Source organism: Boleophthalmus pectinirostris, unplaced genomic scaffold (assembly GCF_026225935.1).
Source record: "Boleophthalmus pectinirostris isolate CB_2022bp ecotype Guang Dong unplaced genomic scaffold, ASM2622593v1 HiC_scaffold_7, whole genome shotgun sequence".
NCBI classification, from domain to species: Eukaryota; Metazoa; Chordata; class Actinopteri; order Gobiiformes; family Gobiidae; genus Boleophthalmus; species Boleophthalmus pectinirostris.
Window position 1 is genome coordinate 15,594,258 of NW_026571473.1, and position 60,948 is coordinate 15,655,205.

Here is a 60,948-nt window from a genome sequence, read left to right on the forward strand (position 1 = left end):
ACCGGAGGGTGCCAGTGGCAAAAAACTGTCATTGTGTCCTTAGGCAAGACACTTCACCCACATTGCCTAGTATGAAAGTGGTGTGTGCGTGAATGATGGTTGTGGTTGGAATAATGAACTGTAAAGCGCTTTGGGTATCTTGAAAGGTGCTATAAAAATGCAATTAATCAAAGTCCAAAACAACATTTAAAAAAAATGCTATTATCATGATTTACACATTTGATTTTAATTTCTGCACAGTGTAATCCTACATTGTTTACATAGTGCTGCTGTCTTCCATTCCAAGTCAAGGGTCGGTGGGTTACAAGTCATCTCTGAAGCAAAGTTAACCAAAGACTGCACACAAGTGTCCTCCAGGAGCCCTCACCCTTCTTTCTGTGTCCATTTTTCAAACACTAGACATCCAACAAAGCTTTACAAACATTGCACTGTAAGCAACTTTTCCAATCCAGCAGGCGCAGACACTGGGGGCTTGTCCACACTGGGCTGAAGACTGAGGAGGGGGCAGCACAGATGGCAACACCTTGAATAAAGCACACTAAATCCACACAGTGTGCACCGGGCCAGGGGTCAGCGCAGTGGACAGAGCAGTGGATGGAGAGTAGGTAATTAAAGAAGCACATTGGCTGGAGAGAATGAAGTTGGGAGCAGGGAGGCTGGACAATGAGTCTTTTATATTCCACTAGGCTTTCATTTACAAGTTAACACATTTACAAAGGCACTAGATGTTTACTTATAGAGATCTGTATTTCACTAATATCAGGTTCTGAAGCAGCATAAGTGATCAGATATATGGATATATATTTCTGATAAACTGTGTCAGTACAACAGTATGTAGCTTTTCTGGTGGAGGGATGTCTCCTGCTTGTCTCCATGGAGATGTTATTCTTTACTTGGAATGTTCCAGTTTGGAATTAAATTTAGCTATCTCTGTAGTTCAGTTATAGGTTAGATTTGTGGCAAGCATTTTCATAAGACTGCCTGTTTTTCAAAGCATTAAAAAACTTGCAATTGAATACATGCAAGAATATTCTAAACAAAGTAGCTCTATGAGGGGTGGCCATGAAAACAAGCAGGTGGCAGATCCTCTAACACTTTTAAGTCAACATAACAAAGTTGATAAAATGTCTTCCTTACTGTAAAAAGACAGTTGTTTGGAAACTATCTCCGCAAAGAATTTTTTGAAACCAGACCCAAAAACTAACGGCCTTAGAAGTGGTGAAGTCTAGTGGATGAAAGATAAAACATTTAAATAATTGAAACACTTAATTCCACTTTTTTGCCATGGATCTTACATGGATGACTGAGGGATTACACAATTTACACTTTAGTAAATTCTGGTATGCCATTTGGTTATTTAGCAGGATAAAAAAATGAAATTTGAAGCACCTCAGATCCCTGTTTAATTGTGTAGGACTGATGATTATTAAACAGAACATATTATGACATGGAAAATAACAGCGTAGATAGGAGAAATGTGAAGAAGTGTGCATTTCAAAAACATTTCTGTGTTTATTGAACACCATTTGAAAAGACACAAGGGTTAATGATAAAAAAATATTAAACTAGTGGCCTGAGATTTGCACTAGACCTTCAATAAAATGAAAGCCAAAGCTCCACTCTGAGACTCCACATTGCTCTTTGTCATCAGTGACATTGTGCAGTTATGAGACATTTACATGTGAAAACAAAGAGGGCGCCGCTGCAGTCAAGGTAATAGCCTTGCTTTAGCGTGTATGTATATTTTGCCTTGCTATAGCTGTCACTCTAAAAACATAAAAACTCTGAGGACCTTCAGTTTGGTGGCTCAGTTTTATGATGCAAATGTGTCAGACAAAAGGCCGTGTTTTAAAATGCAGGCCTTGGCCACATTAATTGAATTATCTCATCTGAAATGAACGTGTGGAGAATAGCATGAGAAAAAAAAGAGAGGCCCGAATGAAAGAAAAGTCTCTTTTGTGAAAATATTGTGTTTGTAAAAAGTTAGTATTTTAAGATTTTAAATAAAAAGTACAAATAGATAAATATACAGAAAAATTTATATTGAGAAAGCACAAACTCTGTTTTCTCACAATTTAAATGATTAAATCCCAAGAATAATTGGAGAACTTTTAGATTGAGGGTATAAATGCTTCACTTATTAAGTCACTAAACCCTCAGCTCTTTTAGTCACAAGCCACTTCAAGTTTCCCTCAAAAACTCTTGTGGTTAAAGTTAAATTTGAAATAAACAAAATAGAAGTCCACACTGCAGAATGTGTTGTGGGTCAACATAAATATAAATCCCCTCCTTGCCTTAACCAGTACAGTCAAACCAACTTTTTGAGTTATTTCAGTTGAAGAAACCAAACAAGACCTGCTGCGTGAATAAAGTGAAGAAAACATGAAATAACATCACTAATTCACCAATTACTAGGGCTAATTGCTGCCTCCTAAGGAGAGGTTAAGCAGACGAGTCAGCGGCTCCCCTGGTGCTGCGCACTGGCCTGCTGCCAAAATGTCATCCATCCCACAGACTAATCGAGTTATCATATCAACAAATCTCCCATCAGGGGCCCCGCTCCTGACACCAGCAGAAAGAAGCCTACAGGGAGACTGCTAATTTCTATCAGCAGGACTCTGGGGGAGCTGGCCGGACCACTACCTGCAGGGCCCAGAGTGACCACACTACGGCCATCCCCATGAGAACCAGGGCGAAGAATGGACACTATTAGAGAAGCGCACAATAGTCTATGGCAGAACTGGGACGGGAGAGCAGTGGCAGAGGACCCCCTGAAGGGACAGAGGGTCAGGGTTTAAAGAGCCACGCACAACTCACCACGACGAGGGTTAATGTACTGTTAATCTGAGGTCAGTCTCGTATATCACCACTGACAGCAGCGATCAGCAGCACTGTCACAGAGCATAAGGACAATGACTTCTCCCACTGCTCTGTCCACTGTCAGTTAGCACAGAAAAACATCGAGTATGGCAAACGTGTTGTGTGGCCCACACTTTTCGAGATGTAGGCTCCAACAAATTAACTAGACATTTTTAGCTTTAGATACGGCAACTGACATATAACAATGACATACATATTTGAACCTATATTTTATCATTCTATATATAGTGCAGAAATCCTATATCAGACTCCAGAGGCAAAAACTGCAAGGTGTCATCTTCCCAAAGAGCCTGGCCATTTATGTATTCTCCAAGGCATTCGAAATAGTTTCAATTTCAGTGTGGGGTGGGTTTAGTCAAGTGTTTTATAGAAATGGCTGTAATTGTATTTAAATTTATTTATCCTACAGATTCAGGCTTTGTGGCAAAACAGTGGATACTGTTGTTCAATTGCAACTTGTGTTGTTGGACAAAACTTAGTACTAAAACTTACCACTAAAACAAAAAAACCTCAATATTTTCCAGAACACACATCCAAAATGAGTGTAAAAAGATTAGAAGTGAGACATGATTTTCTGTGTGTGTCACTGAAGTGCTGATGGAGCACAGAGCATTCCCTGGACGCAGCGAGTTGTGGAGATAAGGCGTTATAGGGGAGTGATCTGGCTCAGCACTGAGGCAATGCTAGACACGCTAACTCCTCTCTATGACTCCATCCCACATCAACAACACTGATAGCTCACACGATAACTCGTTGTTTATAATTTGCTCATCCAGTTGGTGGAAGGACAGAAAACTTTACTTGCCTGTTTTTAGACAATAGTTAACTTACAAATTCATTAATTTAACTCTAATTTAGACTATGATCCAGACTCTCTTAATGGACCCATGGTACATTATTTTATGATCAATTTTATGTTTTCTCATCACAAACATACATAGAATTGTGTTTTATTTAATTCACACCAAGTTCTTCTCTCAAACTAAAAATACATACACACCTTCACTAGAATCATTTGGATAATTTTAGCCCTGGAATTTCCAGTCCCTACTGAACAAAAGGCAAAAGGTATCTGTTAACTTGAAAACTACCACTACATGACATCACAAGTTGAAACAGAGCAATGTGACATACCATTTATAAAAGATCACTCAGACATGTGTGAATGAATCAAAACTCAACTCTGGGTATGTTTTTGAGGAGGTAATAGCATTATAACATGGCTTAAAGCTCACAAGAGCCCATTTTGTGTAATATAGGACCTTTAAGAGTGCATAGTCTATGATGACGAGTTTCTATTGTCAATGGATGTGTCTCTTTGGGAAAGCAGAATAAAAGAAGGGGGGGTTGATAGGGCAGGTATGGAGCACACCACAGGGGGCCCCACCTCTGACCCTACTCTGGAGAGCAACTTGGGTCTATCGGGCAACACAATACTTCCAGCATACAGACCCCGCTGACTGCCTGCTGCTACCCACAATGCCGCTCTTTGGAGGGGTCTCTCTCAGCAGAATGGCCCCCTGGAGCGTCGACCGCCATCCGGAGGTCTTTCAGCGCTTTCTCCTCGGGTCTCTATCTGCAAGAGAGGAAAAACTCAATAAACGAGAAGACTCAAACAGAACAATAGTCTTTAGAGGACATCTTAACCCACAACAAACAGTGTCAACATCTGTATGGAGTGTGTAGATAGATAGACACTTGCTATAGAATGGCTGCTTTTCCTTGTGGCCAGTCACACTCAAAAGGCTACAGTGTTGTTTTGTTGTTGTATGAGAGGGATTTGGTACCCCTGAGCCTGCACAGTGGCGCTGGACGAAAGCGATTTTGATGAAGCGAAAAGCCCAAGAGCAAAGGCCTTTCTTACCATAACCCCAGATCTTTAAGCTGGGGTGAAAAAGATTATTGTAATACACAGCGAATCAAAAATGCATCAAAGTGGCCGAAGAGCATGGCCCGGATTGAGAGAGTGAAGAGGTTGATGAACACGGATAACACATGCCATAGGGCATGTACAGAGGCCATGGGCAATTTCCGACACATGAAACTAGCTTTAGCTTTTGCTCTGGAAATGTAAACAACTGAACACAAGATCAATGTCACTGCTTTGTTAATGTGAATGTTTCTGTTGCTTTTACTGAACAATAATATGTTATTAGTTGTAAATTTCTTGTAAGAAGGGTCCTGGGTTTAATTCTCAAACTGATTGGGGCCTTTTTTCTCCCCTATGACTAAGAACATGTACAACAGAACTATGATCCTGTTAAATTTTTTAAATGTATGTTATCAGACTTCCAGTTTAAAGGTGCACGGTGTAGCTTTTTTGGTTGAGGGTCCGTCAAATGCTTTTCTCCGTGGAGATACTATTGCTTTGTCTGGAATGTTTCACAGTATGGTATTAAGCCTTTCGATCTTCATGGCGACCAAACTTGGCCAAGTTACAGGCCAGATCTGTGGAGAGGCGACCCGACTCACAATGTCTGTTTTTCTTGGTATTTTTGAGCTATAAACCCATCTGCCATTGAATAAATGTAAAGAAGAGCTAATATCATGCTGTGAAACATTCTAGGCAGAGCAATGACATACCCATAGAAACAAAAAGGTGACGGACCCCCAACCAAAAAGTTACATAGTGCACCTTCAATTAAAGGTTCATTAAAAATATGTATTATTAGCTAAACAAATAAATTGTAAGATTTCCCTAATATCTTTCTCAATTTTACCTCTCTAAGCTTGGGTAAAAGAGATTACCGAATGAAGACTCCACATACATGTAGGACACTCACTAGTCCAGACGCGTGGGAGAGAGGATTGGATTCTCATGGCCAGTCTGGAAAAAGACACTGTCCCTCTCTTAGGGGCCTCTCCAAAAAGCGTGCGGTCTCCTCTTAGGCGCACACTCACTGCCATAAAGGATCTCTTCATCTCCCTCTTTCGCATCCTCCACGTGAAAAGACCCCATTCACTGCAGCGTCCATCCCAATTTATGAGTTACAGCCAATTGGGTCTAACTGAGAGCTTGTGGGAATCCAGGTGCTTATCATTAATGTTTCTTCATTGTGGTTTGTGAAGAGGAGAATGTGCAGACACAGATGAGGCATGTACTAATATATTTACAAATCAAAATGTATACGAGCAAAAAAGTAAATCATATGGGTTTTATTGTGATAAAATTGTTGCAACTGTATCACAGAACTGTCATTTTTAATACACAGGCTATTGTTTCAAGTTTTCAAAAACAGATGAAAACTGCTGAAGAAAAAAGTGCAAGGAATTTTGTGGTTACACATACTATCTGAGTTCCAAATCTCACAGAAAAAGCCACATCCTGTAAAATTTCTGCCTAAACTAATGCTCAGATTTCCTGAATGAATGAATTAAAAAGTCTTTGGAAACAGTGCAGTTAGTTTTTGTTTCTCAATCTCACCATCTTTTCTTCAACATATTTCTTCAAGTTATATTAAGCTTTATATTTTAAATCCAGATAGAGGTAGTACTCTGTTTTGTTAACTTTTTTGTAGTAACCCTTTTAAAGAAAATTGTACTTTTAGAAATTACTTGTAATTGAACAAAACAACTAAATCTCCATGGAGACAAGCAGATGACAGAAAAGTTACATCATGTGACCATAATTGTTTACACATAAATCAGATGTTTCCGCATAAACAATTACTCTGTACTCAATTTTGTTTTTATTTTCTGTTGTTTTTTTACTCTTACATTAGTAATTATTTGGATTACCACTTTATACTCCTTGAGTATTATTAATGTATGTAAAGAAGTAACATTACTTTTAACTTAAGTATATATTTTGGCCCACCTCTGTTTCAGTGTTAGTAGCTGCTAGTATTGTTATCAGTGTTAGGACATCATTTGAAGTAAGAGTACTTTTCTTGAGCACAGGTTTTGAGTACTTTGTGCATATGGCCTTGTTTTGCTGATAGAGAACCATTCATGCTCTTTAAACCCTCCCAGTAGGCGAAAAGCACGCCAGAAAACGAGACAAGAACTGAAACAATAGAAACCTGTAAGTATCTCTGAACAGACTCAATGATGCAGCCTTGTACATCTCATTTCCTGCTACATGGGACTTAAGAGCATGGACACTCCAAAATGTGAAAGGCTTGTCAAAGAAAACACTTGCTTTGGGGAAGGTCGGAGGGGGGCATCTTAAGGTCCTCACTGAACCAGTATATAATGTTCATTAGCAAACCTGTGGAGAGTGAATGGGTCTAACACTTTTGTTCTGTAACCCTGCCCAGGAGAGCTGCAGTAACATTAAGTATGGCTGACCCGAGGTGAATATGGCCTCATCAGACATAGTGGGAATCGCTCCAAACTCATAATCTCTTGTACTTTTTGTCCCATGGTGCTCGTTTCTTTTGTACTATACCTCCAGTCATGGGTTAAAGCTACTTATTGCCAAATTGCAATTATAGCTGGGGAAGGCTGCTTGCTGGGCACACACAGTCAGAGATTTCCAGGCATTTGATCTTATGGGGAATGCGTTGTTCATGGATATTGCAGTTAATTAGCAATTTGTGATGTATATGTAACATTTATGAGCTATAGTGTTGAGAGGTTATAGAACAGCTTCCTCCAATTAAAATTAAATAAACCTAATTTACCAGCTTCAAATGAACAGATTCTTGCTGTTTTATTTTTTTCTTTTAGCATTTTAAACTCTGATTATAATCTGGTCTGATGCAACTTAGGAAAATAAAATACTTGAAATATTATCTTGGTTTGAAAATGTTAAGTGGGACAATATTTATGACTTTTAATTAATTTTAATTATTTATTATAGTTTATTTATCTGAAAAAATGCACATGTACTCACAATCCACATGCTTGTGCTAGGTTACAGTAGAATTACTCATTTCCACCTGCTCTCTCTGGACCATGGCTCTATTAAAATACGTGGACAGGCTGATTTTATACATGGCGTATATGCACATAAAGAAATATATATATATGTATAAATATATGTACAAAGAAAAATATATGTCACCACATTCATACTCTATTTACAGATTATGTTGCTGCATTCGTACAAGGCAGAGTAATGTGCAGGTTTTTTTGGAAGACTAAATTGATACCAGCAATTTGCTCTAAAATGGTTAAAATATGTATTTAAGAACCACATATTATTGCTTAGAGAAAGAAGGCCATAAAGAGAGAGTTTAATTAACAACAAACCACCATTGCATACTTGTAAAAGGGTTTCCAGTAACACAGTGAGAGATCCCCAGCACAAATCTGGTGGTTCTGATGTCTGTAAATATCACATTGTAAAGCCCTGAGACCTCGCATTGGGGAGAGGATCTATAAACACAGCAGTTGTTTGTGGCACATTTTATTTGCTTCACCAAATGTTTTTGTGAATGCCTGAGCATCAGCCATGCTCTGCCTCGTACTGTAGTCCCCCTCTGGTGCCGTGCTGTTTAATGTGTGCTCATGGGCTGCTAACGCACACTGCTGAACAGGGCTCTTACCACAGAGCCTCCTGCTGTTTGAGCCAGTCGTAATGAGGCAGTAGTGAAGTGTGTGAGCAAAGAGGAGCACACACCTGGACCAGCTGCAGCCATAAAGCACCAGCGCTGTCAGGGCCTATTAAAGCACCAAGCAGGTGGTGATCTTTCTTCCTTCCTCTAAATCTACAGCCAAGACTTGAAAATAACTTTACTGTATCCTTTATTTCTTGGCATAAATGTTTAAGGCTTTTATTTGGGTGTGTGTTTTCGGAAAAGGCATCAAACCACAGCACCCTCAGACTTCTAACTCATACCACTACATTTTCACTGTACTTTCTCATAACAGAAAAGAACACTGGCAGCTACGGTGTGGGACTGGTGCACAAGGTTCCTGTATGTGCCTCAAAAATTATTCAGGTCATCAACAAGTAGGAAAAAATAAATACAGAACTAGAAAGTCACAGTGCAGACAGAAATTAATTTATTTTACATTTGATTTTTACATTTAGAAATCAGTCAAATATGTCACAATTTTGCTGAACTGCCTAATTTATTGGACAGAGTCAAAAATGAGAGCAAAGTGTATTTTGTGTTTATTCAGTCTTTAGTAACTGCATTAGTGTGGGAGGTTTGGAGTTGAGTACATGAGGATTTTCCTTCATCAAAACAAGTGGTTAATTTGAGTGTATAAGTCAGTGCATGTAAACAAGAAATGGAAACACAATGTCTTTAGAATGATCCGAAAAGACAGAGTAACTTCAAATCCTTCACTTAGTTCTTAAATAAAACCTGTTACTCACTCCTCTTACTTCGGCAGCAGAAACTCACCGTGGGAATTCTTAGCAAATGTTATTTGACTCTGATGTGCTGAGGCTCCGCTGGGTGTTCGCCAGCCACAAGTACATGTCAGCGGAGGAAGATCTACAGCCTCTGTGCGAGTGAGGAGGTGTTGGGAGCGATAGTGCGAGCTGCATGTACGGTGTCCATATGTGCCTGTGACACTAAGCATGGAGCTGAGGTGACGTCTGTGAGAGGCCATGTGCTCAAACATGTCCTTCTAAAACACGTATAAGCTATAGAGTGTGCTCACTAGTATTTATCACATTATGGGATTTAAATCTGTATGCAACTCAATTCATAGAGACCTACCTTATGAGGCCAAAATTCAGGTCCCCATTCCATGACATAAATGCTTTATCTTTAGATTGATATTAGAACTTTCTGGAGGTAGCACAACACCTGCATGAAATTGAAATTAAAACTCAATGTCTATGGAAAAATAAAGGCAAAATATGAGTCAGGTTTGTAGAGATGCAAGCCTGCTCACAGTAAGAATGCAAACATTTCACTGCAAGAAACACAAGCAACATTAAAAACATTTAATTTTAGAAATGTTTTGGGTTAAAATGTCACAGACTGAGGTTTTAAGGTTCAGCTAAATAGTAACTAATGTTAGGATTGGTCTTCAGGAAATGAATGTAACTCAATGCAATGTCACCATAGGACATGTAAAGCCAACATGTGTGAGTGTGTGTGCATGTATATATTTGTGTTGTGCTGGAGCCAGACAGCAGGGGATACTATGGCTCTCTGGACCAAGCAGAGTTAACAGCTCATTAACACAGATTCATTACGGGCCACTAGTCTCTCCCTCATGGCACTGTGCTAAGACACAGCCAGCCGCCCTCCTTCACACATCATGTAAATCACACAGTCCAAGCGGCACAGAGGGGGAGCCGAGCAGCAGGCCTCCTGGTGAGAAATAATACCTGTGTTTTCATTGGGAGTACGTGAACATGTCGACAGCAACAGCAACCACTGGTTCAGCCCAGGGTCAGGGGGTAAGGAGAGCACACTGCCAAGCACACAGCCAAGGCCTCACATAAAAGGGAAATGCACAAGAAGTCATTTGGATATTCATGCTGTACTCATTATCATTGTACTTACTAAGCCTGTCACAATAATTACTATACTGACTTATCATTCAATGCATATAAGCTGGAACAATACATTTTGGGGCACAATATTTATCATGTGTACAGTTCCTTTGCAATACTGGGGACATTTTATTGTAATAAGATGAGATTTAAGCCATAGAGTGTAGAAAAACTAACTTCTATGGTGAATTATTGGTTTATTCTGCTATTTATTTGTTGCGGCTCATGCCTTTTAATGATACAGTATATTAAAAAATTGGTTTACTGGGATTATCCTACTTTGTGTCTATGGAATAAAGTAGTTTCAGTATTATTGTTTATCGCAATATTTCTCTATAGCAATATACTGTGCCTGAAAAATGTGTTATGGTGACAGGCCTAGTATTATACACTAAAATGAATGACTGTACCTTTGAAGAAATTCTGTTAACTTACAAACATACTTGGACAATCTCTGGCTCTTGTAGTTTGGCTCTTCCTGAGTTTCATGTGTTGACCATCTCAGCGCCTTTGTGACTAAAGAGAGACAGATGTATAAAAGATCAGCTAAATCAGCGGATATGAAATGGGGCAACACTGGCTCCTGAAGGTTGAAGGATCGATTGCCACTCGGATCATTAAATGTTTTTCTGTGGGTAGGTCCACTTGTCCAGAGATCTGACCTGTAATAGGTGATGGAGCCTGCTTGTCTTTACCATAGAGATAGTTAATTTAAATGCCATACTGTAGAACATTTCAGGAAAAAACAAGGAAGCAAGTGGTGGATCCTCTACCAGAAAAGTTACACAGTACACCTGTAAAGCTACCATCCGTAAGTTTACTTAATTATTATTATTATTTTTTACCAGTAGATGACAAATGTGAAACCTGTTCCCCCTCCCCTCACCTGGAACAATTTCCTCTCTAAACCAAGACCAAAACAAGGCTAAACAAGGACTTAAAATGAAAATAATGAATACAACTGTTGTACTTAAACAAACGTACATTTCTGTCAAATGGAGGGTTATTGTGGGTATTGTGTTATTGGGTCATATTAATTTTCTTGTGATATGATTATTGTGTTTAATTAAAACAGCAAATGGTCTATATTGCTATGAACTGTGCAGACATAATCTTTATCAAGCTACTTTATTGTGCCCTGAAAATGTATTATTCTAAGCATTGATGAGTGAGGCATCCTTTCTTACGTCCAATGGATTCTCTTTTGAAAGTTGACCATTGAAAATGAAAAGCAGAAAATCCATAAAACCTATTTTCCATTACGTCTCTCTAAAGTTTGGCCCATGAGTGAAGGGATGAAGAGGCTGGGGGAAAGACAGACTGGCTCCTGGACGCCGTTTACATCACTCACTTGTCAATGTAAATAAAGTGTGCTGGCCACTGCTGAGCTGCCCGTAAACACCAGGACAACACGGGCCTTTGTATGCCCCATAGCCTGATGAATGTGTTTGTGCCCATATATCTCTTTCCCACTTAATTACAATAAGTTGGTACCATAATAGGATTGTCAACCACCAAGGAGTGACAGCTTAAAAGAAAGGCTTCCAGTTCAAATGTGCCTTTGAGAGCTGATTTTCCAGAGCTTTCTTGCTTCACTTTCAGGCTCCATCCAATTCACTCAGCTTTTCAGTGTAGCCAGGATACAAATCCATGCCGCTGCAGCTATCACAGGGCCAGAATGAGCATAAAAAGACGGACCACAGCTAGCTTCATTTTAGAGGTTCAATTTGGCTCCTCATTTGCAGGAGTCTTCTATAGTGGCCCAAGAGTCTGCCAAGCATCTGTGTTACTAAGATTTGTCATAAGGTAGTCAAAGAATCACTCTCAAGACAATGTAGGGTCTAGCGCTTCATATATCATTTCATAGTGCCATAAGTAAACAAGTGCCACTGTGAAGTAATGAGAGCCAATGTCTAAATTCAAGTTCTTTTATTTCATTAGCACAACAGTGCTGGCATGCTGTTTTGTTTTCTCCCAAGCCAAGGTCTACCAATGTGAATTCAAAGACATTGTGACTGGTTTAAATGGACTTCAAAATGCTGTCCTCAGATGACCTGACAGACTAAAATGATGAGTGTTGTAGATAATTGTGAACTCAAGCTATTATGGAAAAGGGGAATACAATGACTGAATATGACAAAAGTAAACAAACTAAATAATTGCACAGTTATATTATATTATACACAGCACATCTAATATATTTAGGACAAAAATATCCATAATTATTCATAACTTCTCTTTGTCCTCTCTTTGCCTCCTGTTGCACTCAGGTCTGTTAAAACAGGTCCAGTGGCCACAGCACTTTCCCTAAGCAGACCATACTCAAGTACGAGAGGGAAACTCGTAAAGGATAAGCACGCTTTATGAGGGTCTCTCCAGAACGCTGCTGAGTAAGAGCTACTCCAGGTTTGGTCTCTTTGGTCTAATGACCACACTGTGGATACACACATATTTCAAATGTCAATATGTTTTCAATGTAGTACATGCCTGTGGCTAATTGTGTTATTGGCAGTGTACCTTTATGTCATTGGTTCATTGTGAAACTACATAATACAATAAATTATTAAGAGACTTTTGGGGAAAAAAAACATTATAATGTAAAAAAGTACTACTTTTGTAACTACTATCCAATATCTAAAGGAAAAACTATTTTTGAAAGATTATTCATCATATTTTTAAATGTGTAATTTTAAGTGCAAGAATATTTATAGACAAACCAATATCGGTTATGAATACAATGATCAAAATATAGTATGGTTCAGAAACAACTAATATGCATAAGATCAAGCCTTTGTCTCACAAATATCTTTTTGTAAAAGTTGCAGGTGTATGATTAAAAAAGCCTCTAAAGGAACTATTGTCACGAGTTTTGTATTAATCCACGCCGAACTGCATTTGCATTTGAAATAGAGCTTATACATGGCAAATCAAGAGTGATAAAGCCACACAAAAGATAAAAGCAAAAATGAAAGGCTGGACACTGAAAGCAAACAAGGCCAAAGACACAAAGAACAAAGCCAAAAGGGAGAGACATCAACATTGACCAAGTGTGTTGTCAGTGCAGAAGAGGAGCCAAACCCTGCAGCCTACTATCTCAACCACATCTTCATAACCCACTGCCTCCCTTTGGTCCAGTTGAGCCTCGAGCCCTGCAATAAATACATTTTCAATTACAAGCACTGGGCAACAAAAAGGAAAGAGTGAAAGAAGAGAGACAGAGAGATATCCCCCTGGAGCAGACTACATGAACCCTGTTGGAGGTCCCAGTGCACACATGCATCACTGGCTGCCTCTGCTCACCCATCGTCCAGCCCCGAAATGCACCGGCTTTGATGGGACACCTGCACGGTAACGGGATCTTTACTGGAACCCCATGCAACCTGAACCCTGCACCCCTGATGGATGGTGGGTCGCTGGGCTCTTGGCCTGAGCTGGACTCCAGACATACCACCAACCAGGGCCTTTGAAGATTATTATAGGTGGCTGTTGTCAAGGCTAATTTAGGGTCTACGTCAGTGGTGGTTGATATGGGAGAGCAGTGAAACCTGTGACACAGTGTAAACCCCTCACTGGGTACCTCAGCCTGTTAATGTAGAAGCTATGTGCATGTGTATAGGGTTAACATGCCGGCCGTCTGGACTGACATGGTAATAATAGACTGCACTAAAAGGCACTTCTTATTTTCACAGTCTGGCAGCTATGTAAAGGGCATCAAGGCTTGCATGCCTACAACAGCAATGAAGAATACAAAGGAGAGTTATTCAATAAGCACTTATCATACAAGGAATAGTAAGCTGAAAGAAAAAAATATTTCTCAGTAAATAGTAGGCTATGTGTGCAGCTCTCACCATGGCATTGACCATATATCATACAATGGCCACAAAGTCATTCATTCACTGTTCCATCTTTTTTGGCTTATTCCATTTTTGGATTACAGGAGAATGTTGCTGTTGCTGGACAATGGCTTGCATATCACAAGGTTGATATAGAAATGTACGCAGATTACAACCATTCTCTCATTCATTTACATGGGTCAATTTAACTGTTCTATATTATGCAAATTTCACTTGTGTGGGCATCAAGCCATATTATATTGTTGATACCTCATCAAAAACACACACACATTTCATTCACATGTTTGAGTAACAGCACATTTTTAGTTTGTCTACATCTCCAAACCTAAAAATACCCTGTTCCACCTTGTGATGTCATGTAATGGTATTTTTCAAATTAACAGTTACCTTTTACATTTAGTTCAGTAGAGATTAGAAATCTCAAGTCTGAAATACTCAAATGATTCTAGTGAAGGTGTATGGAAATTAAAAATTCACTGGAGCACTTACGGTATTTCTACATGACATCAAAAGGTGAAGTATTTTCTGTTTGAGAGAAGAACTCTATAAATATGCAGGGTCTGTGTGTTAAACATGTGTGAATAAAACAAAACATAACTCTGGGTATGTTTTTGATGATGAAACCTTATAACATAGATGAGAAAATAGTATATGTGCACATATGTTACACATTTCTTGCTATGCACAACACAGTATAACAAATTATGTAACTTTAAATTGTTTCATGTAAACATTTTCTGAAAACCAAAAAAAGCTGTTGAAAAACACTGAGGTTAGGATCAGATCCTATGATCCCAACATGAATACAAAGAGCTGTTAATTTGAAACTACTTAAAAACATGACTATGGCCTCAGCTGTACACAAAGCTGACATAGTTGCCTTGTTTTTCATGAGACAGCATAGATGCAAAAGATAGGACCAACAGCAAAATGGTTTATAACTAGAGGCCAAAACGCACACAAACAATGTCTGTCCGTTTAAAGAGCACATTTCATACAACAGAGAATCACTTCATTAGGCAGCTAAGCAAACATCTTAGTGTTTGACATTACCACCTGGCCTCCCAAAATTCCATCATCCTCCCTGGGAATGTTAGGTTTCCATGATCGTGACAAAATATACCAGTCAGCAGGCATTCTCACAACCAAATATGGGCTGCTGCAAAGAAGTCAGTGATGAATTTGTCGGCAGGTCTGGTTTCTGGTGCATAAAGCCGGGCCCTGCCTCTGCTGAACTGGCTGTCACCACGCACCGCCCAGGGTCACGGTCTCCCTTCTGAGCACCATGACCGCTACGGTAATTGCTCAAATTGGTGAAAAAAGCCTGAGCATTCCAGGAGTGTCACAGAGGCTGGGTTTGTGTGGGCAGAATGTGAGTCGGATTCCCTGATTCCTGGGTGGATGTGAAAGGATTTACGCACTTTGGAATTCCCCCCTCTTCTTTCTGCTCTCCTGTCACTGTCCGCCCATCACACCACCCACCCCTTGATCTGGCACAGCCCCTGAACAAAAAAGCAGATAAAGGGTGGGAGCAGAGACGTGCTGGAGGTCAGAGGAAGAATGTGGACAGGGCTCCTCTGGTCACTTTGGGTCAGTGGGTCACAGGACTTCAGCATCACAGTCAGTTCATTTACATGGGCGCAGGTAGACATATAAAAACACGTAGGTTGTACGCACACTTGTACTTGTTTGAGTCATATTTAATTCTGAGGCAGATTTGGTTTTGTCCTGTTTTAGTCCAGTTTAAGGGGGGCATAAAACACAATTTTCTGATCTGTTATCTATCTTTTCTATCTGTTATCTATATTATAATACAGGTTCCTCATAAAAAACATACCTTATTCACACATGTTTAACACACATACAGCATATTTAGACTTCTCTCAAACAAAAAACACTCTGTACCACTTTATGATGTCATGTGGTAATACAGGAAATGCTCCACTGTGTTTTTAAACTCCAAACATCTTCACTAGAATCATTTGGATGATTTCAGCCTGGAACTGCCAGCCTCTGCTGAACTAAAGGTTAACATGAAAACTACCATTACCTGACATTACAAGGTGGAACAGCATTTTGAGCTTTGGAGATGTAGACAGACTAATAATAAAGCGCTACTTAAACATGTCTCAATAACAATATTAACAATAACAAAAAAACAATTCCTCTTTTTTTTCGATGAGGTATTTACATTATAACATTTACCTTTAATTTCAAGGTTTAGTCCAAGTTTAGTCTCAAATGTAGTATTGGTTAAAGTGTCAACACTGGATTTATTTTAACCACATTTGGGGAATGCAGTTAATCGGTTGCTCTTCTGTAGATCTGGATAAAGATAATATATGCATGAACTCATTGATGATGATGATAACTGTAGAATGTAAAAAGCAGGCTGCTATATGTAAAGATAGTTTTTAGCCTTTATATTACAAAAGAAGATCACAAAGATCACTACACTACTGAAGTGTAGACCAGTTCCTTAGAGAAAACTAGTTTGCACAACTGGACAAAACAAGGACTAGACAAATACCTTCGTGACAATTTTGCCTTTTTCACGTTTCAGTTTTTTCATTGGGTAAAAAGTTGTACATAACATAGTGGAATTTTCATATAATTTCCCCTACACTCCATCAGGAGGTTGTAGGGCTGCATGACTAGTCAAGGCAGGAGGTTGTGGGAAACGCGGTCTGACTGCGGGAGCTGATGTGATTTAGGCTTTCCTGAAGGAACACATGGCGACTTTGACAGACACTGGCCTCCTGCTCAGGCTGAGGTCTGCAATTACACAGGACATAAACACGGAGCACCGGGCCAGGCTGGAGTGAGGCCGGCTGGAGCTGCGAGAGCCCCTGGGAACGGAAAACACCACGCGGCTTTGGGAGGCCGCAGAGGAGCTGGCAGACGCCCACAGATGGCCATCGCGTGACTGTACGATGTTAAAGAGAGCAGAGACTGAAGAAAATGGCCATTCAGACAAGAAAAGGAGATGCAGTATCAAGACATTTGGACATTTCAAGTACTGTAATCATTGTGAGATGGATGGATAGATAGATAGATAGATAGATAGATAGATAGATACTTTATTGAATATGTACCAAATGCCCATGGTATAGGGCAAGATCAATATTATAAACTAACATCAGTATCAGTACAAGTATTATAATTAGTGCTGTCATGCGATTAAAATTTTTTTTTAGATTAATTAATTATGATCTGTAATTAATTAATCTAATTAATCTCTTTTTAATCTCACCTAAAAATTGCTGAGAAAAGCCTTCAATTTGAGGTATTTTCATTTAAATTCATTATTACATTATTGTGACAGATCAAAAGACTAATATAGAACAAAAAAAAGTGACTTTATAAAGTCATTTATTGTTTAACAAATCTCTCCAAATTGGTTGTTGAGCCCAAGTCTCCATGAATAAGAAACTGTTTGCTATAAAGTATCAAAGACTAGGAAATCTGAACATAATAACTTTTGTCTACTTAAAGACAATAAAAAGTCCAGTCTTTCCTTAACCATATTAAAAATATTATTGATAGAGAAATGCTTTATATATGAGATCACTGGTTTTAGTCCTTGTTTTAGTCCTGGTTTAGACCTGCTTTAGTCCTACTTTAGTCCTAGTTTAGTCCTGGAATGGGTTAGTCCTGGTTTTAGTCCTGGTGTTAGTTCTGGTTTAGTCCTGGTTTAGACCTGGTTTAGACCTGGTTTTAGTTCTGGTTTTCGTCCTGGTTTTAGTTCTGGTTTAGACCTGGTTTAGACCTGGTTTTAGTTCTGGTTTTAGTTCTGGTTTAGTTCTGGTTTAGTCCTGGTTTAGTCCTGGACTGGGTTAGTCCTGGTTTTAGTCTTGGTGTTAGTTCTAGTTTAGAGGTGCACAGGAGGAAGCGCGGTTTATGCAGCGTACGCGAGAAAACGCAGTAACTACGGAAGGAAACATGGTCCGCGCGTTCTCAGGTTGATGACGATGATGAAGGTGTGTGTTTGTTTGTGTTGTGTTTGTGTGTGTTTGTGTGCGTGTCCCCTCATGTGGCAGGTCACTATAGGACAGTAGTGCAGACATCATGAGCCTATGCAGGTTGTTTTCACCGGTGACATTTAAGCTGTAGGCGATTTTATATTTGTTATTTTCTTTTATATTTCACGTCGGGAGAATAATTTCCAAGACACGAATGTGTTTTTACCTGTGCACTGCTGACTCTGTTCTACTGGCTCTTCGACCTCGTCCATTGTGCGACTGACGCCGCCAACGTTAACATGACGTTTACATCGCTCTTACTGCGCACGTTTTGTTTGGGTTTCCAGCAATGAGTGGTATTACCGAAATAAAAAATATTATAAATGTGTTTTTTTTGTGTGTGTGTTGTTGTCCCAACAACACATAAAAACAGATTTTATAATAAAGCAACTCGCATACAGAAACAGTAAAGTTAGAGATTAAAAATTAGATTAACGCGATTAAAAAACATAACGCGCTAAATATGACTGTAATTAATTCATCGCAATTAACGCGATAATTTGACACCCCTAATTATAATATTTTGCCAAATCTTACTGGACAATATACCGATGAGGAAAATACAAACTATTTGAGAGATGAATAAGTTATACGGATGCCAGAGGAAAGGATTGGAGGATAGGTGTCCATAATATCAAGACACAAAATACATCTTATAGTGGTCTGAAGATGGGTCAAGATTACAACAAATCAAAGTTTACAGAAGTCACCCATGTTCTGAGCGTCATTTCTTAAGACAATCTCACTTTTGTCTTTTATTCACTCTAAAACTCATCCTACATCTGCAAGTGCCTGCTGCTTCCTTCAGCTGTGAAGGTGAAAGGGGGAGTGGGGGGTTAGGTGCAACGGATATCTGTTTGGGTTTCCTCGATAAATAGGAAGCATCACAGGACTATAGACAATTACTTATTTAAGTGTGCAAAAATCAACTGGCATTACGGACACAATGTGACGGCTGCCACAGTCATTTACTGTAATGAACTGGGTCTCTTTGTGTGCAAGCGCTCTTCAGGGACTTCTCATTGACCCTGTCTGAATGCAACAGTCTGTGAATAGATGTCATTCTGCATAAAGGTTTTTGAGCAACAGTGAGAGTGTTGCCTTGTGGATAAAAAGAATGGCAGTGAGATCATATTTACTCACCATTCAAACTGCTTTATATACGCCCATCGGCCACATCCTATTTGGATAAATCAGGGACAGAGGGAGCGGCCGGCGGACTTCAGTGCATTTTCCACAGTCAATTCAGAGCAGGACCTGACACAAGCATGGGAAAGCAAATAACCCGGATTAGGCTTCTTCAAAGGGCTGGCTGTGGTGAAAGATGGGAGCAGGAGGAGCAGACAAAGGTGGGAGTTAGAAGCAGTGTACCGTTTATGAAATGGTCTGGTCCATGAAAGTCAATCCTTCAGAGGCGAAAGTTTGTTTGTGATTTTTCTGAGAGAGTAGCACGAGGGAGAATGGTGTATCATGAAGACTGCATGTTGAGGCAATATCAAGATTCAGCTCACCTGTATGTTACGTGCACAGCCAAGTTAAGCTGAGTAGAGACATGCACTCAAGTAAAACTGCTCATGCAGCCAGGAGTGCAGAGAAAGTTCAAGTGAGGATTCTTGTGCCTCATTTTAAACACCAACATCTCAGCAGACAAACACAGATAATTATCAAAATTGTTTGCTCAGGAGCGTGTGGGAATGCCGCAGGACTGTGGAGGAAGTTGTAGGGACACACCATAACAATTTAAGACCTGTAGTTTAACAGCACACTCCACAGACCATTCCAAACCGCAAGTATATTAATGTGCAGCAGGCTAATTTGCCAGTGACAGGGCAGTGTCAGTGCTTTCCTGACATGCAATCATGTTACACACAAGTGAAACATACTTCTGCTGACAGCCTATAGCTCCTGCAGGACTTGCACTTCAGAAACCCTCTTTCAGCAGTAGGAATGTTTACAGCAGTGAGTGTGTGTTTTCACACACACACACACACACACACACACACGCACACACACACACACGCACAAGCACATGCACACAAGCACATGCACACGCACACACACTTAAGGCACACAGCACACTGCAGGCGCACAGCCCAGGGCTTCCTCAGGCGGTCTGGATGTAACATGATACCTCGTCTTGGAGCATTTCGCACATGCCTTCCCGGACAGTTCCCACACTCCCAGCCGCCTCAGCCTGTCTGACCTTTGCCAAGTACGCCACCCTCCCCGCTTGGCCCCCTGAGCAGCCTTCCTCCTACTCCTCATCATCTTCTCCCAGGGCCTGCGGTTTGGACAGCTGTGGCCAAGCTGCTGCTCGGCTTGTGGAAAACATCCGCCACACATGTAGGCAGCACTGATTCTGCCTGGCCTCTGGTGACTGGCTGGGTGACTGTTCGCCTATTTCCCAATTGAAAGAACACACAATTGGAACCATGTTCTATACATTAGTCCAAATAGCACAGTGATATCTCTAGCATTTACCAAGCTAGCCATGAAACTATTTAATTTAGTAATTTAATTTTCATATTAAATCATTTTAACTTAAGTATCTCTTGAAATTACAACAGAATAAGGAGGAAGAATAAAAAAAAAAGTTAAATACAAATTAAATCAAGATGTAGTCATTTACAACACTACTGGTATAAATTGTGGTTTGTACTTTGCAATGGATAAGTTTGACTACATCATGTCTAAAGTTTGAAATAAAATCACTTTTGCATCAAATACAAGACCAAATGTCTTGTTAAAGTGGCTTCTCTGCAGTGCAGGCATAATCCCATACAGCACGGCTCCAATTTGCAGCCTCCCCACTGACAGAGTGTGGTCCACAGCCGCAGCCTCAGTACACAGTCCCTCCATCAGCACCACCTCCTCAGCCAGCCTCCACATATGACATTCATTTGGTTTAGGATCTGGACTCTGGCCACTGCTCCAAGCTTGTTGCTTCTATGGGTTCACTGGAGTCAATCAGACACATAAGCTAATCTCTGTGTGCCAAATCCAACTCAGGAAACAAGGGAAATACATATGGATCTGTGAATGAGATATAGACACAGTCAGAGTAACAGTACAAGTGCACACAGCAGGCTCCTATCCGTCCTGTCTGTCAATGTATTGTTGGTGGCACTTTCTTTGTTGCACATATAAACACAGCGAAAGTCTTTCCTTCAGTTTCCTCACCTTCCCTTCTTCACACAGGGATAAAAAATGAAGTGTGATGAATAGACGGGATGGCGTAAGATGGAGGATTACACCCCTGGATGGAATTTTGAAGTGAGTAGCTTTACAGTAAAGACAAATATATATGAAACAAACTGGCTTGTGTTGCCAGGACCTTGCATCACATTTTTTCTGTGTTGGAGTCAGGATTATGACTGGGAACAAGAGTCTTGGCACGGCACTTCTAGCAGCCTGACCTGACAAACAGGGATTCCTCTGATGTGGTTCAGCAGCACACACTGCAGGCAAACTCAGATCCATCCATTCTGACCAAACAAGTGAGAGAAAATGCAAAAGACAAAGCATACATACATTTACCTATGATCTTGACTAATGTTTCTCATCATCCACAGACTGTAGATCAACAGTCCAAAATCTATATTTTCATATACTTGGAGAAGAACATATAGCAGCATTGCCTAAAAAGAACATTCCAATCTGCCTCAATATTATGAACCTCAAGGCTCTGAGTCAGCAAGAAATGTTGTATAGAACAGAATGTATAGTAGAAAATACAAAGCAAATGTAATGAAGACTGAATACTACTGCACACATTTACAATGATACTTCTGTTTTCCCATTTTACTCACTTAGGTTTATTTCTCTGACTGCCCATCATTTGCCCTCCTCCTCCTCTTCACTACTTCCATCTAGCTCATGTGCTCCCACGAGGAGTTGTTGCTCCAAGGCTGTGGTTATAAAAAAAGGAAAATAGCTGCCCTGGTGATGGAAAAAAACAACACCAAAAAGCACCAGAAAAGAAATGTAGCGGGAAAAAAGAGTTAAGTTGAAAAGCAAGCATTTTCTTGCGCTCTGAGCTCTTGGTCCAGGCCCAGTGCATCCCTGGATGCCAGAGTCTTTCATCATTTGGCAGGCTGGTTGTGCAGTTCAGATTTACCTCCTGGCTGCAGGCTAGCAAGCCACAGTTTGCTTTCCATACACAAACAAGAAAGAAAGAGATAGATGGATACAAAGCCAGGCAGAGTGAGAACACGTCTTTCATGCAACAAACAACCTCTGGAGTCATCCATCCCGCTCCTGGGCCGTGCTCTTTATAGTCTCTGCTCCAGCATCTCTCCTCAGTTTGTGACTGCACTTTCTGATCTGCTCTACCTCCACTGTCATTATATAATGCACAGCAGATAGCTCTCAGTAACGAAGATACTCACGACTAGTGCTTCAGATGTATTTTAGCAATTCACAATATTGTGACATATAAGTCCAACAGTCTCTACAGGGAGTCAAATCTCACTGGTATCACAAAACCCAAACAACATTGGCTTCATCTAGATCTGATGCCTGTCAGTGAAATTTTAAATCATTTTCATCACAAGCTCCACAAGCCCAATTTATAGTTTAAAAAGTTATAAATCTAAAATCTTCCAACCCAAACTGAATGTTATTTCTGACAACAATTTAGCTGAGTAGAGCAGCACTGTAATATGTCAATATAAGACAGAGTTGAGAACAAATGCAGGAGAATACGATGAGAGTCTCCTGCCAAGCGGGTAAACGTCACCTATGGCGCAGAACAATCCGTAAATGCTGTCTACTGCTGGGAGTGAACACAGGTTCCCACAGGGCTTGATAAAGCACCCCTGCCACATGCATTCTTCAGCTGTGGATATGGCACCATGAACAAGACACTTGGGCATGTCAGGCCAGGCTGAGAGGAAGACTAATGTGTCTCATCATTAGGAGCAATGGCCTTTCCCTGCGGCGACTATGTATGTGCCTACTATGGAGTCCCAGCGGGACTTCACTGGCACCCTGCTAGGACTGCTGGGAGCCATGGCATCTGCTGGAAAGACTAGCTTCCACTCTGGCTTGTAGGGCTAAAAAGAAAAACATATCTCCATGAAAAACCCTGAGCAATATATGAGTATATCTGGATAAATGTTGATTTTAGATGTACTATACACAGACAAGCACAAATGTGTGGCACAAAATGGCTGTGGCCTGCCCCCAGGGAGCCTGCCCGCTCAACAGCCCCTGCTGAGTCTGCCCAGTGGGAGCTCCAGCACTCGCCGCTGAGACCACAGCGGGGTGTCAGAGACATGCGGTTCTGGAGACTATAAGGCGAGCTCTGGTGTTGACCATGGAGGCCTTGTTCTTCAAACAGGCCTCAGAGATGAGGTTTTGTCAGGCCTGGGTATATGATCTTAGAGACATAGACGATTGTGTCCAGTCCTTTGCATCTGCCGTTCCCATGGCCTCATCCTGAAGGGTCTTGAGAAATTATTTCTAAGCACTTAATCATCGTTTTCAACGTCAAAGGCCCATGAAAAATATGAACTCAGACTAGACCACAGATGTCTGGGAGCTGGACAGATGTGCCATTTCGGTGAAAGCTTTAATCACACACTTTAATTGACCAGACAGTCAGAAGAGCATCAACTGATCTGAAGACCAACCTCTGTTGCCCAGTCAAAACATTTAAAAACATGCCTTTATTTCTTTAATTTTTGTGAACTACATTTATGATGCTGGTAGTTGACACAAATTTCTCTAAGCCCAAAGTTCAGAACTGGAAGGCTACAAGTTTACTTTGCTTCTCTAATGATGAGCAAAGTAAGCTCTAGTTTCTCTCATTAACTACCGCAGGACTTCACTTGGGAAAGTGCCTCAGAATCCTGTCCCCTGCTGATACTGTGGTCTCGTTGCAAAGAACTAAAAATATGGGTTGCAGAGTTTCACTGGGCATCGTTTACAAGTTAGGATAAAGTTATTTTAGTAATGTACTCCCTCAATTAAAAAAATGGCACATTATAAAATACAAGTAATAAAACAATACTTATTTGCTTGACAACCCCCTACACACACAAACCTTGGACAATTGATAAGGTATCAGTCCTGTTATAAAGTCAAGAAACTTCAAAAGACAGTTTTCAGCTATTTCTGCTTTTTGTCTAAATTTAACTTTACATATGTGCACTCTAACCTTTGAAACTACATGCACAATTAAAACGAAATGGCAAAACAAAACAAAACAACAACAAAGTTAAAGAGAGAGTTCAACTTGTAAATATGAATAATTTCACAAATTAAAAAAAGTATGGTGTGTCTTGTATTCTTGTATTCTAAAATTGGCTCTACGTTAGCAAAATAATTCATTTTATTATGCTTCTGATACATATATTTTCTAAATCATGTTATGGATATATCTTTCAGCCAACTAATCGTTAGGTCTGTGTTTGATCACTAGAGGGGATTGGCCTGTGATTGATGATACATCTCATCATGGCCACAGTTACCTGCCACAGCTCACTGAGGACAAAACCTCTGGGCTGGGCCAGAACTAACTTAATTCTTGTCATACGCCCCTTTGCAAGGTATGGGAAAAATGGTGCAGCCTGAAGAGTGTAGGAGATGAGAGAAGTAGAACTTGAATAGAACTTAAGGAGAAAAGGCCTAAACGCAAAGGGAACCCTGTCAATGGGCTGGGGGCAGGATGCTTCAATGCTTGGCTTCGTGGTCTACAGTGTTGATATTTTCCTCAATAGCCTCCTATAAAGTGAGCGCTTTAAGCCACCCCGACACACTAAATTTGCCCTTTGTGGCTGAGAGGCCCCTAGCTGTCGTGATGCAAGGTGAGGAGGCACTGGGGCAGATGGAACCTGCTTGTCACCTCAATGGTCTCTTTCCCCCTTTTCTGTATGCCCTAACTGGCCCGTCCCGCCCATCACCGCCATTCACTCGCTGTTCCAGTGGGAACGTCCATGGACCCTGTGCTTTGGGACAGGCCCATATAATGAGCCCCTCTGGATGCTTTGAATGTGACGCCATTGTTCTACCCAAGGCCATTAAACCACCTCCTGGGCAAACAAGAGCGTCCCTCTTCCTTTATGGGGCCCAAGAAGGCAACAAAGAGAGAAGTCATTGAGACACAGAGGGGCCGCCCTTTGTTTGGTGTCCTTTTTGCTGCTCCTCAAAGCCTGGGCTGGGAAGGGGAGGCTTCTGATGCTCTTTAGCACCTCTCATATCGTCACAATCCCTTGTTTGTGCAAAGTGGAGATGTGAACTTAATTGACTTGAGTGGCCCCTGTGCACCATGAAGCAAATAAGTTGGCACAAATACAGAGACAGGTGTTGTACCTGCTGATGTGCTGATGGCTCTCTTCACAGTGGGGGTGGCCTGAACATTCAGGGCCCTCATCATACAAATGGAGCCCTGGACGATTTGTGTTATGTGACTCTGGCCTAATTGTCTATAAGACCAGCATCCATAGGAAAGTCAAAAGATGTTACTTAACAACTTTACATTGGTGTAACCTTCGCAGAGTAAAACATAAATAAAAATAAATAACAGTAACAGTAAATATCTATTTGTTTTGAGTTACACACAATACACTCACCTTATTTTACACCATTGAGCTATTGTTCAAGGCAGTTCATAACAGACAATTCTGAAAAATGTCTGGCCAATTCCTATCAGTGTAATGTTCTGTAGAAAGCCATGAAATGATGTTGGATCTAAACATAACTGAGGCTTTTCTCTGTCAAGTATTAGTGTTTTAACTCAGAGCAGGTGCCACACGTTGGACTCCTGAGGAGAGGTTAAGTGTGCTGTGGACTGCCTGCTGCCACCATGTCATCCATCCTGTAGTCTAATCGAGTTATCATATCAACAAATCTCTCATCAGGGGCCCTGCGGCTGACACCAGCAGAAAGAAGCCCCGAGGGGGCCGACAAATTTGGAGCAGCGGGGCGCTGGAAAAAGGCTGCTGCACCAGTGAAAAGTACCTGCGGCCTCGGTCAAGCTCCCAGTGGGAACGACGCTCACGCTGGGCACCACGCTGGGCACCACGCTGGGCACCACGCTGGGCACCACGCTGGGTACCATGCTGGGTGGGTATTCCATTAAACTGTGTGTTATGTGGGCAGACCTATTCTGCAGGCCCATGGCTAAGCACACATAACATTTGATGCTAAACTTGCCATTGCTGTGGTTTGTCATAAATATAACAATATAGTTTTTGCTTTATAACCATCTTTATAACCATTTTGCTTTGCTTTTCAACCATTTTTGTTTTAAATTTTAGATGAACATACATTGCATTAGCAGTAAAGATCAATACAAGCCCTGTTAAGTTTCTAACTACACACATGTAAACCTAATGGTGTGCTTCAGAGTGCTACGCAGGGGACACCGCAGGGGTCAGTGTGGGAAGGGTGTAGCAGAGCTGGCCTGAGAGTTGACCTGCCACTCCACTGCTACCTGCTGCTAGGGCACAAAGAGCTTCGTGGCGAGCTGTGTTCAGAAAAAAAGCCAGGCAGAGAATGAGTCAGCTCCAACTCCACTGAGAAGAAGTCTCTGCTCTATCCTCCATGACCACTCTGTCATCCATGAATACCATTTACGCCACAGGAAGTCTTTTCTCTGATGGACCCCCTGGCCTCACAGCTTCGCCTCACACTCTCGCTACATTCACAGGAACCCTCCTTGTCTGTGGTCTGCCTCATCCCTTTCTCCCCCTTTCTATTCATTTTACAGGCTATATCCAGAGAGATGCTCCCCCAGCATTGCAAATTGATTAAGGCGCTTAACATTTATTACATGATAGCAGGGGGTTGACGTGGTGGAGATGCAGACAACAAGAATTGTGCTGCGATAAGGAATGCAGCCCCATCTTCTGTTATCGTTGTCATAGCTCTATGTATTGGACTGATTCCTATGTGTTAATTACCAACCACTCAAAGCAGATTAAAATGACACAGATAACTCACTTATTGCAAACAAATTAACATAAATAAGAAGAACATAACATTATTCAAGTAAGGATGTGGGTAAGTAGCAGGAGACGGGTTTCAGAACATTGAAGGTGCATATTGTTTGAGAAGTCTGACTGGTGCAAATGTAACAGTGTCATCAGCAGCCTTTTTTCCTAATGTAATCCATGACGAGTGTTAGGTGCAGTCTGTGTGGGTAGAGAACAAGGGTATCCTCCTGGGGGTTCACACTCACTTTGCTGCCTCAAGCTTCTGCTCTAGACATTTTAGTCACCTCTGCAGTTACTCTTACTGTGAAGAGCAACTGGAAGCATTGTTTTCTCAAATAGTTCAATTAGTTTTTCATGTCAAATATTACAGCAACAGTCTTCTCAAAGCACTGACCAGAAATAGATGATTTGATCAAACATAAAAACAAAAGCAAACAAATAAAGAAAATCAGATTAATGTAACAGGGCATTGTAGTGCAACGTAATTCAGTTGAGGACTTAATCAGAGGTGCAATGAATCCATCTTGATTAGAGCAAGTAATGAAAATGAACATGACACATTTTAGAATGAAGTAGTTATGAGTATGAAAATTATTATCTACATATGTGCATATTCAGAGACTGGCACAGAACGTAGTGTGATGCACACTTTGTATCAACTTGTAATAATCTGGTCCAATACCATCAGAAAAAGTTTAAATACTATATAAATACTTCAGAAAATATTTGCAGCAGTCCTTAATCTGAGCCATGTCACCTTTTGATACAACAAAGAGGACCCAGACCAATGGGAATCCAGTTCTCAGTTCTCCCCAACACTGAAAACAAAGCTGCCGCCACCAAGTTATGATATCCACGTCACTATGGCCTGCTGAGATCTCCCTGTGACGTAAGAAGCTTAGACCCACGCCAAGCGAGGACTCCCCCAAAGTCTGAACGGGAGGGCCACCATGAATACCTAACAGCTCTCATTCAGGCAGACCTTGAGAAGCACAGGTTGCCTCAGTGGTCAGTCTCCCTTCTGTTCCCTTATTCACCTTATGCTGGGAGTTTGCTGAGGTTTGCAGGTTCCTAAGAGACTCTTTAGAATGGAAAAGGCAAAAGAGGAGGGGGTAGGACTTTTTCAGAATAGCTTCGTCAAATTTGGCATGGCCCAGACCTAGTTTAAAATGCTCTTTCTGCTCTGCTAATAACCCACATCAGCAAAAAGACAAAAGGGAACTTGGCAATTATTAGATTTAATGCCTGGCTGGAGTGAATGGGGAAGTCCAAATGAAGTCATTGTAGATTGATGGAGATGTGAGGGGTGAGGTGAGGTTCAGCCTGCAGACCAATGCTCTGGCTTGGAATAATTAACCAGATGCAACCATTAATCTTGACCAATGACAGTGTTAGAAACAATACAAACTGACCAATCATTGATGAGTGACAGCTGTGGGACAAGCATTAGTCCGGAGGAGGCGGTGCAGTGGTCATTTCATCACAATATATCACTCACAGATTCAAAAAAGATAGACAGATCGTGAATCTGTAAGGAAGAATACAGAGACTACATCTAGCGATTTAGCATTATCTATGAGTAAACCACCAACAGCCACCATAATAGCCTCAATACTGTTTTTGAAGTTGACAAAATAACTGTACAAATAACTATAACTGTTCTTAAAATGTGGATAGTTAAGACATTAAACCATATAAAAATTATTACAAAAAAATGTGTACTGTATATTAGTAGATTAAAATTTGGGTCTGTATAACGGCAACATTGCCAAGAAGTCAGCGTATCACAATTGTATTCTTTATTGTGAGCAGGGTCACCACTCCACAGATCTGATCTGTGACTTAGCCTGGTGGTGCCACCTGCCATAGTGTGGAAGATGCAGGCAAAGCAATAACATCTCCATGGAGACAAGCAGGTGGCTGATCCTCCAGCTGAAAAGTTGTACAGTGCACCTATATTTTCAGAATTTCATTATACTAATGTGTAATGGCAATAAAGGCTTTCTATTCTATTCTATTCTATTTAAAGAGTAACAAAATATTTGTAAATATATATTCTATATATCACAATGTTTAAGCTCAGAGTTTTCCGTCATAGAATTGTACATCATGTTTTCATTGAGAGAAATAAGAAATAAAAATAAGACAACTGGTCAAATATGCAGAGAAACTTTCACATATAAGGTGCAGTGTCGTGGGAGCAATATACCACAGTATGCAGGCGACCCCTGGCACACACGCCACCTCCACTTTCCACGCTGCTCATTCGAGGGACGCTGCTCTCCCCCGGTACCCTGGCCTCCCCCTGCCACAGCTTTGTGTGCCCACATAATCTCCCCGAGTAAAGAAAGCCACGCAGGTGGTCCCTTCCCAGTGATCTGTCCGGTCCCTCATCCTAGCTCCCTGCATCCTCCTCTCCCACATGGGGACACAAAGATACACCTCCCCAGCAAAAGATAAACCATTTTTAAGACTGTGATGGGGCGAAACCTGACACTCCCCGCCTCAAATTCACCCCCTGATCGCCTTCATCTCTCGTGGACTTTCTTTTTACTCAGGCCAGAGCTGTGAGCCGCTTCAAGCTCCATTAGCGTCGCAGTGGTGTGTGCTTTCCTGTGTTTGTGTGTGTTTGTCTTACTCTGCGCTAGAGGAAAGTTCAAAGGGGTCTATCTCAATAGTCCTCCAGTCAACCTAATCCATAAGGGACTGTCCTGGGACAACAGCACTAAGGGACACTCTAGGTTTAAACTGAGGTCGCCCAGCGCGAGACAGGCGTCATGCCCACACTCAGCTGGAGCTAAGGGATTCTCCTGGTGTACTCTAAAGAAAGAGCTTAGCAAGTATAATATGTGAGTATTAACTGTACATTTTAGACTAAACATGCAAGCATAAACCAATGAAATTGATTTGCATTAGTGAGCCTATATTAGTGATTAGTGAGATTATGGGGGATCCACTAACCATAAGGAAGTAATTAATATGGCATTTATATCACTGAACAAGAAAGTTCAGTGCTGCAGCATTGGTGTGACCACTTTTTAACAAATTCAACCAAGCATTAACAATAGACAAAGTTCATATCAATCTCGTGGGAAAACACAACATGGTTTCTGCATGTCCTGACATCATTGTTATCGCACCCACCTCCCTCTTCAAACAAATCAGACATGGAAAATTGTCTGGTATTCCCCCCTGGGTGCTCCCAATCAGAGCATCAAAAGCATGACGCAAGGCCATGACAAAATAGAGGCCATTATGGCTAATTAGCGGCTGCCCTTTTAAAGCATACAGACCTGTGTGCTGCCAGAGTGCACAGTGTGTGTCTATGCGTGTGCGGGTCTGAGCAAATGCCACTGACAGCTCCCACACTACACAGGAAAGAGGAGAGAGGGAGAGAAGAGAAGTAGAAAAGGTGAATGTGCTCACTTTCTTTGTGAAAGAGGGATGTTGGATGATGAAGAAGGGAAAATTGGGGTTGGGTTTGAGGCACAAGCTCCAAGTGATGAAAGGATCTTCTTTTCTCTCTGCCAGGATCCACATGGGCATTCTTCAGGCTCACCCGAGCAGAACCCGTACAACTTGCACACACACACTTATACACAGACACGCACACACACACACCGCCCACTGCTGTAGAGTCTCCCTGATGTCCTCCATATTCTCAAACCCATTATTACACACCTGAAGCTGCGCCTGCCGCCTGCCCCCTCCCTTGGTAATCTGTCAGCACGCTGCTATGGTTACTGCAGCCTAAACCCCTCACACACCGATGGAAACAGATAAGGAGAAAGGCACTTAAACACACATGTATGCAGTTAAACACAGATGAGCTCATCGCAGCCTGTAGCAGCAGGTAGCAGTCTATACTTAAATGCACACCCGGGAAAATATACAACCACTATGGAGGAAAATTTACACTAATTGCTCACAGCGGATCTTCGGAATATAACCAAGGGTATTAAAGAAAGTTACATTTATGTAGATTATTTCATGTTTTGCCTTTAAAACATAGTAGAAACTTCAACAGCAATCAACAACCTGAAGTATTAAGCCTGAGTGTCTCTGATCATGTTCAATGTTTTATGTCACTGGCCTCAAGTCAGAGATGCATTAAGGTAGTAAGAATATATTTAGGTTAGAACTACCTTGGCTGGAGAATTTTACATATTTGGGTTTGTAGTGGAAACCGGAGTGCCCGATTACAAAGTAGAGCTTGTTTGTTAAATATGCCATGTTGTTATTCTACAAAACAACATTTCTCTTCATAAATAATACTGGTCGATAATTCCCCTGCAAGACAGTTGATTTTATTATTCATCCATTTCCTCTTGCATTCCCATCCCTAAGATCTCCAGCACTACAGATACTTAAGAGGTCAAGGCCTGTCCTCCACCCACGTCTCCAATCTGTCCTTCTCAAACCAGTGCCGATGGACGATTTCCTGTGCTGTGGAATCCTTCGCCTCCACTGGACTGCGGGCAGGGGGCATTTTGGAGCAGGAAGGGTTTAAAGGTTTAGAGGTCTCGCCATCTTTTCACACATCTTCACTGATATAAAGAGCAAGACAAACCTCGGTGCTCAGTATCGCTGAAATCTTAAACCTGGCTGATTTCACGTCTGCTGGGAGAGGGGGGTACGCAGCGATGACCACCTGTTCTCCGTTTCTCCTCGTGGTCCCTTTTGTCATGGGTTTTACATTCTTTCAAACCATTACAAGCGCAGGACGAAACTTAAGCTTTCGCCAATTTATCCCTGACTGCCCTGTATATGAGAACCTATACAGTTGCCATTCAATAGCCACTTGCATGTCTGTCCTCATGCGTGCAAAGGAAATTAAAACTTGGAGAAAAACATTATCTTGTTTTGAGGTATAGACTGCTGTTGAATGATATTGACAGTTTTTTTTTAACAAAACCACTGGCTTAGACTGGATTCTTTTTGGGTAGGCCTATTGAAATAATATAAGCATTTATGGAAGAGGTTTGTCTTTTAATGGGGCAACTCATACATATATATAATCCTCAATAAAATGGAGGGAAAAGGAGAGGACTTTATAGGTTACATTTTACTACTGTGCAGAACTGAGGCTTCTTTTGTGTGATTGAGCGCTGGAATGTCCTTACTGTAGACGCTCTCGGAAGTCGCGGTTCAAGTGTGCGTCTGCCCGTCGCTTTGTCCCTGAGTCAGTGTGTGTCCATTTTCATGACAGATAAGAGTGTGGGAAAAGTGGCCTCGGCGACAGTAGCTATTGTCCGAACAGTTGCATTGATTTTATGGCACAGTTCCTTAGATAAGTGATGAAGAAGGACCACAGACGAAACAAATTCAATCCACCACAGCACTCTGACTTGCTCACACAAAACACTTCAGATTAGCTTCAAGTTAGCACAACCGTGTCAATGAAAGGCGTCACTGTGTTGCATGGAGCACGTAATTTCTGCAAGCATCTCATGACCGTTCATAAACCATTGTCACTGTTACTGTCATCACATAGCCAGCGTTAATAGCTTGAGACTATTATTAATACGATGCCCTCAAGCACTCCCGGCTCTATGCATAAAACCTTACGATAAAATATGTTAATCAAATCAGATCCCTAGGGGCCCCTCAAAGGAAGCTCTAACACAAATTGAATATCAGTGATGGCTTCAGAGGAGGGGGCAGACCCTAACCCCTTTAGTCACACGGGTCCGGTCTGAATGATGCTGCATATTTCCAGTCACTGTCAATTACCCTGATATCGTCTGTGGAGGGTCGCACGTAGTTGGTTTATCAGGGAAAGACGAGCCCCCGGCAACTGGTGGTGACCACTGTACAGCACGTGGGAAAGCCTGCGGTCTGCTCAGGAGGAAAAGTGTGAATACAGCTCCTGTCTTTTGGAAATCAACATCTGTAATTGATTTAATTCTCATTCAGAGTACAGAAACAGATTTGGTTTCTTGAAATGTGTGACTTGTATACAGATGAATCATATACTGTATATACAACTGGACTAAGGGATTATGACGTCACCCATAGAGTTCGGCTCCAGTCAAATGAAGCTCACAATGCTAGAGGTTATAGGGACATGGATCATGTAGAGCAGGTTAATACAAACATTTTAAGACCAAAAAGATGAGGCTCACAACAGCAGTTACAAAGAGTGGGGTGACAATTTCTCAATGTAAAGTCCACTGAGGATCAAACATCTGTAACTGAATAAACGCAAGATAGATATGTTTATTGCCAGTCTAAGGAACATCTCCATGAAGAAAAGCATGCAAGGGACCTTGCACCAAAAGTTACATAGTGCTCCTTTAAGAAAATTGGATAATAACATTTGGCCTATTGTTTTAACAATGTTTACATGTTCCCACACATCCCAACAAGCTGACAATCCCAAACCAAACAGAGACATGTACACTTGTCGTCTCCATGATGCAAACAAGAGCTAAGATAATAGGATGTAGTGGGAGTGTTGAACTCAAAGGATAAAACACTGGAGGCTTTGTGAATGGGTTTGGTAGGCCGATAGACAAGCAAAGGCACACCAACATACTTAGAATCACAGCCGGACACTCTAAATGACATAGACAAACTCCTCATTGTGAACATCCTCAAACAATTCTTGGAGACACACACAGTTTTCTTTGTGTCACCGTGTCTCGTGGTACTATCTCTGTGGCCAGCTCCTCTGCAGCTCCCGCCACTGGCTCCAAACAAGTAAAGAGGATTAAGTTGCGCTTCACATCACAGCTGAGGCGGCTTCGTGCGTGGACAGAGCAAAGGGAGGTGGGATAATGCCATTTCATGTCTTTAAGCACACAAATGATGCAATCCATCACCATGATGCAGTCCAAATGCTCAACTATGATAAACAGAGCATTGGACAGCACCAACTGACTATGTGTTGATTTACTGACATCAAACTTCAAGAGTTATCCCCTCAGCCCCATTAGACTGCAAAATGTTCGACTTTATGGTGTCATTTGATGTAACAAGGGGTCAAAAAAATCAGGTTTTACTTTCCCTCAGTCTCAAAGGAATCTGAAACTGCACAGTAGGACCGTTAAGAAGGAAAATAAGACAGCCACGCGAGGGCAGAACTCGTAGATCACACAGCCATGCAGAGTGTAAGATGAGTGGACTAGAGGTGTGCTCAACTGCCTGCCGCACTCCAGACGTCTCCCTGGGACACTTGAAACTCAGTCGCACATAAGTGTTAGGAAAGGAAAGGAAAGGAATGGTGAATAAAATGTGTAACAAAGCTTAAAGCTTAAATAAATAGTTAGACTGTAGCTAATAGCTAAGGAAGGATCTAAACTGACATGGAAACTCCTTTTTATTGAGTCAAAAACTTATCTTTTCAGTGAAAAACTACTAAGTTCTTTATGAAGAACATCATTGCGTAGTAAAAACCACCAACCAAAACAACCAGACATTAAACTAGCAACTTTTGACAGTAATGTGGTGGGAAATGAAGTGCTGAGCTAAAGAACTGTTATGATGATGATGATAAACAATACAATTATGTGTAGCTCCTTTCAAGCAATCCAAAGCACTTCAATAACTCACAACAATTTGCATACATGCATACACACACTCAAAAGGTCTCTCTGGGAAGATCCCCCTACACATTTCTTTTGGCCTTGAGTCCAGTGGAGCTGGAGACTAGGTCATTCAAAGACACAGTGCCACAGGGTCATTATCGTCAGTGACTTGATTTTAAGAAATGTGCCAACTTTTGACTGGCAGCTTTGCATGACTGCCATATCCTTCTCCACTCACTTCAATAGAGAGAAAAACATGTGAAACTCAAAAGTCATTTGAAAAAGACTTCTGAAGCTGGCATTATATGTTCAAGATCACAGGACCACCTTAGCTGGAGACTTAGTTTAGTGAGAGCTGCTACGCTGGTGAGAAACACGCTGGATTTACATAGCAGTGTGCAACATCAAACAAGGTGGCTGACATTTGAATGGGCTGGTACTGGGACCCTCTGGTGGGGTTTTTGTTGTGATGCAGGGTGAGCCAAGGAAAGTGGGCACCGTGCTGCTGGGATTTGTGTATAGACAGCTTGTCCTGTTTACTGGGCTCACAGGTTACCATAGAAGCCCTAAATCCCAGTGTGTCAGTGGATACAGCATATGAACGGGAATGCTGTGTAAAGTTAGCAAAGTCACTGGGTGCACCGTTGTAATACATGCTAATAATAGGTCATAGACATTTGGTGAAAGAGTTTTGGGATGCCCCCTGATAAGCCCTGACACATTATATGAACTCCACTACTGACAACACTGTTTTAATGGGTGAATTGGACGTGGTATGACTCTATTAGTGTTCAGTTGGATTTCATTACTACTGCAGATGTTAAAATACTCACACTGTTAAAACACACTTACGCAGCTTAAATGTACATATATTGTTAAGACGTCAGGGCACCCTCTAAACATCAGATTTTATCAAGGCGTTACATGTTGAAACAGTATTGGATGAAGCTGTAAATATCTACCCAGAACAAAAGTAAAGGCCTAAATATGGGTTCACTCTAGATGACACCTGTGTGATGGGTGCTCTGGGAGGAACTTGTGGAACGTAGCAGTAAGAGCATGACTGGTGTCCTCTGGCTGTGTGAATGTAATCTATGCAAATACCTAGTCAGGGTCAGATTGTAGACTTTAATAGCTGATGTAACTCTACTGTCTTATATTCATGGGTCAGGATTCAGACTGATCCACTTCCGCCCACACAAATCCAACATTTCTCTCCCTCCCACAGTTTTCCCTCTCCTGCTGCTCCTTTGGCTAGCTGACGAGCTGTTCTGCCTGGCGGTGGCGCTTGTCAGTCTATTTCCAGGCCCGGGGCCGAGTGCTGAGGCCAGTGTCAGTCAGGTGGTGTGGTGGAGGGCAAAGGGGTTGGTGCGTGTGTCAGAGAGGCGCTCTCCCACATTCCCCTGGCGGCTGGCAGCAGGCCGGCCCAGCAGAGGGGGGTTCGCCTCTTTCTCACGACCTCTCAGGTTCCTGCGCTCATCTGGGAGCTATTCATTTCCTGCCAGAAAACAGCCTTCCCCTGCAACTGCAAAAGGAGGGGGAGTGAAGGAATGGGAGGGAGAGAAGTTTGGCTTCAAAATGAGTCCAGGGCTTGGTACAGCAAGCTTTGGGTTTAAATCATAAAGCTTTCGCTTGTCTGGTCTGCAATCAAAGACAGGCCCAATGACGGGCCGTAAGTGAGCAGTGCCGAGAGAGGCAGCAAACAGTGAGGGAGAGAGGCAGAGAGCTCCATATGGTAACACTTAGGAAATCATGGAGGAGGCATAGGGGCTTTTTCTCTCCGTTCCCTGGCTGTAAGCACGCGGAGTGTGGGAAAAGTTAATGGATATGCATGGCAGCTAACCTCCCGGTCGTGTTGTGACATGTGTGCGGTCAATCCGGCAGCCGGCCACTGCACCGGGTAATTGGAGAGGCTCGTAAAGCTGTTCTCCATAGGGGAAGAGGCTCTGAAAATGTTAGCCGTGGGTGTGTGTGGAAAGAAGAAAAAAGGAGTGAGATGGGCAAGAGGCTGAAGGCATCTGGGTGTTGATCGGGTCACAACACGTGCCTCCTGGACGCCCGTGTCCAGCTGTGGCCTCAAAGCCTGGGGCAGGAAGCTCCTCTGAACACAGCTGGAATGTGTGGGAACACAGTGTGCAGAAGTGTGGACATGAGGACGTCTGCTATCCTGTGTGGTAGGCCTTTCCTTGAACCCCCCACTTTCTACTACCTCACCCAATGTGCCCTTTAGCCAGGCATGTCCCAACCCAGCACACATACAATGAGAAAGAGAGGTATGCAGAGACAGACATGAACACACACATGGCTTCAATCAAACAGGGATGCATGGCCCCTGTAAAAAGGTGTGATGGAAATTCGAAATGATGGCACTTATCCACACTTTGTGCCTCTTAGCACACTGATAATTGCAAACACCTGCACCCCCTTCTCCGCACACGCCCCCCTTCAAAGCTAGGCCACACTCAGATTGCTGGAGGGGGCACACGCACCTGGGTAGAGCAGAGCGCTACCACATGGTTTAGAAGCAGCATGTTTAACATGGTCTTCTGCTGTCACCCCCCTGGCATCAGGAACTCACTGAGCTCTGATTAAAGTCACGGCCAGAGGCTACACTGCACCACAGTAATGCTGTGTACATGTACATGGCCCGCACGGCAGAAGACAGTCAGCAGCAGAAATACTAACAATAATGATCTTTTTGAGACTGATCATTTGATTCCTGTTAATCTGTTGGAACATTACAACTGTATTAACTGACAAAATGTAAGACTGAAGAAAAGTTAGTGTTTTAATGAAATAAAAAATTCTCCAGTATATTAGTAAATAGGCAGTGACATTTAAAGTTTAAGATCAATGTTTGCTTTTTGGTTGGAGTAAACACATTACAGATTTACACACAATAAATAAACCATCCTATAGCTGCAAGGCAGTAACCATTTCTTAGAATTTTCAAGTTACAAAATGAAAAAAATATGTCAAACTCTCGAGTACACAGCCTATAATCACATAAACAAACAACATATTTTTGTAGTAACCTATTTCTCATTTCTAGCCTAATCATTAACAAATCACAAAAAAGTTAGCCTATAGGCTATGTAAAGTGCAGCGGATAACAACTGAAGCTCTGGTTGCCGCTTTCATTGATCATCCTGATGGCCTGATCAATTTGCAATTCGGATTTCAACTGGTAGATGGCGCAAGTGACCTCTGTAAGGCCTTTAAGTGGTCATTGAGCGCAGAGCGTCACGCCATCGGCCCAGTTCTAGTCTGTCCCGAGGCTGATTAATGACACGTTTGCAGTCTTGTCTAGCAACCTATTAAGTTAATTAAGTTGAAATTAGCGCACAGTTTCATCATGCAGTTACAAACTGGAAGAATGTAACTCAGAACGGGGGTTTTCATTGCATATGAGAGGAATCATTAGACAGCGCTTTTGCCATTTTGGGCCCTTTCTTATCGTTGCTCAACAGGTTTCGCAAAACCTTCCCCTTTATTGCGTATAGTGATCGAACAATTGTGCATAATTATATTGGTCATTAGTATATTAGGCTGGTATTGAGGAACCGGATTGAAAGTGAACTTTACGCGCACAACTGTGTTTCTACAGATCAAAAACAGAATGAGGCGCATATTAGTAGACTATTTTACTAATTTATTTGTCTTCCAAAACGAAGAACAATATAAGAGCATTGAACAATCTTTGGCATCACACAGTAAAAAACAAGTCATATAGGACCTATATAAAAATGCAGTGAATTGACTTCCACATTACAAATCTCATTTCAATATGAACTTAACTCCCTTGTTAGCTGTACAAATATAGTGCATACTCTTCATTTACAAAACATATTCAAAACTTTCTAACATTAAACAAATAGAAATGTTAAGTGTCATTTTAAAGTCTGTGTAAGCAGTTGCGCCTTTCACCACGGTCTCCACACTGAGTCTGTGTTGCCTGTTGGAACACCAGGAGACACCGCTGCGGGCACCGGCACCGGTGTGCTCACGCTGTTGGCGTAAACCGGGATAACGGGGCCGTTTGCAGCAAACGCTGCGTTAGGAATGAGAAAGGCAAACTGTCCGTCTGTGGCAGGCACGATTTGGAAACCCCCATAGACTTTAGTGGCTTCTGGCGGTAAACTCGCAGGAGAGGGAGCTCCTTTGCAGGGGTTGATGGGCAGCACCTGCGGAGATGAGCTGGGGATCTGCACCATAGACTGGCTAAAGGATGGGTGTGTGGGACCGGCTGTGGGTGGAATTTGGTGCTGGTGCTGGCTTGGGTAGTTGATGGCGTTTATTTGGGTCATGCAGTTTGCCAGGTGTCCGAGAAGCCGCGTCCTGACTTCGGTGTTGACGCCTTCACAAGTGGACAGAAACCGAGTGACTTCATTCGTGCACTCGCTGAATCCAGCGCGGTACTTGCCCAGCACCGTTGGGTCGTTGTTCAGAGCGGCTGTACAAAAGAGACATATTTAGTTACATTGTATATTGAAGGGGGTCACGCTAGGACACGGATGCAGACAGATCACGAGACAGATAGTCTCCGGGACTTACCGGTCATCTGAGCTCGCTGTAGGTTCCGCAGATGCTTCACCGTCATCTCTAGGATGTCAGCCTTCTCCAGCTTCGAGTGTCTAGAGCTCTGTATCATAGAAACAGGCAGGTTAGAATTACGCACCAATCTTGATGTTTCTCTGGTATAAATATATCTATAATGAAAATCATGACAACAACTTACATCTTTTTTGAGCGCATCCAAAATCAGCGTCTTCAGCTGTCCCAAACTTTCGTTGATCCTCGCTCGTCTCCTTTTTTCCATTATAGGTTTGGATGACTGTAAAAATATGATCGGTACATTTTAACTTCGTGCGTAAAAGTGTAAGTTGAGGAGACGCTTGGATACAAGTGTTTCCATTTCTTTTATTAAGTCAAATTACACTGAAACAAACTCCGAATACTGACCTTTCGGTGTTCAGATGCGGTTTTCGGCTTATCGGGGGTCGTATTCATGCTAGCCGGGGTGGCAGCGACCGGAGAAGAGGACGTTTTTTCCATCATATCTGCAGGCATCTTCTTTTTGGAAAAAATCCCAATAACCAAGGCAAATTAGGTTCCAGTGTTGTACAAAATGGCTATAATAGTGAGTGTCAGCTCAGGATGTGTACAGTGTCCTCGCTGACGCTGAAGAACTCCTGAGATAAGTAAGATCCGTGTGCGCGCGGCGCTGGATGCTGAGGCGAGTGGAGAAGACTCTCTGTGAGGCTCTCCGCGTGTGGCGCCTATTTATATCTCGCACTGCACGCGAACGGCTCGTGTGAAACTTCCCAAACTTTCTTTCCCACAGTAACTTTCCACCAATCAGGGCGAGGGACACGCGGCCCGAGGGAGGACGGCTCGTGGTCGGCGCCCTCCCATTGGTTGTTTGGCCACTGGTGCTGGCGGCCAATGGCGCGCGGCCCGGGTTCAGGGCACAGCCGGGGAAACTGCCTTCAGTCTTCAATCATCGCAGCGTTTACATATTAACAGTAGAGCCGCTGACTGGGCACCGCCACAGCGAGCGCCAGGACGAACAGAATCAACAAGTACATCTACCGAACTAGATTCCTAGATCTTAATATTAAACTATATTCTTATAAATGTTGGTGTTATAGCATCCTCCGCCCTCGTCATTGAGCTATAATTCTGTTTTGTAGTCTGTTGGCATTGAACACATATTGATTGCATAGCCTGATGTATATTATGGTAGGAGCAGGTTAACTTTTGGTCATTTTAATCTTTGGCTACTGTCCAAATAGCGATTATCACAAGAGCCAATCAGACCCGCAGTAGCCTATGTTATTTAAAAAACTAGGAGAGGTGAGATCAGTGAGAATATCAGATTTGCGTTTTTACCAATAAAGTACATTTAGGTAGAGCCAAATTTGGGAGTGTTGTAATGGGGTAAAATTTTAAATAAAATGAAACGTTTAACAAAGGACTTATCCAGCCAAAACATGAAACCAAGTTATTCACAGTGGCCCTTGGTCTTTGGTGCGACTATATGGGCATTTGATCGTGTGTCGGTGTTGTGAATGTGGAGCACGTGCCAGGATGTTTTATGAGCGCGGGGTGGCTGGGTTGGAGGTTTGGCCCCCGGGCTGCCGTGGGGCCGCTGAGCCAGGAGAGCGCGCGGATGGAGGGGAGGGAAGTGGCAGCGGCGGCAGTGGTTTACATTAGAGGGGAAGGTAAATAGCAGCTGCTGTTTTAAAAGCCTGGGAAAACCACGCCTACACGGAGAGCTGGATCCCTTATCGGAATGTGAGCCAGAGCAGAGATATTTCTGCCGGAGAGAGCGCACACGAGCGGACCTCCTCTGATCATCGCACAAGTCTAATCTTTATTAGGTTAGCGGCACGTACGCACCCACACACACCGCCTTAGCGCACCTTGTGCGTCTAACAGTTGTGTTTATAGCCCTTGTATTTAGTCTATGTTCATACTATGTTCATTCAAAATATTGCAGTCCGCGCCTTTGTCACTTCTGAAGTCTCATTCGCAAGCTAAACAGTCGATTTTAGTAGAAATGATTGAAAAATATACCCTACTTATGAGCCCATTTAATCAAAACAGGAATAGTCGATAAGGTTTCTTCTGAGAACGGGACGCGCGTCTCACACACCTCCAGCTGCTGCATAGACCGCGACACGTGGCGCACAGGCGACCAGAGGAAGGCGCTCCTCTCGCCGGCTTGCTGCCTGCATCTGTGGGGCGTCACTAGTGGCTGGCCGCAAGATCAACAGCTCGATAGACGCTAGAGCTCCGCATCCGGACTCCAGGGATGTGGAACATTTTTCCAGGAGACTTGAGTGATTAAAAAATAGCCCAATTGAAAACTAAAGTATTAGCCAAGGTTGTTATAGAGGCTGCACTTTTTACTGAATGAAGATTCATTCATAAAATTATTACACTATTGTACCATCACTATTACAAAATAAGAAAGGTACAACACCATACTGTAACCTCAGTTTGCACTTGTACCCTAGTAGTAAAAGCCTCCCATATAGACCTGGACTATACACGTTTTCATTTTTGTCAGAGTGGGACAAACAACAGACAACTTGTAACTGGTCTTCTCCTCTGTGTGAATATGGAATACAAAATATTTCTAAAGGCCAGCAGTCATACTGACACATCACACAGCTGTATCTGAGTACACACCTGAGAGCATACCCTGAACATAATGGCACTGACGGAGCCTCCAAACAAATGTATTGATGTGAAGCAGACAGTGTGAGGATTCTGAAACTATCTCCGCTTCGCTGACTTTCTCACGCTCATGTTGCACGAGTTCTGCAGCGCTGTGGTGAGGTCCCTCCCTCCTAACCTGGACTGGTCTTATCGGCCGCACCTGGCTGCCGTGGGTCCCTCGAGTGTAACCTGCTGCTGTGTGTCAACTCCTCTATCGCTGACATCTGTGGGAAATGGGCTGACTCACGCTCAACAAGAGGCTCTGTTGTAAAGCCTTTTGATCACATGATGAAAAGCAAAACATAACAATTGTCCAGACAGAAAACAAACAGGTGCAAGACTTTCTTATACATATGTGCTACAACATACAGAGCATGTTAAACTTTTTGTGTTAAACTTTGAAGTCCCATGCATTCCTTGATCTTATCCTCTATAGTCATTTATCTCTTTATATGGCCCCCCTCCATTCATACTTGTGCTTTTATCTGCCTCTTCCTCTTTTCTCATCCCACCGCTCCCACTCATTCCCAGGCTTCATATCTTTATTGAGCCCTCTTGACCATGGACCGCCACAGTGCAATAATGCAATTAGGTAAGGAGATTGTCTGGATAAAGTGTGTGAAAGTGTGAGGTATTGCTCTCACAAAACAATCTTGTCTGCAGTTGTTAATGTGTAAGCCATTAATGAACACGCAAGCTGCCAATGGTAAATGGTAGCTATAGCGCTTTTCCACCTTCAAGGCACTCAAAGTGCTTTACAACAAGGAACCACTGACCCATTCACACACACATTCATACACCAGTGTACGCAGACACTGTGGGTTAAGTGTCTTGCCCAAGGACACAACGGCAGCATTCATCTGTGGGAGCTGGAATCACACCAGCCAACCTGTGGGTCAGTGGATCTGATGTTTATGTTGAGAGCAGGACTCGAACCACCAACCTTCAGATCAGTGGGCGAATGCTCTACCAACTGAGCTACTGCCGCCCAGTGGGTGACATCACATGATACCATAAGGTGGGTGAGGAAAGCTGTGCATGTAGATCTGTCACAATAATTACCATCAATAAGAAAATTGGAACAATATATTTGGGACTCAGTATTTATCGTGGGTACTTTTTCTTTACAAATTTGAGGAGATGTCTGTTGTAATATGCTAAGATTTGAGCTGTAAACGGTTGAATAAGTGACGTCTACAGCTAATTGTTTCTTCATAAGGCTATTTATTTGTTGCAAGTCATGACTTTTAAAGATACTGTATATGTAAATGCACCATAAAATAGTTTCAGTATTGTCATTTATTGTAATATATCTCTACTTCAAAATCTGTTATCGTGACAGGCCTATGTGCATGTTCAGAGAGGTAGGGAGGGCGGCTTCAAATGCCAGCACGATTAAGCTTCATTACTGGTTGGCAGCAAGAGTGGGAAGTAAGGAGCCAGACATTCAGGCTTTAGGTGTGACTAGGCTGCTGCTGCCTAACTGAGGGTGGCACTGTGTGACACACTCGGCACTCCCAACAGGCTGCTATGTCTAGTGCTGAGTGACTATCTGACTTATCCAGTTCTCTGCTAACTAATAAGTTGTGCTGCTGAGTTAGTGAGTGTGTAAAATAAATAAAGGCAAGGCAGTTAGATCTGATGATTATTCATACAAAAGTAAATGTACACCATGTAACTTGTCTGTCATTTGCTAGTCTACATGGAGATTGTATTGCTGCCTGGAATGTACCAAGGTATGACTATAAACTTATCTTTATATGGAGACAAGCAGGTGATGCCTGATCAAGTTTTAGGTCAGATCTGTCAAGTAGTAACCCCTGTTCACAGTAATAATGAATGCTTTCAGGGTATTTTTGAGAAATAAAAACATCCAGACTCCTAATCATAAGAAGATAAAAGAAAAAAAAAGATGAAATGAAAGTAAGACACAAGATGCTCCAAACCACAGGCAACTGTTCTGACTGTAAATAATCATTTACTTTCAATTATGTGATTTTTATCATCGTTGGGAGTAATAATTATGATCAATTTTATTAATTGCACTGCCCCAGATTCAGTGTATCAACATGACAATGATTTACTGTGATTAACTGTGTCAAACCAACACAATACAAGTTAATTGTATATATGAATCATACAAATAATTTAAATTTCAGATATTTTAAGTTAAAACACCAGATTACTTAAACTGACATACATCTGTTGACTGAAGCAACCAGACAACATGGAAGGAGTTTCCTGTAGCTATATTGTTCACTGCACTGCATGATGTACAGCTATTAGTACTTTTCTAGCTTCATAGGGACTTGTTATGCTTAACAGAAAGAGCTGAGGGAGTGTATAATTCACTCGTACGAACTATTCAACATTTCAAAATGTATTTCACTTGCCTTAAACTGCCTTTGCAATATAATTCTGTTTAGCCCATTTTATAAGCTTACGCTCGCCCACTATCAGTCACTTACCTCCTAAGTTGTACATAGCAAGAAGAGTGCAGGGTTACAGTCAGGAAGAGCTTGCATAAAAGCTCTGGCAACATACAGAAATGAAACTGAATGAAAGCACAAGCCAGTCGTTACTCATTTTGGAGCGCATGAGGAGATGTTCATATGTCAGTACACACACATCATCCCAGCCTGGCATGAAATGTGTTATTAGTGGGAGTGGAGTAGGACCTGTACTGAACTGCTGTTAGCGAGGCCAGCCAAGGCTCGAAGAGCAGGATCAAAGAAGGGACAAAGACAGAAAGAGAACTGGCAGATCCTCCAAGCAGAGAGAATAGACAAGAGTTGATGATGATGGTGTTGAAGAGAGGTGGGGGTGTTGGAGGCTCTCCAGATACTGCTGCACACATCGCTTACACCTCCCCGCACATAAACTGAGGTGCCTGAAGCAGCCTGGGAGCAAGGAAAACAATAAGTACAGTACGCTTGCTTTTACTCACAAAACTATATCTGCAAGCACACACACAGAGATCAGCGCGGGTCACTGTAAGCCTTGCAGACACTGGCGCTGGGGTGTGTTTTGGCTGGCTCAAATACAGAAAGAGATGTTTTAAGGCCTGTGTGCTGGTCTGTAGCTCAGAGCCTCCCTAGGCAGCACCAAACGCCTCGCTCCACTTCTGAGACCAACATGCCCGCACTTCCTTTAGGGGTCTCTCTCTCTCACTCTCCCTGGGCCTGGCTTCTACCAATCCATCCTTTACTTCTCTCTCTCCCTTTCCTTCCGACCTGCCTTTTTTCTGCAATGCCTCCTGGAGCAAACCAGCGCTATTTGCATGTGTGGGGGAGGTAGTGTATAGTGCCGAAAGCCAAAGGTCACGGTGAGTCAAAGCCAGCAGCGTTGGAGAGGAAGCGGGTGGGGAGAGGACCAGCGAGTTGGCCCGGGTCTCTCTGGTTAGTGTGCCTGAGGCTGGAGCGAACTGGGAATTACGGATGCGCCTCTTACTGGTAATGGAGGGGGTGGGAGAGCGGGCTGGTCATGCAAATACAGTTTAACCACCTTTTACTGGGCCTCCTGATTTGGGACAGTGGTTTGTTTGCACTGCTTACATTAAGGAAAGGCATGCTTTTGGAAAGTATTTAGAATTAAACTAATATATATATAGATATATGGATAATTAATTACATTTTGTCTACTGTAAACTGTAATCTGAAACCGCTTAATAATAAAAACAGGTTCATTGACTTCAGTACTGTTCAAAAACCTACAGAATCTTTGTCTATTCATAGTAGTATTTATTCACAAAAGCAGGATGTTTTTATTTACATTATTTTACTATTTAAAAATGTGTTGAATAATCACAATTAAGCACAAAGCAGTGGGTGTAGATAGGGGGTAGGTAAAAACTCACCCACTCAAGCCTCAATTGCAGAACTACTCAGATAGGCATGAAGAGTCAGAATACAACTAAGCTATGATGTGGGAAACAGTTATAACACGGTTAAAAGGTCATAAGTCACTTTACACAATATGTCCCTTTTATGCAAGCAAAAAGATGCCCTCAGTCAACCCACAATATCCAAGAATGGACTACATATTATGCCTGCATGGTTTCCTGCAGTACTGCATCATCCTCCCACTGTCCAAAACACGCATGCAAATGTGATTGGATCTACTGATATGTGTGGTGGGACATTCGAATTACAGGTGCACAATTCCTCCCCATTTCCTCACAAGAAGGCTGTTTGTTGACTGTAGATAAGAGAGACCGCCTTTGAAGAGCCAGGCACACTTATATACACAAACAGCTTCCTAAACTGACAGCTTGATGGCATGAATCATTATCTCTAATAGGCCTAGTTTAGTGTAAACAAACACGTGCAGAGTATTGATGCAGATCCATGCAGTCACTGAACTCCCCATCGCTGTACTAAGATAAAACGTGTCAAATGAGGAGTGATGCTCAGATTTGCATAAAGGTGATGAGTTAAATGCTCATAAAGGGATGGGAAGGTTAAACTGTGACTGATTATACAGTGGTGTTTCTCTCAACTAAGGTTTTATTCATCTGCTGAAAATGGATTGATTGTGACAGAAAGACAGGTAATAGGGGGAATATAATTGAAACTCAAGACAAGAGTTGTAGGGTTTGCTAGTGCACATCATAAATGAGCACAGTTGGAAATAATTGTATTTCTTGAAGACAGTGTCATTCAGGTTCATTCCACTTGTCAGCTTTGCTTAAGTGTCTCAGAGCAAGACATTTAACACACACTACTATGGAAAGCAGGTGTTGTGTAGCTGCTGGTGACCCTTGACCTCCCTACAGGGATCACAGCTAGAGCAGTTTCACTGTGGAATCAATGAACTCTAACTCTGTTATCACTCAGCAGTGATTAGAGCTAATGAGCTGAGTAATAATTCATCAGCACGTCCAACTCTTCTGGAGCTAACCTGGCAGTGGGCCGGAGGTCTGCAGAGATGCCCCGAGAGGCCTCTTCCTTGTTTTACCTGGGCCAAGGCCAGCCTTATCAGACAATAGGCCTGAGGATTAGCCTCCCTTGGAGCATTACAGCCGTGCTCCCTCCTCTCCTGCACCTCCAGCCTCGTCTCCCCCTTGGCTCCTCACGCCCCACCTTTCCCGTGGGAGTTTGCACAGCCAGGATAACCTTGAGACCTCATCTGGTGTGCTGCCAGAAACGTAAAAGAGATTCCCTCCTGCCCTCCTTCTTCACCTCTTCTGTACATCTCTAGCCCACTCCCACTCGGACCCCCCCTCCTGATCACAGGGACATGACTGGGATTTGTTCATCTCATCACCCCCTCCTTCCTTCATCTTTGCCTTTTTTTGCCTCCTCAGCCCTTGTCTGATTGTAACTAAGATTAGGCTTTCTCTCTCTTCATGCTTCCCTCATTTCCCTCCTCCTTGGTCTTCGACAGAACATGGGTGGAGGCTACAGTAAAGAGAAAGAAAGGGCTGTTCACATGATCTCCAGCGTAGCCCACTATTATCTGTAGATTGTCGGGCTGCCAATTTCAATTTAGCCTGCCCTGTTATCAGACCAAAAATAACCGCCTCATTTGAAAAGTGGAAATCAAACTGTCCCGACAGGAGGGATGACTGACATTGATTGCAAACTAACTGTTTTGGTGGCAGCCTGCACTTTGTATGGCTTTTGTTTCTTGCCTCTTGCTCCCCCTCTTTGCCTCTCTACTTCTCCCCTCTTTCGACTTCACGGCTGTCATATTCCTTTAGTGCTGGAAAGGTCAAGTGCTGCATGCTGCCTGTGAGATCTGAGGGAACTTGGAGATATTGGACTGCCCCCCTCTGCCCCACTTTGTGACAACAATACTGCACTGTGAGCTGCTCCCAGTGCCACCAGCCGGCAGCAGTAGCAGGCCCTTCGCGCAGGAATGTGTTTATCCTCTGAACTTCCTTTTATGTCTGCTGCATCTCTGGGTTGATGTGTTTTCACCACGCTCCACTCAGAGGGGCCTCATGCTCAAGCAAGACACCAGTATCAGGTCACTGTGTTTATGCTATGGCCAAGTCAAATCAGAGGAATGAAAATGGTAGAGACACTGAAGGATAGATGGAACAGATTTCACAATTTCATGATTTAAACACTGATGCTTGAACTAAGTTTTGACCTGCTGTGGAAAGGAACATATGAGAGCATGATTCCCCAATATTATGCCTTCATTTCTAAGTCTTGCTTTTTCTCCTGGTCAAATAATAAAGTTCATTTTTTTATCAGTGAGACCATCAAAATCATACCAAACAACTTTACAAATGTTTTGTTATAGTCAGAACTGTATTTTTGTGTCATATCTTGACATGTTTCAGCTGTAAAAAATGTGAAGACAAACTCTACAAATCACTTTTATAAAGCTTTATTTTCCAGTAGTTTAGATTTAAACAAACATTTAAAGTAAACTGAAACTGCCACACTAACAGTATAATTAGTAGCAAACCAGCCAACTTCATATAACTAAATGTCCCTCTTAAAACCCTCAGAATATAAAAAACAGTTTACAAACAGATTGGCAGTGTAGCACGTTCCCATGACATCACTGCTAATGGGAGCTTGCGGCGCTGTGAACCAAATCCTCTTGAAGCCTTTTTGTCTTTCTTTACCCTCACACACTCACACAGGTATGACCTCATCACCAACACATTCCTGGTTTCACCTTGCTGCTGCCCCCATCCCCACCAAAGTCTGTAGCCCACACTAACATCCTATCTGCACTTCTCACCTCCCCTTTCGACCACACCCATGCAGATGCTCATTGTGCACCATCGGAGGGGCATCAGTTTTCAAGTCGAGAAGATAAGTGTTAGAGCTTGTCGGCAGCTTCCAAATGGTTTCACCGTTGAGTTTCTATTCTCCACCCACTCAAGGCAGTTAGAGCTGGGCTTATGGGAAAGGCCATTGACATTTAAGTGGCTGGTTCGGAGTCAAGTGTAGAGTTCATTTCAAAGATTTAATAGGGGCTGCTCCCAACAAGTCCTCAAGAGTCTTAGTTCCTTCACACCAGGGCCAAACAATGAAGAGAGTGATATCTAGTGTGTTAGCATCTTATCTTCAATGAGAGAACACTTTCACCTGCTCTCTATGATTTTGGGGGTCACTTTGGTAAATTATCTTATTCAAATGGGAAAACTTAGAAAGGGGCTTATGTCCTTTCTGATGCAAGGCACTCAAACTTACTAGGCTTTGTACTTCTTCCTAATAGAGTTTACTACATACTTGCTATTTCAATATTCCTATTTTAAGCACCAAGAAGCCATATTTCTGTTGTACCAGTAATTATTAACTGACAAAAATGACCACAAGCTTTTTTCTCCCACCGCTAAGCAAAAAAACACACTACTGAAAAAACAAAACAATCCCTGTTGCAAAGTATCTAGGGTATGTAAACAAAACCAAGCGCGAAAGTGGTAATATTATGCCAAGGTCTTGTTTCGAATTCTAAAATATTTCCGTGGACAGAGGCATTACCTGTCCTTGCTCTCTTCAGCCCAGTAAGAAGATATTGCTCGTTGTTATGCAGCTATTCTGCCCATGGCGCACTGAGCGAGGATCGCAGGAGGTGTGTGGTGCCCTGATCTTCTCCCAGCCTCTCACGTTCTCCTCTGACACTGGTCTTTGGCTTTTCTTTCTATTTGCATATTTGCTGAAAGGAACACATGAGCAATCAGAAATGCATCCTCCTTATTTAATGTTGTCTCATTAAAAGTTAGTTTACATTTAGTTTAATTCTAGCAAATCTTTGGCACTTTAGGGTCAATGGTTCATGGGAAGGGCATCACTTAGAGGCCTGGTGAATGTCTCGAAACAAGGTGACTCAGCAGGATTAAACAGTGGCCTATCAGATCCTGTGAGGATAACAACATCTGTCAAATCAAATACTAGCTTCACTGAGAGCCATGCTTGCACTTATCTCAAAATCAGCGCTGCTGTTGCAAACAGATCAGGCAACTTGAAAGTGTTTGCCTTTGGCACAGAAAGCCATAGAAATGCAGTCATCTCAGGGGAATGAAAAGGCTGGTTAGGGACAATCTGTGACCTGTTGGATTCTTTCAAAGGGTTCATATTGTATTCGGCAGCTTGCCGAAGACTTTTCCCTTCAGTTACAGGCATGCAAAGCACTGAACAGGTGCCCTCAGTGGAACATGTCATGCTTGGCAGGAAGTAAAGAAGTCAAACAGGATTTACTTTTTCCTTGGTTATAAAGGTTAGAAGAAATATTCCTGAATGAAATTCAAAGCTAAAATTTCAGTTAAAGGAAATATGTGTTGGGTCATGTCAGCTGCTGTTGCTACTCAAGAATACCATGGTGTATCGTGGTCAGTCTACATGCTCTCCCCAACCCTCTCTGAGCCTGTGTAATGTACCTGTGTTACTGTGGACTCTTTCTAGATATTTTAGCTTCTCACTACTTACATAAATACCATAAAGTGAACTGTGATCCAGGACCTCCCCTTTTCACCCAAATGTAGGACCACTGCTTATTGTAAAGCCTACCCTCTCACAATGGTTAAATCTCCAATACTAGCTCTACATCTGCTAATTGTACACAACCCTTTGCCCACCTCTAAATCCTGCTGTCACTGCATCTGTTGCTCCATTTCCGCACCCGTGGGTGTCGTTCAAGTGAAATCCTCTGTCTTGCTTTCTGATCCCTTTTCAGTCCTTCTCCACCCAATCCCCCTTCTCCCTCCTGAGTAACCTTAATTGTCCTGGGAAAGTCACGGTTGGTCCACAGGATACAAAGCACTAGTTTAGCATTAATTTTAGAAAGGAGGAATTACAGGAAGCACTGGGAAATATTAGAGTGGGATACTATACAAACAGACCAGCACATGAATAGGGGCTGTTTTTTCTACAATATATACATTTACAGAGAAATAATTTTAGTCCTTTGCCCTTTAGACAGTATTTTTATTAATAAAACTATATAAACAGTGACTGAACTTATGTGTATAAAATACACTATGAAACAAAATAGTGACCATGTAAATAAAGCTGAAGAGATTTGGAACTTTAGTATGAAGGCAGTAACATACAGTGTTAAAGCAGGTGAAAAGAGAGAATAAATTATATACCTATTCGCAATGTACAATAAAGACAGCAAAGGAGGTTTGGATGAAGTTTACTGGGGCTATGGGGTGGAGCCAAACTCCTGCCTGGCCAGGTGTGAGGCTAGGGGCAATACTCATAAAACATTAAATTCTACACCTCAGGAAAACTACATTCTACTACAAGAATTAGCTCAGTTGAAAAAAAACACACAAAACATCTTATTGTTCAATTTTAGCTTCTTGCTGAAAATGCCTTTAGAGTTACAATACAGTGTTTGAATGATTCTAGTGTTCATGATAAAGAATGAGGAGGCAAAGGATCAGGCATCAGTAGGTTCCTCTCAGGTCTTCGCCTCTGGCTCTGAGACAGGAGCTGCCTGACGCTCTTTCATCATCCACAAGAGGATCAGAGCACGTCTTACACATGGCCCTGTGTGCACATCTGTGTGCACATCTGTGTGCATGTGTGTAAAGAGAGGGCACGGAAGGGCCCAGACTGCCTGCAGGGCCCCCCACGCACATGAGCAGGGGCACGGAGCGCTTGGCAGGGAGCACTTATGAGTGTATATCTGCCAAAGACGTACAGAGGGAGTGAGTCAGCCAACCTCTCATTTTCTTCCCTTAGCCCTTTCCCTGCGCCCCCTCCCCACCGCCTCTCATTCTCAGACGTTAGCAGCCGGCGGACAGGAGCCTGCCAGTGGAGGCTGTATCGATCTTTTCCCAGCTGTGGGGGCGTCTGCATATCTCAGTCCCACAAACAGTGGCACTGGGTGGAGAGAGGATCGGGGTCCTGTGTCATGTGTCTTCTTCAAATCTGCTGTTTTTGTAGTTGCAGTTACAAAATTACATACAACTCAAAATTGTGAAAATAAAAGAAAGAAAAAAAAATCACTAGAACTAAGAGGAGTAATCTATTTTGTATATGATGTATATATTTTTCTTTTGCATCTAATGTTTTGGAGAGATTTATGAGTCACACTAGGTGCATATTGTATATATATATATATATATATATATATATATATATATATTGTTATCATTCCTAAAAGCTAATACCCAACAAAATGTAAAGCATGGGCTTTTTAAGGGGTTTTTAATCTGAAGGACCACCCCAAGCACAGTCAAAAAGAGTCAAAGATGAGTACGGCGGGCTGTAGGTCTTTGGAGGAAAACAAGAGGAATGGGGACACTGATGAAAAGCCAAATATGCGACATTCACAAAAAGGAGGCCCTTGTTGCTGCATGGAGCCTTTGAAGAAGAAAGCAGAAGCAGAAAAGCTGAGGGTATGTGTCTGTGTGTGTGGAAGAGGAAGGAGGGGGTATACTGTACAGAGTAGCAGTATGTCACGGCAGTCAAAACAGTGCGGAGTTGACAGGACGGGACCCCTGCTGACACACATAATCAAAAGACTGCACCCCTCTCCCCCCTTGGCAACAGAGCAGCCAGAGTGTGGGAAACCGTGGCCCAGGCACGCGCCAGATAAGATCTTGCCTTTTGGGAGAAGCAAACAGGACCCCGTTGGCACGCAGTCACCCCCCTCACACGATCTCACACACATAACATAGGCACACATCCTCCCTGACCACACAACACCGACCCGGGACAGCAAGCCACAGAATGCGTGTCATCCACTTCCTCTTGACTTTGTTTATGAAATCTCTCAAGCCACAGACGGCTCCTTTCAATCATATTTGCACCAGAAAGGGCCACCCAAACAACCATTTCACACATGTTTTGAATCATGTGTTAAAGGTGTTATGGGGCTCCACTGATAAGATGAGACAGTAACAAAATTGTCAAATGAAAAACATACAATTCATACAGTTGGGTTGGGTTGTATTTTGAAGTTGAAATTGCATTGGTTTATACCACTATATGTATTGTCTTTGTGTGCTCAAGAAAGACCCAAGGAGATCATGAGAAAGCTCTGACTCCTCTGGGACATTCCCTTATCCTCATCACTATCTACACTTGTAATGTTTAAAATATAAAAAGGACTGATATGATTATCACAGTGATAGTCACATGTTTTAGGTAGTTAACATAATAGTTCACCAGTTGCTTCAGGTTATACTTTCTTATTGTTTAAGTTAGCGCAATTCACATAACAATTCACATAACATAACAATTCACATAACAATTTGTATTATATTGCCTTTAGGCGTTAAATAAGGCTATAGGCCTTGATATTTTTCTGTGAATGGTTATGTCCAGCAGTCACTCATCTAAAGTATGACATAGGCTGACCAATATATTATTTGCATTTTTTGTCTCTACAGCCGTGTATGAATGTGATCTGTAACAATGTGATTGCTGGTGATTGACTGGAAGCCTTGCGTCCGTCATTCTACCCAAAGGCAGCTACAGATATAGCAGTAGTTTGTAGATGACTTAAAGAATTAATGAATAATGCTCACAATTGTAAAGTGACTTTGAGCATCTGGAAAAGAGCTACATAACACAAAAGTATTATTATTAAATGTTTCTGTGGATTTTCAATTGAGTCCTCCACTATCTTAAGTAATATAATTCTTCATGTAAAACAGCCCTTGCAGAGCGTGACCGCTATGGAGTAACTGTAGCACAGTTGCATATTGTTTGTCTGTGGGGGTAAATTTGCCTACTAAATGGTGCATTCAAAAGGGGAAGCAGTTGTTTTGTGGTCATTTTTTAAAGAAGAGGATTTTCTTGTCATGCTCTTGATCTTTAAAGCATACTCTTGGACAGCCCTCACTTCAAAAGCCTACACATTTTCCGCAGCCCTAGATAAACACTGAAACACAAGGCTACACTCCTTGCACAAACTTTTTAATTTTAACTCAGTACACAAAGACAGCCGCACTCCTGTCTTAATGTTCACCAACAGTAATCAGCAGCACGAGCACTACATCCGGCAGACTGACTCGTGTTACCATATCCAACCTCTTCCCAGCCCACAAGATAAATATTTACTTTTCTTCCGATATGGAGGAGGAGGATGGTGGAACATTTCATCAGAGTGGTTTGTTCTTGCTTTCCATCTCTCACACTCTTGCATGTCCTGTCAGCTAGTGCAGGGGTTCCCAAACATTTCAGGCTGGGACCCAAAATAAAGTTGCCATGACAACAGTAATAATTTCATGTGGCAAAATGTGTTAAATAACACTTAATATTCATGTGTTTATTCTGGTAATGGAACTAATTTCCCTAAAATAAACTGTTGATATTCAAATACGGTGTCATATTAAAAAATGTATGTATTAAAATTATTTCTAGACTCTCAGTACCTCAACTGAACTCTCAAGAAATTACTCACCCATCTATTTAGAATCACTTTCAAAGTTTAACCTGCTTGTAATAATTATGCCAATATTTTGTCTGCACCTTGTTTTTGTTTTAATTCTACTCTATATGCAGCACATTTGATTGTACAGAAAAGTGCTATATAAATATTTATATTATTTTTATTATTATTAAAAAGGAGACTCTACCCACTGCTCTGTGCCAAAAACAATATATATTTACAAACATGACAAATCAGGGTAATTTTGTACTGTAATTTGTACTTACAATCATTCTCTAAGCTCAGTGTACGAATTCTGCTAAATAACGTGTCTCTATGTCTATATATGGCTTTCCATCAGGGCAGGAATAGTGACTAAACCATTTGCACCTGTACAGTGGTTTAATGAGAGTCAAGAGGTTGGTGGTGAGGTCATCTCAGCATTGGAGAGAGCACAAACATTTTCTGCGTTTTCTTCAGCCTAGTACGATAATTGGGCGTTCACATCAAACAGGCTTCATTAGACAGACTCCAGTGACTGCTAATCCTCAGCCTTTACACACAGGGAGGCGTCCAGCACTGAGAAGAAAATATCTGGAGGAGACATCAAAGCCCACCCCCGAAACTTAAGAACTGGCCTTCGCCTCTTTGTGGCCATCTGATCACGGTGATGCCTAAACGGGACAGACAGTTTTTTCACAGACAAGTCATCTGGAAACAAAAGAGAAGTTCAACTGCTTTTCCGAAAAAACATCTGAGAGAAACAGCCAGTGATCAGGCACAATGGGGGCATCATAACGCTCAGACCTACTTTTAGAGTAGGTCAAACATGGACCTTACTGTACTAACTGTATACTGTATGATATAACAAACAGGAGGCACCTCTATGTGATAGTGCACCAGGTATATGTGCTATCAAAAGATCGTGTAGCACACAAAGCAATTACAAGCATCATTCTGAAAATTATATTATTCAAAAAAATGGAGGGAGGCATGTTAAGGCATGTAATAACTGTCAATTGAAGATTAAGGCTTTTGCACAACACACTGACACAAACAACTTATTTGCAACTCACAAGCTCTGACAGAGAATAAATTGGTTTCAGTCCTTATTTGTAATCATAAGAGTACTCATTGTGTCAGTACAGTTGCTCTTTTGTGCCTTTGTGTGAGACTCATTAAAACAAACTACTGGCTTTGTCCCTGACGTGCAGGTGATTTGTGCTTCCAGCCTCAGCAAATAATGATGGAGATGATCCCGCCTCCCTCATACTGTACAACCCGTGCTCTTTTATTAGAGGGCTAAGCTAGAGACAGCTGTGCTCCTGATGCCTTGACTGACAACAAACACACACAAACACACACACACACAATTGGCAAAAGATGAGAGCAAGCCACTAAGCCACACTTAGGGCAGCTTGAAGCAGGACATACTGCAGACAACAGTATCTTTATAACCAAGCAGTCAGTCCCATGTCCTCCCTGTGAGCACACACACCTAAACACACTGTGCAGCAGAGGATGTGCTGACAGGGAGAAGACTGCCAGCTCTTAATTAGCAGGAAGTTGCTGTGTCAAGGTGTCACAGGCGTAGCGTGGAATCGTAGGCCTGGTCCGTACTCCTATTGATTCCCTCCGGGAAGGCTTTGTTGTCGCATTCTCTGCATCAAACGTCTGTCTGCCATTCGCTGCCTGGAACGCAGCCGTTTACCTCCCGCTGTGTTTGTATTCTCTCATAAATGAGAAACACAGGCATTTAGAATCTCAAATGTTCTAATTTTGACCTCATGCTCAGAGGCAGGAAGAAGAAGGAGGGCATAGAGGGAGCAGGGACATCCTAATTGCAAATTTAGTATCCTCGAAAGTGTGTGAGCGCTCAAGTAAAACGTAATTTGGCCTTCTTTCATCTTCTTATGGTACTCCATCTGAGCTTTCTTTTGCAGCTTCTTCCATCTTATCAAATCTTTAACTTGCTCTCAGTAAATCATGAGTGTATACGATGGTTAGTGCGCTGCCTTATGAAGACCAGGCAGGACATCTCTCCTTGGACCCTGTTTATAAAACTCTTAAACCTTGCCATGCCCAACATTTACTAAGAAAATTATGCTGAATGACAGAACATAACCTCTGAAAACAGAAAGAGCTTACATTCCTAATTCTTTTTGCTTTGGGATTGTGTAGCTTGTTTAGCTAAACAACATACTGTCTCATATATCTAGTACTTTTCTGAAGATCTACATGGTCAGTGGACCTAACAGACTAAAGTTTTTTTAATATCTATATCATTCTGTTTCTGATTTAATAGATTATTTTGATTATTTGTAACTATGACCGATACATGGTTACTGACTATCTTGGCTATGTAAGGGTTAACTGAGGCATGCGGCAAACGCACAGTGTGGTTCATAACAATATTGTTTGAAGCAATGAGGGTGGAACCTTCCTCTCTCTCTTTCTCTCTCTGCTCAGTTACTGGTGCTCGCTCGGCCGCAGGGCTGAAGAATGTGTGAGAGCCATGTGTCAAATCCCCAGACTGTGGGAAAGTGCTGCTCTGGGCTGAACTCCCTCCTCCTCTCCTCCTCCTCTCCCTCTCTCGCACTTCTCTCTCTGGGCCGCTCTCCAGGCGGGCGCCCTGTGTGTGCGCCTGCCTCGCAGCACACAGGAAGTGAGCGGAGCGTCTGCCAGCACATCTCCGACTGGAACGGCCGCTTCCTGCAGACCGTTTCTATGCCAACACCAAGCACTTCACAACACACACGCTACATCCTCCGCTGCACGTCAGGAACAGCCAGGACACCCAGCAGGGCAGGAGGCGGCTCTTTCTCTGGATATTTACCACTGTATGGTTTTTTTCCCAAGAACTCACTCGTTTGTATGCTTACATGCTTTCAGAGCTGCATGTGTGCTCATGGAATTTCCCTGGAGCTTGCCAACAAGAAAGATATTTGCTACAAATAAGTGTTCACTGTCACACACTGTATGTACTTTCCTCCAGAGATGGTTCAGAGCATGACACCGCACACATGCCACTGTTGTGTGTTTACTGTTACATTTATCTCTGTAATGTTAAGCACCTGAAAAAAAAATCTTCCCACGCTGCCCTTCAGTGGTTTTGATAGAATCTAAGAATCAAATAAGGGGTACTGTAAAAATGATTAACTTTTTATCCTGTGTTCAAACAGAGAATGTACTTGTTACTAAATATTTTGAAACCATAGTAATAACTTAAGGGTTTAGTGCATTGTTTTATGGACCTGTTTTATTTTCCACTTTTTCAAGCTAAACTGACAGTTGCCAATGCCCCCCTCCATTTTTGGCTAAAATGCTCCTCCTGCAGCCCACCCACAGGTCATAAAGCATGTTTACTGCGACACACGCTCAGTTTCTACCGCTCACTCCAGAGACAGATGATATCGATGGTCCTGATTTGTCTCCCAGCTGGACCACAGAGAGCAGGTCCAGGCACAGCCGATGCCATGAGAGGTTCACATGGACTGCCCCAGTTCGCTTGAGGTAAACTAACATGCTCATCACTGCAGCACCTTGACAACAAAACAGAAAAGATCCATAAATAATGATTATCACAATAAATCACATTTACATTTATAGTTTATTTTGTCTTAAAACCAAATCTAAAATGCGTCCAGAATTGTAATATAGCAAAAACATACTCATTAAAATGTACTGTATGTTGGATCTTTATGGGAGTTGATTTGGTTCCAGTTGCAAAAAATAAGTCCAGCATTTTTTTTTAATATTACAGGCTTCAGATGTCATTCTACATCTACACTAATAAATATTTGGAATTAGTTAGTAATATAGAGCTATGCCAGTCTCAGTTTCTCCTTTTCTTTATTCTCAAACACAAAGACAACAATGCATCCAAAGTACTTGCCAGGCGCCAGGGCAGTAGAACTATTCTTCCAAATCTCTCTTCTCCACACCAACGGAAAGACCTCGCCAAACACCCCACTGACAATATATACCCCTAAGAGAAAGAGAGAACAACAGATTGATGTATGAGTTAGGTAACCCAAAGAATAGTGCATCTGACCAGAAGTGGCCCCCACAAACTGTCCTGCCTCTATCTGGCGCTGCTGATTGAATTAGCTGTCTCTGTGCTATTTTGGGATTTTGGGTCTCCCCTCCTGTGTTAAACCTCGTTAGTCTACAAGCTCTGGTCTCTTTTGAACACTGCCATAAATGGAACAAGGGACATCGCTTTGGGAATCCCCTATTCACAAACCTACCAGGAGACATTAAATCCATATTTTCCATCCATTATTACTGGCTTGCTAATTTCTTTCTGTGTAAATCTGTGTAAAGTTATTGTATAGACCAGAGCAACACAGATGCCTCAGTTTCATCCTATTGTCTTCACTCAACTTAATTTTCCAATAGAGACAAAGCAATAACTTTTTCAAAGAGTTACGTGGAGTAATAACTGCTAGAAAAGCTGAGAATGTAAGGCAAAGTGCTTTATAAAATACTAAAAAACTAACTTGAAACTAATGATGAATTTTGTATTCTTAGACATTTCTATATGAGAATTCTATAAGCTCTCCATTTGCCATTTATTATATATTTTTTACATTGAAAATAATGTTACATATTCTTATATTATATGAGGTAAAAGAACATAAATTAGAACTAAGCAGACTATATATTAAAAGGCTAAAATCATGCTCTGGAAACCCTCTCTCTTTATTGCTCTCTCATGGAGGGACATGAGGGCAGAAGATTTATAACCGGCAAAGGGCTGGACATGCTCAGACCAGTAAATAATGTGCAGACTGGAGTTTTCACAGTCTCACCTTCTGCCGCTATCCCCTAATTGGGTATTAAATCATGACATCATAGAAATAGCTGAGATATTTTAAGTTGAAAATCTATGTGGAGGAGGCAGGTGAGGCTCATGTGGACAGCTGGAGGCAAGAAAAAAAAATTTTAACATCCAAGCTGAGGTCATACTAGTTGTGGCTATGGGGTCAAAATAATAGAAGACTAATGGGCAATGGGCACTAATTAAGTTATAACTTAAATATTATGGCACAGTATACTGGGCTTTGTATTTACTACTCTATTGCTACACTGTTAGGCAATTTAATGTGGTATTAGTACAATTACTTCAAAGTAATATTATGCAAGTGGAAGCGCAATGTACTGGTACAAGTAATTTACTCAAGTAACTGTAACTGTGTAGATGTAGCATTTGATTTATCATTTTATTTGTTATTTGGAAAACTTGTACTCAAACAAAAGTACTGTTACACTGTACTCTAGCCAGGAGTAAAAGTATGACCAAAAGTTACTTAACCACATGTAAAACATGTTAAAATGTTGTTACCTTATCAAAACATAACTGTTGTTATGTTTTGTTTCATTCACACATGTTTGGTAACCCTTCGTTATTTTCAAATTAAGTTACCTTTTACCTTCAGTGCAGTAGAGATTGGCAATTTCAGGTCTTAAAATATCCAAATGATTTTAGTGAAGATGTATGGAGTAATAAAAAAACAAACAGTGGAGCACTTCCTGTATTGCCACATGGTGGAACAGTGTGTTTTCCTTTTGAGAGAAGAACTCAGCCTAAATAAGAAGGGTTTGTGAGGAAACAACATTATAACATAGATCAGAAAATTGTGTAATACAGACCCTTTAATACATGCATCAATATTCAGCCCAATCAGATTTATGTTTGAAACCATCAGGCAGAAACAATAATTTCTAACACACCTAGTAATGTTCAATAGGCAGTACATCAAGAGTGGAGGGTAGTAGGGAGGAGGCACCAGATCCACGTTATCAGGCTGCGGTGAGTGATCTAAGTGGGCTGAACCAGAAGAGAGGGCCCTCTGTTGTGCCCTGTGATCCCAGACGCTGCTTTATGGTCCGCAGATCTGTATCAGTGTGGGAAAAGACCCGACGGCCAGAGGAACTGTGCAGAGCTGTGTGTGTGCCGTGTGTGTGTTTGTTTGGCTTTGAAACCAAGGCAATCAAGAAAGCAGCGGCATGTACATACGGATGTTAAAAGTGCACGTGGGTGTGTAGTTCTTGGGTTTCTCGCACTAAAGTAATCAACAGGGCAGAGGCTTGTGTGTTTAAAGTCTGTGACTGGCTGCTGTGCATGTGATAAGGACTATAAACACAATATAACAGCAGACAGGCGGGCAGGTTCAGTCGCACTCCAGTAGTGATAACTCAGAACTTTAACCCCTCATGTGTAACAAAGCTAGGGCAGGGCAATATGGCCTACATTTTTGATCACATTCTAACAGATAACATGGTAATAATATAATTTTATTGATGATATAACACTATGCTAGACAAAATACTTAACTATGGGATTTATAATATTTGTACTAACTTTTTGTTTTATTTTAGTTATAGTAAGAAGTTCTTCTTCCACTCCTAGCATCCTTAGTATCTACTTAGCCTCCACAGTCAGTTCTTAAAAGGCCCATATTAGACTCTTTTCTGATCTATGTTATCATGTTGTTTCTTCATCAAAAACACACCTGGTGTAGTGTTTTGTTTCATTCACACATGTTTAAAATGCAAACCCACCATATTTAGATTAAGATCTTCTGTCAAACATAAAATACTCCGTTCCACTTCGTGATGTCATGTGGTAATACTGGTGTGCCACTGTATTTTTAAACTTCAAACACCCTCACTAGAATGATTTGGATAATTTTAGTCTTGGATTTGTCAGTCTCTTGAATAAAAGGTAAAAGGGAAACTTGAAAACTACCACTTCATGACATCAAGTGGAAATACAGCATTTTGAGCTTT

The 60,948-nt window shown here is 41.9% G+C and overlaps 1 protein-coding gene across 1 annotated transcript; it reads right to left on the reverse strand.

The window, feature by feature from the left end:
• Nucleotides 1-38,215: 38,215 nt before the first annotated feature.
• her6 (hairy-related 6) lies at nucleotides 38,216-39,877 on the reverse strand. The gene is made up of 4 exons (XM_020924801.2): nucleotides 39,595-39,877; nucleotides 39,371-39,466; nucleotides 39,187-39,274; nucleotides 38,216-39,085 (listed from the first exon to the last, which is right to left on the reverse strand). The coding sequence occupies exons 1-4, from the start codon at nucleotides 39,700-39,702 to the stop codon at nucleotides 38,556-38,558; spliced, it is 822 nt and encodes a 273-aa protein (XP_020780460.1). The 5' UTR covers nucleotides 39,703-39,877; the 3' UTR covers nucleotides 38,216-38,555.
• Between the last annotated feature and the right edge of the window lie 21,071 nt (nucleotides 39,878-60,948).

Excerpts from the sequence above, each read along its gene's own strand:
- her6 (XM_020924801.2), bottom strand. The coding sequence starts at position 39,702 with ATGCCTGCAGATATGATGGAAAAAACGTCCTCTTCTCCGGTCGCTGCC. Across the intron at positions 39,275-39,370 it reads TGGATGCGCTCAAAAAAGAT|AGCTCTAGACACTCGAAGCT; the intron begins GTAAGTTGTTGT and ends TCTATGATACAG. Across the intron at positions 39,086-39,186 it reads ACAGCGAGCTCAGATGACCG|CCGCTCTGAACAACGACCCA; the intron begins GTAAGTCCCGGA and ends TCTTTTGTACAG.